This window comes from Ipomoea nil, unplaced genomic scaffold, assembly GCF_001879475.1.
Source record: "Ipomoea nil cultivar Tokyo-kokei standard unplaced genomic scaffold, Asagao_1.1 scaffold0987, whole genome shotgun sequence".
In the NCBI taxonomy this organism is placed as follows: Eukaryota; Viridiplantae; Streptophyta; class Magnoliopsida; order Solanales; family Convolvulaceae; genus Ipomoea; species Ipomoea nil.
The window spans coordinates 440791-512879 of record NW_017617415.1 but is presented as its reverse complement, the minus strand read 5'-3'; the positions used below and the strand labels follow the sequence as shown (position 1 = coordinate 512879).

The following is a 72089-nucleotide window of genomic DNA, read 5'->3' as shown; positions in this document are numbered from 1 at the left end:
ATATCAATTATGAAACTTCATAGTCTATCTTGCTATACTTGAGTTTTGAATCTTCATAAAATTGGTCATCCTTTTCAAACAAGAGATTTCTTCAACATTAACCACATTATTTTTTAATTCCAAAATCAAGATTGTTAGGCACTGTGCCAACAACTACTACTGGATACCATTACTACATATGAGCCACATTTAACAGCTCCACTGAAACCTACTGATTATACTGGTTTTTTAACAGCTCTACCAACAAGTAAAGCTGTAAAGGATCATTAACCTTACTAATTGGGTGGGACTTTACACCAAAAGGGTTACTATAATTACGTGCCTAATAGAGCATCCTAGGATCATAATTGCAACCAGACGTGCACATTAGCTTCCTAGCAATTGGGACTTTTCAATTTTACTTTCTCAGTGCAATTCTTAAACCTTGTACTAAGGGTTTGTGTTTTTGTTTTTGTTATTTATTTATTTTTCTGTTTTTGCTTTATTTGTTTTGTGTTTCCCACTCATGGACGGAGCCAAAGGGGGGCCAGGGGGGTCAGCTGCCCCCCCTCACCCCACCCCCACCCCATATAGAATTTTTGTATGTATATATGTATATATAGTACATGTTTGAGTATTAGTATATAAAAACTGTTAATTGTCAATAAGGAATGAGTTAGATTAGTTGGTAGAGCATGTGTTTGGTTACACTATAGGTCAGACGTTCAAATCTTAAGGGTGTCAATATGATTTTACAGCTTTTTTAATATTTAATACACACATACATATATTCAAATTATTTTATCAAATTATTTTTTGCTCATATCGAATAATATTTACACCTATATTTCTTAGGTAATTTATTTATTTATTTTTTAAATATCTCTTTTATTTTAATGTTTCGCCTTTACTGGAAAAAATTTCTAAATCTGTCCCTATTTCGCCCCCCCTCAACAAAATTCCTGGCTCCGTCCCTGTTCCCACTGTAAATCATGTCTTTGTTTTCTTTTGACCTTATTTGTTTATTTATTTATTTATTTATTTATTATTATTATTATTATTATTATTATTATTATTATTTTTACTTATCAACTTTTAAATCTGCTATAATTTTCGTCATCATTTAACATAAAATTATGGAGTATAGAAGATTGTCACTAATTTTTATTTGGGAAACCTTGTGAATGAGGGATAAAATCCCTGTGGAGATCTGTACTGTGTATTGAGTTGCATGGAGATCTCAGGGAGATGGCCATTTTAGGCTTGTTAATAACCTTTGTTTGCTGTATAGCCCCATACAATCACATGGGATTTACTCACATACCGTATGTGTATTTACTATTTGGGAGGGTGTTGAACCCCTTTAGTAACAGGGTGGAGGTTTTAAATAATCTAAGGCATTAAGTTAATAATGATATTCTGGTGTTATTGCTAATAGAACTTATAGAAATGAGTCACTGACTATTATATATGGAGTTTTCGAGGATAAAATTGTTGTATCAGAAATGAAGTAACTCATCTATGACATAATTTAACCCATATAGTATGAATTAGGAAATTCGCATTATGTTATAGGACAAGGTGAATTAAATAGTTAGTTTGGGCTTGAAATAAGTTTAAGATGTTTTAAGTGGTAGGTAAGAAATTGTATTCTGTATTGTTGATTCCCACTTATGGAAAGTTCATTACAACCATTACTATTGAAAGTATGGAATTCTTTATTAATTTTGAGTTACACTTTATGTTGAATCCATGACATATAAAAAGGATATGCACTTTATGCTATTCCTCTTGCAATTCTCTTTGCAAACTTTTTGTTTTTTTTTAGTATTGTTCATGATACTCTAAAAATATATAATTTCTGGAGCTTGTGCTCCATGTCTTGAGGCTTATGCATTGCATTTGAAGAGGTAAATCCTCATATTTTGACCCATTAAAACATTGTTTGTAATTGCATCATGTACAAAATATTACAAAGGTGGATAAGTAACCTTTATGAAATGATTACATTTGGAAAATTGTCTTATTTTATTTGTGGAAGAACACATTTCTTGAAGAAGTTAAGTCAGATTTTGAAAATTAGAGTTCTGAAATATATAAAGCTCTGTTATCTTTTTATTCACGTTAGCTAAAACCTGGCATACTGGAGTCTGGAGAACTGATACATATAACTGTCCATTTGTTATTACATTCTCTATATTGCTACAACTATAGGTTGGAAGACTGGTAAACTTTTGAAAGAAAATTAACAAAAGCAAACTTGTTCTTCAGATTGAGTTAATTCATCCATGATCCATTTTACTGCTCTCAGTGTTATATCCTAATTTGCATCTGCTATGTTTCCTAGTTTAAGTAACATTTTTCTCCCTCTCACTAATGGAACAAAAAGAGGTCCGAGCAGTTGCAGATTTTCAATAATTATATAGATAATGGAGTTGAGCAGAAACAAAGTGTGGCCTTGACATCGAAGATCCCTAGAGGGATAACATTAAATGAGATCCGACTATCTGAGTGCAGGAGATCTAACTCTTAAAATATATTGTAAATCTTATTTGATCAGATAGAATAAGGTGCATTTTTCATTTAGATGTTTCCTGAACAAGGTAAGCACTACATTGGGTTGAACAAAAGACAGGTGAGTGACATTAATTAATATTCCTCTTTTGGATTTTGGTGGATTCATATTTCCTATATCATATTGAATTCAGCAAGAGGGGGAAGAGGTGTGCTTGTAAATTCTATATTGCCATTTTAAAGTTTAAAAATGAATATCATATGTCAAATGTCAAGAATCAAATGACTTTAATCAGGCGAAAATGTTAGTGAGAAAATAGAAAGACCTTGGTTTTACATTCTTCCAACTTTTACATCTCTTAACTGCATTGATAATCACTCATCTCATCTTTTGCTCCCCCTTTCTTTTTATCCAATGAATTTTGTGTTGTATTTCCAAATTTCCATAAATGGAATGTGCTCTAAAAGCTAGACCACCTAAATCTTGGGAAACAATGTTTCTCTATCACATTCAGGAGTTAGAACTAAGGTTATTCCTACTTAGGATAGAATTCAATATAAAGGAAACTTGTATGTGCAGTTTAAAAAAAATGTTCTCCTTTCTTGGTTGCTTAAAGGGCACTTACCCAGGAACCATTTACTCTTGTTGGGTATACATGGAATTGTTACTGCATCTCTGTAGCTTGAACTTAGTTGAGCCTGAAAACCAGTAGCTGAAACTTTTCTTGAACTAATAAGCGAGTGGTTAAAGCTTTGCTAGGTTCTGTTGTCTCATCAATGATCAGTGTTGGTTTAAAAGTCCAAAAGGTTTGTTCAGGTTAGCAGTTGCATCAGTACTTTTACTGTATGTGGTATCAATTCAAAGTTAATCCAAGATAAAAATAATATAATACTTTGAAATATCTTTCATATTGTTAACGTTCTAATGGAGTTTTGGAAAAAACTAAAAACGCTACTTAAATGGAGGTCTACTACAACCAGGTTGAGACTTATCTCCCATTCCCATCCCCAGCCTCTTGGCCCTCTTCTTGCAAACCATAGGGTACAAGAATGTAAGTGTTGGGCGGAGGCCGGTAAAGGCCAAGTCTAGCACTTGATGGCTGGGGGATTGTTGGGCGGAGGCCGGTAAAGACCTTTAAATTGGTCAAGTTCAGCACCCAGTGTATCGAAAATGTGTGGCGGTATAAGTTAGGTCATGGTTTGAGTCCCAACAATAACATTTAAGACTGGTTGGTGCTGGGAGGGGGGGAATTGTTGGGCGGAGGCCGGTAAAGACCTTTAAAGGTCAAGTCTAGCACCCAACGTCTAAAAAATGTGTGGCGGTATAAGGAAATAAAGTTTTGCCTTCATTACTAGTTATAGCTTTTGGTGTAGTGGTAAGCGCTTGATCCTAACGGTAAGAAATTACAAATTATTAGTGCAATTAAAAAAATTCAAATAACACAATAAACCAGAACCCACTGAATTCTCAAACCTCAAGATCAATTTTAGATAAACTGCAAGTCTGCAAAGACCATATCCTTGAGGAATGTTGGTTTGGTGTATGCTGGTAGTTACCAATTTATAATCTCAAACTGTGAAGAAGTAGCAACGGAAGTTTGCAGCTTTCTGGTGATGGACTGGAAGAGAGAAAAGGACGGATGGGGGATGGGGGAGGTCTGGAAGGTTAGGGTGGACAGGATGCCACAAAGATATTGTTTTTGTAAAGTTGAGATATGATAGATTTTGGTATAGGGAACAATTATTGTTATATAGTACAATTTAAAAATTTGGCAAAATTAAATAAAGTAGGAGTTGGTAGAATGGTAGATTTCTATGTCTAGTAACTCAAGCTTGGCTCAGAAATATACTTAAGCTGATGCCAAAACTGAAATGAAGCTGAATTTGACAATCTAAAGCCTTCCAATTGCAAGAAAGAAGGCAAGTTAAGATATATCAGTATCACAAAGTTGTATCTTATTTAGTGTACTGGGCTAAGCTTGATACAGGTGAAAACTGGAAATTTGTTATGGCGATGGCGATGCTTACAGACAGATCATATACCTCCTTTTGAAGATACCAATTATAATATGTTATTGTCTCTTATAAACCTAGACTAGACTAGATTAGACTAGAAGCAATATTACTGTTTGATTAGGTAAAAGCGAAATATTGAAATTATGATGACATTTCTCCTTTATTTATTTAATTTTTTGAACTTACAGCTGCATGATGATATACATGGTAAATGGTAATAGTGCTAAATCTTCTGTGCATGCAGAATTTTTTGGCATTGTGTGCAAGTGGCTATTATGATGGGACCATATTCCACCGGAACATAAAGGGTTTTATGATTCAAGGTGGTGATCCAACAGGTACAGGAAAGGGTGGCACAAGTATTTGGGGGAAAAAGTTTAATGATGAGATACGGGAGTCACTTAAGGTAATTGAATATGGTTTCTATGTTTTGTTAATTAGATTTGAGAAAATATTTGATGCACCGTGAGTATATAGGTGTTATATACTAGTGGTGAACCATAGTTTGTCAGTTCGTTAAAAAGATAAAGTCTAACATTGATATTTTAGAAAATATTATAATTGCAATTATTATTTTAATTATTAAAATAAAAAAATATTATTTTAAGAATTAAAATAAATAATGGTATTTGTAATAATTAATTTGGAAATTTATACAATTTGTAGAAAAAGACTTTGCCAATGTTGACATTATCTTTTAATGAGGTGGTGCGTTGTATAGCATTTATATACTAACGGTGTATTAAAATTTTTTTTCATTAGATTTTTGCCTAATCTTTATGGACAACTAAAGCTTCTGTTTGAGTAGTTCACTATAGTGTAAACTCTTCTTCATATACTTCAAGTCTTCAATGTTACTATTGAATATTGTTTGTATTCTAGTATTACTATGGGCGAAGCAAACGTAATAATGTAACTGTCATGAACTTAAACCAATCTCCACTAAATCTAGATTTTCTTTCACTAGAAGTGCATGATGTTAGAAACTTGCTTACTGAATCTGGTCTCTTTAAGCTGAGTTCCAAATTAGTCAAAGCTTCAACACAAGTATTTTCAGCTCTACTAGTGTCAAATTACGATTGGCTTACTGTCAATGTTGTGGATGTTAATGAAAGAACTCTTCGCCAATTTCTTATTTTTTTATATGTAACAAAAAATAAAAAATTTACCTTTATATTTCCTCAGCTTGGGTCTGTTATTTATATTTATATTCTTTATTTGTTGGGAAAATGCTGTTATTAGAATTTTGATTTCAGTTTTATAATTCAGTATGATACTCTATCTGGAAAAATTGATTTGCCTGAAGATCACCGAAACGTATTGTGAATTTTCTGCAGCACAATGCTAGAGGCATATTAGCAATGGCCAATAGTGGTCCTAATACCAATGGGAGCCAGTTCTTCCTAACCTATGGAAAGCAACCTCATCTCAATGGATTGTATACTATCTTTGGAAAAGTTATACACGGGTTTGAAGTCCTTGATCTCATGGAAAAGGTAAATTCTGGAAACAATGCTTACTAGAAGTCTAGAATAAGTTCTTTTTAACCCAACTTCAATACCAAATATGGGACTTGGGCCTTGAAAGGGGTGACCGAGTGGGTGGAGCAAAATTCTCGTACTAGAAGGTTATGAGTTTGACTTTTGCCAATATTCTTTTGGTTGAACCTGTCGCATAGAATTTTCCTAGTGCGGTTTACCTTTTTGTGTAGTTTGCGTGCTATTATACAAAAATGGGATTTACCCCGTGTACATCCTCGAGTAGTGGTTGTGGGTGAAAATATATGAGGCTTGGCAATACAAGACATTTCTGGAATGTATCCACACAATTACACAATGCATAAAGCCTTGTGCTCTGAATCTGACTTTTGTTTCAGCTTTCGGCCTTGTGGCCAAATATGTAGGTTAAGCTCGTTGGATATGTTATCACACAATCAACAACTTTTTGGTGGCGTTTCTGATTCCAATGTTTTAACCAAACCCCCCCTTTGATATTTCATACTGTGAAAAACAATTCAGTATTGCTATTCCAAATTCCAATAATCTGCTTTACATGTGTTTCAAATTCTGCAGGCTCAAATCGGACCAGGTGATCGACCACTTGCTGAGATCAGACTAAATCGAGTCACAATACATGCTAATCCACTTGCTGGCTAAGTGTACTTCAGAGTATGTGAGAATGCGAGATTACTGGGTCAATGATTTGAACATTATATATTATTTTGATATGTAAACAGTAAACCACCTAACCTGTTGGAGATTTGTCAGAAATTTATGTAGTAATGAATTACTTAAGGTTTTAGACATGCTTATTAGGAATTTAAATAATATTTTTGGCGTTGTGGAGTAAAGTATAAAAGATTGATGAGTGAGATGTCTTCACATTAATTACTCTAGAATATACAGCACCTACAAGAGATAAAATAGCAACTATACATTTGGTTATAGTCCTATACTTAGTATTGTACAACACTAGACTATAACAAACAAATTCTGACGGATATATTAAGTTTGTTCCAATAAGTGAAGTTCAAGTGGAGCGGCTGAAAGAGCGGAGGCTAATTATCGGCCCCAGGCTTGAATGGGGACTTGAATGACCTCTGAGTTTGGCTAACGAGGTTAGCCAACGGCAAATTATTGTGTTGACCATGCTCCATATAATTGTGTGGACCATGAATATCAGGTACATTTTAATATATTAAATGTATATTATTTTTGTACTGAAGGTATATTATTTTTATACTGAAGGTACGTTATATAAAATAATGTACCCTTAGGATATTAAAAATGTACTTTCAAAAAATGTACCTTAAGTACATAAATAATGTATCCTTAATATATTAAAAATGTACCTTTTATTTATGGTTTACACAACTGTGGTGAACCATGGTCCATGCAATAATGATTGTTACCCAACGCAGTCTGGACTCTACTAGTGGGTCGATCAATGTGTCGGTTTGGTGGAGACCTATTCTCGTGGGTACCTTATGAATGGGGAATTAGTTAGGGGGTTAGTTTAAAAGCTCTTTGTCTTAGTAAAGATACATCACATGTTCAATTACTACAATTCTTTGTAATATTCTAACGATCCCTAAGCAATCTCAAAAGCAAACTGTCTTGTTCTTCGTTATCTACGTTAACTTGTTTTTATTCATTATGATTTGGACCATGATTCAATTAATTCTATCATGGTACTTTCATTAAGAGCTTAACATACAAGCTCGAGCATGCTCCTTAATCCACACATCCTACAAAATATCACTTTGACAATGACAAGACCTCATTCCCGCAACTCTTACAACTCACACAACATTAGCGTCACCCTTGATGGCAACACTTTGAACGGGATTGCAAGTTTGGTAGACCTTGCACTTGGGACCAAGGGTGGACTTGAGGGATCACATGAATAACAACCAAGGTGGAGAGCCAACCCCGAGCCTCCAAACTCCGTCCCCCCACAACCCAGACATCCAAGCCCGAGTAGTTGCAATCCAACGAGTTATGATTGTACTCACCAAGTTAGTAGCGGGGCTCTAAAGCTTGGTTTTACCTAATCAAGAGGACCTATCATAAGGGTGATGGGTGGGTACATCCACACACAACCCACCACAACTCTATTCCCCTTGGGGTTAAGGGTGATGGGTGGGTCCATCCACATACAACCCACCACAACTCTATTCCCTCTGGGGCTTAGTGTGGCATCGACGAATTGACCCTGATCGACGAAGGATACTCGGGCAGAGGTGGAATTCAACTCACCAAAGAGGCCGGATCGACATGGATGAGAAGACACAAGTTGAGGACGTTGGGGGCATGAAATCGATTGTTCAACTCGAGCAAAGTCGGCTTTGGATCGGTTGGAAACTTGAGTACCGACTTGAGATTGCTTAGGACTGAGATCGATAACAAACAGGCCATCCTAAGGGAAGTATAACACGAAAAGGACTGTTGGCCATGAACCCTAGGCCCAAGGTTGTCACTCAAGTCAATGTGCGCATGATGGTCAGCCTCGAAAACCCAATCCCGTGGTCAAGTCGGAGAAACTCAACGCAAAGTTGACCCTGAGGTTGTCACTCAAGTTAATTAATGGGTGTCCTAGGGTCCACCCGAGTTAGAATCGAGAAATCCAACCTAGTAACACATGTCTTGAATATTTGTTATTTCCAAAGGGGATAGGAGCTCGACGCCATATGTCTAGATTAGGTAATTACATCCCATTTGGAACCAATCACGTTAATTATCATCATCAAGTCAAGTATCATCATTCCTATTCCACCAATTCAAAATTACAATCACATAAACCTAATCCGCATCCCGTTGAACACTCGATTGATGATGAAGAAATTGCGGCTCCAATTCGCAATAGTGATGATCCAAGAAAATAGGAAACAAATCTCGTCACATCTACAACAGTTACAAAAAAAAGACACTACTAACCCCATTAAAAAAAACTGAAATTGCACCGTGAATCTTGAAATCAAAAAGTAATGTATTTTTACTTGTTTATAAGTTAAGCACCAGTTACGTTCATTAATTAAACTTTGTTTAAACAAATATAAATAATGAAGACAGAAAGCATAAACGAAAGTAAAAACACAAAGAAATTTTACGCAGTTCGGAGCTCCTTCTCCTACGTCTGCGGGGCACTCCACGTCTGCCCAATCCACTATAGATGTTCACCAAAAGGAGTATTACAAGAGGTAAATACAGATGGCTTCCAGCCTTTACCACTATCACTCTTTCTAACACCTATCCAGGACTGACACACGAATGCCTGAACAATCTTCACAAGATGCTTCAGCAGTACCACGTACAGAACATGTATTACAGATTTAAATCTTCTTAATAATTAAATAACATAGCAGATTAAATTAGGAAGCTTTGTTTTTCAAAAAAAAAAATTAGGAAGCTTTGTAAGGAAAGTGTGCACTCAGAATTGTAGTCTCCAAATTGGCAACTTTCTTCTTTGAGTGACTTCCTTTTATAGCAATGGATATGCATTACATTGATCCTTGAAATCAGCATCTCATAATCTTCATTAATCCCAGGCCACACATTTTTTATTTGAATGTTGTATTTCCTGACATCTCATTCTCAACCAAATAATTTGTGGCCATGCAAATAAAATAATCAAATCTTCCACTAAATATTCCAAAGTCACATATTCATTTCCCCATGCAATGAAGAAGTAGCCACACGCTTAAACTCTTAATTAATGCTCAAATAATCCATAATTAGCATATCTCTAATTAAACCATAACCACATGTTTAAATCTTCAAAGCTGATTAATTTCACTGTCCATAATCAATATTCTTCTTCGTAATTTCGAAAGTCTCCAATTTGAAACCATATTGTAGAAATATAAAATCATACATTCTGATAGGAGACGGTCCATGGTCCATATGTTAATTTCAAATAAATGCTCTAATTATTTTGCCAATTAAATTAATCAATATAAACGAGTTTAATGTGTATCATTTGTACACTTACAAAAACCAATCCGTGTCATCTTAGTAAATCAAATCTAAGTCATCCAAATAGAAAAAGGAACGAACAAGATTAGTCCATGAGTTCTCCATTAATAATTATTTTTAAAAATAATGGATCCACACTTATAACGATTAAAAATCTAATACATTGTACAATCCAGAAGAATTATTAAGTATGTTTTAATTATATATATTTTTTATGACAATAATTTTTTAAAAAAATATTATTACTAATTCTAGATCCTACATACCAACTCAAGAAAATTTTTATCCAAAAACTCTCTTGCAAACATGGAATTTATTAAATACACATACATCTCATTCTGCATTATCAATATACTAAATCCCAACATCTTAGTGTGTGAATTATATTTTCTCTGAAAATGTCAAGCAATAATAGTACTAGGAGGTTAGGTAGGGGCCGCCAAAGAATTCCCCTAGAGAGGATTGAAAATGATGTTCAACGTAATGTGTCATTCTCAAAGCGTCGCTTTGGCTTGTTCATGAAAGCCAGCGAGATTTCAACACTTTGTGGTGTGAAGATCTTGGTAGTAGTTTTCCCACCAAATCAGGAAAAGGTTTATACATTCGGCAGTCCTAGGGTGCCTGATGTCCTAAACAAATACGTTGCTGAAAGGGAAAATCGTATAATAGAAACCAACGATAAACCGAAGAGTTTCTCCGTTCTCAGGAGGAGGCAAACATTAGAAATATGAATCATAAAATTAATCTGCTTGAAGAACAGATTGAACATGAAATGAATGTAAGTAAAGCTTTAACTGAAGCTGCAAAAGGTATGCCTTCTATTTCTAATCTCCCATTGGCAGAGCTACTTTCCTTGAAACAGAAAATGGAAACACTTCTATCTACAGTGCGTCAAATGCTAAACCAACGTACAATGCCAGTCTAGACGCCAGCCATGCCAGCCATGACTACGGCAAATTATATTATGCACCGCGGTGCATAATCGATTATGCACCGCATGTCTTTTTTTTAAATGAAAATTAACAGTGTTTATTTCCGCCGTTTCGCACCCTTTTGCGAAAAGTAACTCTGTTATTCAGTGTCATTTTGTATACACTGCAGTTTCAGTTGAACACAACTACAGTTTCATTTCGATATAACTATAGTTTCATTCGATATTTATAGACTCAAATATGTGAAAATATTATTTAATTTTATTTTATATACAATATAGTTTTATTAAAACACAACTACATGATCATTTTGATATAATTACAGCTTCATTGTACAATATACACTCAAATATGTGAAATGTTATTCAGTTTCAGTTTATATACACTGCAGGTTCATTTCACTATAACTACAGTATCATTTTGATATAACTGCAGTGTCGGTTTAGATATACTGTAGTGTCAGTTGGTGTTTAATATACCAAACAAACGGACTCCGTTAACTCTAACGGCGGGCCGTTTCTTTACTTAAAGAAACGGCGCCGTATATGGGCCGCGGTGCATAATTGATTATGCACCGCGGTCTATAATATAACAACTGCATGACTACTACTCAATCTGATAATGATGTTCTTCCAAGTGGTGCAACTCCATTTTAAGAAGCCATCCAAGTGGTGCAAGCCCATTTTAAGAAGCCATCCAGTAAGAAGACCAAATAGTGCCCGATTGGTTCTTAATTAGAAGGATTTAAAGATTTACTGCTTTGTTTTATTCTACTCTCGTTATATGTTGCTTTGTATCATTTTTTACGTTTATTGTGCTTTTATGTTATTTGTGATCATTATTATTTGAAAAAATTGGGTGCCATTATCAATATAATTTCTTTCAACATTATCATTTGTTATATTTATTTTGTTATGCTTTTCCATGCTGTCTATCTACATTTATCTGTTAAGAGGTAATTATTTAATTAATATACCATCTAATTTAATTTATAATTCAATTCCATCCACTTTTTTGTCAGTTGTCATTTTTGTAATCTAGAGAGTTTCACTTTACCTTATCTTATGAGTAATTTTCACGTGCAAAGGGCTTTGGGTGATAGTAACAATCTATTGCCTTATTTCATATTTTGCAAGCTTGGGATGCAGAAACTTAAACCAGCTCATATGAACACACAATTACCAGATAGATCTGTTAAGTATCTTAGTGAGATTGTTATAAGTAAAGTTATTCAAAACTATATTAGAAGAGCTTTGGGAAAAGGGTTTGAAAACTTTGAGCTCACCCAATATTTTTTCATAATCAAACCTTTACAAAAATATATTTCCTAATCATTGGTAAAAACTACAAAGGAAGAAGAAGTACACAAAGGATAATGAATTAGGGTTAGTCTACACACCTAAACAAATTTATTTGTTACATTCTTTGTTAACATAAAAAAAAAAAAAATATTTGGATTGACTGTGTGCTAACAAGAAATAATTAGCTCGTAGATAGATTAAACAAACAAAACAATAGCCAATAAGTCATGTCTCTCACTCTTGCAAAATTTTTAAAAGTATGCGAGCCTCTATAAAAGAAAGAACCATTATGCACTAGCCGAGTTTCAAGCCATATGAAAAGTGAGATATTTGTCATTTTCATATAATACATTTTACAATCTAGAAGAATTATTAAATATGTTTTAATTTTACATATATTTTTATGACAATAATTTTTTTAACAAATATTATTACTAATTGTAGATCCTACACACCAATTCAAGAATATTTCTATCCAAAAACTCACCCGCTAAAATGGAATATATTTTGTATTAATTTTTGTACCATAAAAAATTGCAACGAAACAAAAAATATTAATGGGATGGCAAGAACTGGAGCTATAAATACACTTCTCATTTTGTATTATCAATATACTTAATTAATCTCAACATCTTAATGAGTGAATTATATTTTCCTTGAAAATGTCAAGCAATAATAATTAATTTCACATGGGGAGTGATCCTCCTATAAACCTTATTAGGGAGTGACAACCTAGTCTATGTTTAAGGAGTTGATCAACCATGCTTCACCTTTGAGAAAAGGGGAGTGTGTGATGTTAAGAATACCAAGTGTCCGATGAAATGCCTCTCACACATTCTTGAGTCATGAGATCGAATGTCCTTAAATGTTATTCTAAGAGTGTGGGATGACTTTCAGAATGGCTTTCCTGTCGTTATATGACGTCTTGTTCTTATTCATTATGATTTGGACCATGATTCAATTAATTCTATCATGGTACTTTCATCAAGAACTTAACATATAAGCTCGAGCATGCTCCTTAACCCACACATCCTACAAAATATTACTTTGACAATGGCAAGACCCCATTCCCGCAACTCTGAGAACTCACACAACATTAGCGTCACCCTTGATGTCAACACTTTGAACGGGACTGCAAGTTGGGTAGACCTTGCACTTGGGACCAGGGGTGGACTTGAGGGACCACATGAATAACAACCAAGGTGGAGAGCCAACCCCGAGCCTCCAAACTCCTTCGCCCACCCCACAACCTAGACATCCAAGCCCGAGTAGTTGCAATCCAACGAGCTATGATTGTACTCAATAAGTTAGTAGCGGGGCTCAAAAGCTTGGTTTTACCTAATCAAGAGGACCCTATCATAAGGATGATGGGTGGGTCCATCCACACACAACCCACCACAACTCTAATCCCTCTGGGGCTTAGCGTGGCATCGACTAATCGACCCTAATCGACGAAGGATACTCGGGCAGAGGTGGAATTTATTTCACCTAGGAGGCCGGGTCGACATGGACGAGAAGACACAAGCTGAGGACGTTGGGGACATGAAATCGATAGTTCAACTCGAGCAAAGTCGGATTTGGATCGGTTGGGAACTTGAGTACCGACTTGAGATTGCTTAGGACTGAGACCGATAACAAACAGGCCATCCCTAGGGAAGTATAACACGAAATGGACTGTTGGCCATGAACCCTAGGCCTGAGGTTGTCACTCAAGTCAGTGTGCGCATGATGGTCGGCCTCGAAAACCCAATCCCGTGGTCAAGTCGGGGAAGCTCACCGCAAAGATGACCCTGAGGTTGTCACTCAAGTTAATTAATGGGTGTCCTAGGGTCCACCCGAGTTAGAATCGAGAAATCCAACCTAGTAACACATGTCTTGAATATTTGCTATTTCCAAATTAAGGGGATAGGAGCTCGACGCCATATGTCTAGATTAGGTAATTACATCCCATTTGGAACCAATCACGTTAATTATCATCATTAAGTCAAGTATCATCATTCCTATTCCACCAATTCAAAATTACAATCACATAAACCGAATCCTCATCCCGTTGAACACTCCATTGATGATGAAGAAATTGCGGCTCCAATTCGCAATAGTGATGATCCAAGAAAATAGGAAACAAATCTCGTCACATCTACAACAGTTACAAAAAAAAAAAGACACTACTAACCCCTTTCAAAAAAACCAATCCGTGTCATCTTAGTAAATCAAATCTAAGTCATCCAAATAGAAAAAGGAACGAACAAGATTAGTCCATGAGTTCTCCATTAATAATTATTTTTAAAAATATTGGGTCCACACTTATAACGATTAAAAATCTAATACATTGTACAATGTAGAAGAATTATTAAGTATGTTTTAATTATATATATATTTTTTAGGAACAATAATTTTTTTTAAAACATATTATTACTAATTCTGGATCCTACATACCAACTCAAGAAAATTTTTATCCAAAAACTCTCCGGCAAACATGGAATTTATTTTGTTTTAATTTTGATACCATAATAAAAATTGCAACGAAACAAAAAAATATTAACGGGATGGCAACAACAAGAGCTATAAATACACGTACATCTCATTCTGCATTATCAATATACTAAATCCCAACATCTTAGTGTGTGAATTATATTTTCTCTGAAAATGTCAAGCAATAATAGAACTAGGAGGTTGGGTAGGGGCCGCCAAAGAATTCCCCTAGAGAGGATTGAAAATGATGTTCAACGTAATGTGTCATTCTCAAAGCGTCGCTTTGGCTTGTTCAAGAAGGCCAGCGAGATTTCAACACTTTGTGGTGTGAAGATCTTGGTAGTAGTTTTCCCACCAAATCAGGAAAAGGTTTATACATTCGGCAGTCCTAGTGTGCCTGATGTCCTAAACAAATACGTTGCTGAAAGGGAAAATCGTACAATAGAAACCAACGACACCGAAGAGTTTCTCCTTTCTCAGGAGGAGGCAAACATTAGAAATATGAATCATAGAATTAATCTGCTTGAAGAACAGATTCAACATGAAATGAATGTAAGTAAAGCTTTAACTGAAGCTGCAAAAGGTATGCCTTCTATCTCTAATCTCCCATTGGCAGAGCTACTTCCCTTGAAACAGAAAATGGAAACACTTCTATCTACAGTGCGTCAAATCCTAAACCAACGTACAATGCCAGTCCAGACGCCGGCCATGCCAGTCATGACTACTACTCAATCTGATAATGATGTTCTTCCAAGTGGTGCAACTCCATTTTAAGAAGCCATCCAAGTGGTGCAAGCCCATTTTAAGAAGCCATCCAGTAAGAAGACCAAATAGTGCCCGATTGGTTCTTAATTAGAAGGATTTAAAGATTTACTGCTTTGTTTTATTCTACTCTCGTTATATGTTGCTTTGTATCATTTTTTACGTTTATTGTGCTTTTATGTTATTTGTGATCATTATTATTTGAAAAAATTGGGTGCCATTATCAATATAATTTCTTTCAACATTATCATTTGTTATATTTATTTTGTTATGCTTTTCCATGCTGTCTATCTACATTTATCTGTTAAGAGGTAATTATTTAATTAATATACCATCTAATTTAATTTATAATTCAATTCCATCCACTTTTTTGTCAGTTGTCATTTTTGTAATCTAGAGAGTTTCACTTTACCTTATCTTATGAGTAATTTTCACGTGCAAAGGGCTTTGGGTGATAGTAACAATCTATTGCCTTATTTCATATTTTGCAAGCTTGGGATGCAGAAACTTAAACCAGCTCATATGAATACACAATTACCAGATAGATCTGTTAAGTATCTTAGTGAGATTGTTATAAGTAAAGTTATTCAAAACTATATTAGAAGAGCTTTGGGAAAAGGGTTTGAAAACTTTGAGCTCACCCAATATTTTTCATAATCAAACCTTTACAAAAATATATTTCCTAATCATTGGTAAAAACTACAAAGGAAGAAGAAGTACACAAAGGATAATGAATTAGGGTTAGTCTACACACCTAAACAAATTTATTTGTTACATTCTTTGTTAACATAAAAAAAAAAAAAATATTTGGATTGACTGTGTGCTAACAAGAAATAATTAGCTCGTAGATAGATTAAACAAACAAAACAATAGCCAATACGTCATGTGTCTCACTCTTGCAAAATTTTTAAAAGTATGCGAGCCTCTATAAAAGAAAGAACCATTATGCACTAGCCGAGTTTCAAGCCATATGAAAAGTGAGATATTTGTCATTTTCATATAATACATTTTACAATCTAGAAGAATTATTAAATATGTTTTAATTTTACATATATTTTTATGACAATAATTTTTTTAACAAATATTATTACTAATTGTAGATCCTACACACCAATTCAAGAATATTTCTATCCAAAAACTCACCCGCTAAAATGGAATATATTTTGTATTAATTTTTGTACCATAAAAAATTGCAACGAAACAAAAAATATTAATGGGATGGCAAGAACTGGAGCTATAAATACACTTCTCATTTTGTATTATTAATATACTTAATTAATCTCAACATCTTAATGAGTGAATTATATTTTCCTTGAAAATGTCAAGCAATAATAATTAATTTCACATGGGGAGTGATCCTCCTATAAACCTTATTAGGGAGTGACAACCTAGTCTATGTTTAAGGAGTTGATCAACCATGCTTCACCTTTGAGAAAAGGGGAGTGTGTGATGTTAAGAATACCAAGTGTCCGATGAAATGCCTCTTACACATTCTTGAGTCATGAGATCGAATGTCCTTAAATGTTATTCTAAGAGTGTGGGATGACTTTCGGAATGGCTTTCCTATCGTTATATGACGTCTTGTTCTTATTCATTATGATTTGGACCATGATTCAATTAATTCTATCATGGTACTTTCATTAAGAGCTTAACATATAAGCTCGAGCATGCTCCTTAACCCACACATCCTACATAATATTACTTTGACAATGGCAAGACCCCATTCCGGCAACTCTGAGAACTCACACAACATTAGCGTCACCCTTGATGGCAACACATTGAACGGGCCTGCAAGTTGGGTAGACCTTGCCCTTGGGACCAGGGGTGGACTTGAGGGATCACATGAATAACAACCAGGGTGGAGAGCCAACCCCGAGCCTCCAAACTCCGTCGCCCACCACACAACCCAGACATCCAAGCATGAGTAGTTGCAATCCAACGATTCATGATTGTACTCAATAAGTTAGTAGCGGGGCTCAAAAGCTTGGTTTTACCTAATCAAGAGGACCCTATCATAAGGGTGATGGGTGGGTCCATCAATACACAACCCACCACAACTCTATTCGCTCTGGGACTAAGGGTGATGGGTGGGTCCATCCACACACAACCCACCACAACTCTCTTCCCTCTGGGGCTTTGTGTGGCATGGACGAATCGACCCTGATCGACGAAGGATAGTCGGGCAGAGGTGGAATTCAACTCACCTAGGAGGCCGGGTCGACTTGGACGAGAAGACACAAGCTGAGGACGTTGGGGGCATGAAATCGATTGTTTAACTCGAGCAGAGTCGGCTTTGGATCGGTTGGGAACTTGAGTACCGACTTGAGATTGCTTAGGACTGAGACCGATAAAAAACAGGCCATCCCTAGGGAAGTATAACACGAAATGGACTGTTGGCCATGAACCCTAGGCCCAAGGTTGTTACTCAAGTCAATGTGCGCATGATGGTCGGCCTCGAAAACCCAATCCCGTGGTCAAGTCGGGGAAGCTCACCGCAAAGATGACCCTGAGGTTGTCACTCAAGTTAATTAATGGGTGTCCTATGGTCCACCCGAGTTAGAATCGAGAAATCCAACCTAGTTACACATGTCTTGAATATTTGTTATTTCCAAAGGGGATAGGAGCTCGACGCCATATGTCTAGATTAGGTAATTATATCCCATTTGGAACGAATCACGTTAATTAACATCATCAAGTCAAGTATCACCATTCCTATTCCCACAATTCAAAATTGCAATCACATAAACCTAATCCTCATCCCGTTGAACACTCCATTGATGATGAAGAAATTGCGGCTCCAATTCGCAATAGTGATGATCCAAGAAAATAGGAAACAAATCTCGTCACATCTACAACAGTTACAAAAAATAAAAAAGACACTACTAACCCCATTCAAAAAAACCAATCCGGTGTCATCTTAGTAAATCAAATCTAAGTCATCCAAATTGAAAAAGGAACGAACAAGATTAGTCCATGAGTTCTCCAATAATAATTATTTTTAAAAATATGGGGTCCACACTTATAACGATTAAAAATCTAATACATTGTACAATCTAGAAGAATTATTAAGTATGTTTTAATTATATATATTTTTTATGACAATAATTTTTTAAAAAAATATTATTACTAATTCTAGATCCTACATACCAACTCAAGAAAATTTTTATCCAAAAACTCTCTCGCAAACATGGAATTTATTTTGTTTTAATTTTGATACCATAATAAAAATTGCAACGAAACAAAAAAATATTAACCGGATGGCAACAACAAGAGCTATAAATACACATACATCTCATTCTGCATTATCAATATACTAAATCCCAACATCTTAGTGTGTGAATTATATTTTCTCTGAAAATGTCAAGCAATAATAGAACTAGGAGGTTGGGTAGGGGTCGCAGAAGAATTCCCCTAGAGAGGATTGAAAATGATGTTCAACGTAATGTGTCATTCTCAAAGCGTCGCTTTGGCTTGTTCAAGAAGGCCAACGAGATTTCAACACTTTGTGGTGTGAAGATCTTGGTAGTAGTTTTCCCACCAAATCAGGAAAAGGTTTATACATTCGGCAGTCCTAGTGTGCCTGAGGTCCTAAACAAATACGTTGCTGAAAGGGAAAATCGTACAATAGAAACCAACGACACCGAAGAGTTTCTCCGTTCTCAGGAGGAGGCTAACATTAGAAATATGAATCATAGAATTAATCTGCTTGAAGAACAGATTCAACATGAAATGAATGTAAGTAAAGCTTTAACTGAAGCTGCAAAAGGTATGCCTTCTATCTCTAATCTCCCATTGGCAGAGCTACTTCCCTTGAAACAGAAAATGGAAACACTTCTATCTACAGTGCGTCAAATGCTAAACCAACGTACAATGCCAGTCCAGACGCCGGCCATGCCAGTCATGACTACTACTCAATCTGATAATGATGTTCTTCCAAGTGGTGCAACTCCATTTTAAGAAGCCATCCAGTAAGAAGACCAAATAGTGCCCGATTGAATTGGTTCTTAATTAGAAGGATATAAAGATTTACTGCTTTGTTTTATTCTACTCTCGTTATATGTTGCTTTGTATCATTTTTTACGTTTATTGTGCTTTTATGTTATTTGTGATCATTATTATTTGAAAAAATTGGGTGCAATTATCAATATAATTTCTTTCAACATTATCATTTGTTATATTTAATTTGTTATGCTTTTCCATGCTGTCTATCTACATTTATCTGTTAAGAGGTAATTATTTAATTAATATACCATCTAATTTAATTTATAATTCAATTCCATCCACTTTTTTGTCAGTTGTCATTTTTGTAATCTAGAGAGTTTCACTTTACCTTATCTTATGAGTAATTTTCACGTGCAAAGGGCTTTGGGTGATAGTAACAATCTATTGCCTTATTTCATATTTTGCAAGCTTGGGATGCAGAAACTTAAACCAGCTCATATGAACACACAATTACCAGATAGATCTGTTAAGTATCTTAGTGAGATTGTTATAAGTAAAGTTGTTCAAAACTATATTAGAAGAGCTTTGGGAAAAGGGTTTGAAAACTTTGAGCTCACCCAATATTTTTTCATAATCAAACCTTTACAAAAATATATTTCCTAATCATTGGTAAAAACTACAAAGGAAGAAGAAGTACACAAAGGATAATGAATTAGGGTTAGTCTACACACCAAAACAAATTTTTTTGTTACATTCTTTGTTAACATAAAAAAAAAAAAATTATTTGGATTGACTGTGTGCTAACAAGAAATAATTAGTTCTTAGATAGATTAAACAAACAAAACAATAGCCAATACGTCATGTGTCTCACTCTTGCAAAATTTTTAAAAGTAAGAGAGCGTCTATAAAAGAAAGAACCATTATGCACTAGCCGAGTTTCAAGCCATATGAAAAGTGAGATATTTGTCATTTTCATATAATACATTTTACAATCTAGAAGAATTATTAAATATGTTTTAATTTTATATATATTTTTATGACAATAAATTTTTTTACAAATATTATTACTAATTGTAGATGCTACACACCAATTCAAGAATATTTCTATACAAAAACTCACCCGCAAAAATGGAATATATTTTTTTATAAATTTTTATACCATAAAAAATTGCAACGAAACAAAAAATATTAAAGGGATGGCAAGAACAGGAGCTATAAATACACTTCTCATTTTGTATTATCAATATACTTAATTAATCTCAACATCTTAATGAGTGAATTATATTTTCCTTGAAAATGTCAAGCATTAATAATTAATTTCACATGGGGAGTGATCCTCCTATAAACCTTATTAGGGAGTCTAAAAGTTTATAATTTCACATTGCATTTAAGCTTATTTTCCTTGTTATTTGTTATAATTTTGTCCGAAGTATCCTCATTTGATTCATTTGTGTGCTTATGAGTAATTATTGATGATTTAGATGAATTGAGTGATTTTTGGGGCATTTCGGATGCATGTAGAGTCAATGGGAGTCAATGAGAAGCTATGAAGATGGAGAAACACCTTTTAGAGCGCCAAATTATGGTGTGTTTATTGGTCTTGGTCATTTAGACAAATAAAGGCAAAAGTGGAGCAAAAGAGCAAGAAGTTGAAATTTCCGCACAAATCGTCCACTGCTCGGTTTTTTGATCATATCTCTGCGTAGGATTGTCCAAACCAAGTAAATTTTATATCATTGGAAAGCTAGCTTGAAGGGCTACAACTTTGATTCATTAACCAAAGGCTAATTCAAAGTTTTTGAGGGTGAAAACTGGCCTAGAATACGACCTCAGTGCACAGGCAGTGCACACTGCCTGTGGCCACAGGTCTGGCCACTGCCGTGGCCACACCCGTGGCCACTGGGCAGTGTGCCCTGCATTTCTGGCCACGGGTGAAGCCACGCCGTGGCCACACCCGTGGCCAGCCCTCTGCAACTTTTTGCAGCCCGTTTTTTACCCTTTTAAGGGGATTTTTCCACCCCAAAAGATATCTTTCATTACATCTTTCGTTTCCCTTTCATTTCTCTAGTTAGGGTTAGTTTAGAATAGCTTAGATTAGTGTAGATTTGTGGTTCCTTTCCATTTTCAAGCTCAAGAACATTGCAACTCTTGGATTTCAAGACTTCAATAGAGAAGTTTTCTATTTATCTCTTCTCTTTACTTTTCATCTATGCTTTCAATTACTCTTTTAATATTGTGTATCTATTGTTATATTATGAGTAGCTAAGTGTTTTGGGACTAGGATTTGGTTTGATTTCTTGATATTGATGCCTATTTGAGTTGTATTGCATAAAGGGGATTATTTGGGTGATCTAGGGTTGTTGTGTGAAATGGGTTTGTTGAGAAATTTGTGTATGATTGTTGGATCCCAATTATATGCTTGATTTGGAGTGTGTTTGTTGCTACGAGAGTAGAGCTTGTACACTAGCCACACATTCACACACTTAATGCCAAATACAAGAGTATTTCGGGTATTAAGGAGAATTATTGCCTTGTGTTCTTGCTTGGGCAACCTTGGGTTGAATTGCCACGAGAGTGGAGTTTAAGGTTAGGTTGCAAGTCCAAATAGCTTCGAGAGTGGTATTTGGACACTTTTGTGCATCTCACTTACCCTATGCCTTGTTTAATTCCATAATCTTGAGTACAATATTTGGCATCTTAGCTTGAATCAACCAAGTCCCAGTCCTTTGTTTTACTTGTCTTATTTGTAATTAGCTTAATCATATCAAACCATCTCCTTATCGATAGGTCTAGCTTCTAAAAGAATTGTTCAAGTTTGTGCTTAACTCCACTTTGCATCAATTCCTAACATTACAAGAGCCATCTCCAGTGGAACGATATCTAAACTCTATACTGTGATTTGATACTTGATGGATGCGTGAAAAACGTCCTCATCAGAGTGACAACCTAGTCTAAGTTTAAGAGTTGATCAACCATGCTTCACCTTTGAGAAAAGGAGAGTGTGTGGTGTTAAGAATACAAAGTGTTCGATGAAATGCCTCTTACACATTCTTGAGTCATGAGATCGAATGTCCTTAAATGTTATTCTAAGAGTGTGGGATGACTTTCAGAAAGGCTTTCCTATCGTTATATGACGTCTTGTTCATATTCATTATGATTTGGTCCATGATTCAATTAATTCTATCATGGTACTTTCATTAAGAGCTTAACATATAAGCTCGAGCATGCTCCTTAATCCACACATCCTACAAAATATTACCTTGACAATGGCAAGACCCCATTCCCGCAACTCTGAGAACTCACACAACATTAGCGTCACCCTTGATGGCAACACATTGAACGGGCCTGCAAGTTGGGTAGACCTTGCCCTTAGGACCAGGGGTGGACTTGAGGGATCACATGAATAACAACCAGGGTGGAGGGCCAACCCCGAGCCTCCAAACTCAGTCGCCCACGCCACAACCCAGACATCCAAGCACGAGTAGTTGCAATCCAACGAGCTATGATTGTACTCAATAAGTTAGTAGCGGGGCTCAAAAGCTTCGTTTTACCGAATCAAGAGGACCCTATCATAAGGGTGATGGGTGGGTCCATCCACACACAACCCACCACAACTCTATTCGCTCTGGGACTAAGGGTGATGGGTGGGTCCATCCACACACAACCCACCACAACTCTCTTCCATCTGGAGCTTTGCGTGGCATCGACGAATCGACCCTGATCGACGAAGGATAGTCGGGCAGAGGTGGAATTCAACTCACCTAGGAGGTCGGGTTGACTTGGACGAGAAGACACAAGCTGAGGACGTTGGGGGCATGAAATCGATTGTTCAACTTGAGCAAAGTCGGCTTTCGATCGGTTGGGAACTTGAGTACCGACTTGAGATTGGTTAGGACTGAGACCGATAACAAACAGGCCATCCCTAGAGAAGTATAACACGAAATGGACTGTTGGCCATGAACCATAGGCCCAAGGTTGTCACTCAAGTCAATGTGCGCATGATGGTCGTCCTCGAAAACCCAATCCCGTGGTCAAGTCGGGGAAGCTCACCGCAAAGATGACCCTGAGGTTGTCACTCAAGTTAATTAATGGGTGTCCTAGGGTCCACCTGAGTTAGAATCGAGAAATCCAACCAAGTAACACATGTCTTGAATATTTTTTATTTCCAAATTAAGGGGATAGGAGCTCGACGCCATATGTCTAGATTAGGTAATTACATCGTCCCATTTGGAACCAATCACGTTAATTAACATCATCAAGTCAAGTATCACCATTCCTATTCCCCCAATTCAAAATTGCAATCACATAAACCTAATCCTCATCCCGTTGAACACTCCATTGATGATGAAGAAATTGCGGCTCCAATTCGCAATAGTGATGATCCAAGAAAATAGGAAACAAATCTCGTCACATTTACAACAGTTACAAAAAATAAAAAAGACACTACTAACCCCATCCAAAAAAACCAATCCGTGTCATCTTAGTAAATCAAATCTAAGTCATCCAAATAGATAAAGGAACGAACAAGATTAGTCCATGAGTTCTCCATTAATAATTATTTTTAAAAATATTGGGTCCACACTTACAACGATTAAAAATCTAATACATTGTACAATCTAGAAGAATTATTAAATATGTTTTAATTATATATTTTTTTTTATGACAATAATTTTTTAAAAAAATATTATTACTAATTCTGGATCCTACATACCAACTCAAGAAAATTTTTATCCAAAAACTCTCCCGCAAACATGGAATTTATTTTGTTTTAATTTTGATACCATAATAAAAATAGCAACAAAACAAAAAAATATTAACGGGATGGCAACAACAAGAGCTATAAATACACATACATCTCATTCTGCATTATCAATATACTAAATCCCAACATCTTAGTGTGTGAATTATATTTTCTTTGAAAATGTCAAGCAATAATAGTACTAGGAGGTTGGGTAGGGGTCGCAGAAGAATTCCCCTAGAGAGGATTGAAAATGATGTTCAACGTAATGTGTCATTCTCAAAGCGTCGCTTTGGCTTGTTCAAGAAGGCCAGCGAGATTTCAACACTTTGTGGTGTGAAGATCTTGGTAGTAGTTTTCCCACCAAATCAGGAAAAGGTTTATACATTTGGCAGTCCTAGTGTGCCTGAGGTCCTAAACAAATACGTTGCTGAAAGGGAAAATCTTACAATAGAAACCAACGACACCGAAGAGTTTCTCCTTTCTCAGGAGGAGGCAAACATTAGAAATATGAATCATAGAATTAATCTGCTTGAAGAACAGATTCAACATGAAATGAATGTAAGTAAAGCTTTAACTGAAGCTGCAAAAGGTATGCCTTCTATCTCTAATCTCCCATTGGCAGAGCTACTTCCCTTGAAACAGAAAATGGAAACACTTCTATCTACAGTGCGTCAAATCCTAAACCAACGTACAATGCCAGTCCAGACGCCGGCCATGCCAGTCATGACTACTACTCAATCTGATAATGATGTTCTTCCAAGTGGTGCAACTCCATTTTAAGAAGCCATCCAAGTGGTGCAAGCCCATTTTAAGAAGCCATCCAGTAAGAAGACCAAATAGTGCCCGATTGGTTCTTAATTAGAAGGATTTAAAGATTTACTGCTTTGTTTTATTCTACTCTCGTTATATGTTGCTTTGTATCATTTTTTACGTTTATTGTGCTTTTATGTTATTTGTGATCATTATTATTTGAAAAAATTGGGTGCAATTATCAATATAATTTCTTTCAACATTATCATTTGTTATATTTAATTTGTTATGCTTTTCCATGCTGTCTATCTACATTTATCTGTTAAGAGGTAATTATTTAATTAATATACCATCTAATTTAATTTATAATTCAATTCCATCCACTTTTTTGTCAGTTGTCATTTTTGTAATCTAGAGAGTTTCACTTTACCTTATCTTATGAGTAATTTTCACGTGCAAAGGGCTTTGGGTGATAGTAACAATCTATTGCCTTATTTCATATTTTGCAAGCTTGGGATGCAGAAACTTAAACCAGCTCATATGAACACACAATTACCAGATAGATCTGTTAAGTATCTTAGTGAGATTGTTATAAGTAAAGTTGTTCAAAACTATATTAGAAGAGCTTTGGGAAAAGGGTTTGAAAACTTTGAGCTCACCCAATATTTTTTCATAATCAAACCTTTACAAAAATATATTTCCTAATCATTGGTAAAAACTACAAAGGAAGAAGAAGTACACAAAGGATAATGAATTAGGGTTAGTCTACACACCAAAACAAATTTTTTTGTTACATTCTTTGTTAACATAAAAAAAAAAAATTATTTGGATTGACTGTGTGCTAACAAGAAATAATTAGTTCTTAGATAGATTAAACAAACAAAACAATAGCCAATACGTCATGTGTCTCACTCTTGCAAAATTTTTAAAAGTAAGAGAGCGTCTATAAAAGAAAGAACCATTATGCACTAGCCGAGTTTCAAGCCATATGAAAAGTGAGATATTTGTCATTTTCATATAATACATTTTACAATCTAGAAGAATTATTAAATATGTTTTAATTTTACATATATTTTTATGACAATAAATTTTTTTACAAATATTATTACTAATTGTAGATGCTACACACCAATTCAAGAATATTTCTATCCAAAAACTCACCCGCTAAAATGGAATATATTTTTTATTAATTTTTATACCATAAAAAATTGCAACAAAACAAAAAATATTAAAGGGATGGCAAGAACAGGAGCTATAAATACACTTCTCATTTTGTATTATCAATATACTTAATTAATCTCAACATCTTAATGAGTGAATTATATTTTCCTTGAAAATGTCAAGCAATAATAATTAATTTCACATGGGGAGTGATCCTCCTATAAACCTTATTAGGGAGTGACAACCTAGTCTAAGTTTAAGGAGTTGATCAACCATGCTTCACCTTTGAGAAAAGGGGAGTGTGTGATGTTAAGAATACCAAGTGTTCGACGAAATGCCTCTTACACATTCTTGAGTCATGAGATCGAATGTCCTTAAATGTTATTCTAAGAGTGTGGGATGACTTTCAGAAAGGCTTTCCTATCGTTATATGACGTCTTGTTCTTATTCATTATGATTTGGTCCATGATTCAATTAATTCTATCTTGGTACTTTCATTAAGAGCTTAACATATAAGCTCGAGCATGCTCCTTAATCCACACATCCTACAAAATATTACTTTGACAATGGCAAGACCCCATTCCCGCAACTCTGAGAACTCACACAACATTGGTGCTTGGTTATTGGCTTGAGAATGGAACTTGTGTGGAATGCTAAGATAATTCTTGAAACAAGTTGTGTTGTGTCGAGTCGGATTGTGGTTTGTTAAGTTGTGCACAGTGGGAGTATGATCAACTTCAGTACTATATTGGTGGTTTAGTCCTTGTTTTTGCTTGAGGACAAGCAAAGGTTTAAGTGTGGGGGAGTTGATAAGAGTCTAAAAGTTTATAATTTCACATTGCATTTAAGCTTATTTTCCTTGTTCTTTGTTATAATTTTGTCCGAAGTATCATCATTTGATTCATTTGTGTGCTTATGAGTAATTCTTGATGATTTAGATGAATTGAGTGATTTTTGGGGCATTTCGGATGCATGTAGAGTTAATGGGAGTCAATCAGAAGCTATGAAGATGGAGAAACAACTTTTAGAGAGCCAAATTATGGTGTGTTTATTGGTCTTGGTCATTTGGACAAATAAAGGCAAAAGTGGAGCAAAAGAGCAAGAAGTTGAAATTTCCGCACAAATCGTCCACTGCTCAGTTTTGTGATCATATCTCTGCGTAGGAATGTCCAAACCAAGTGAATTTTATATCATTGGAAAGCTAACTTGAAGGGCTACAACTTTGATTCAAGCACCAAAGACTAATTCAAAGATTTTGAGGGTAAAAAATGGCCTAGAAGACGACCTCAGTGCACAGGCAGTGCACACTGCCTGTGGCCACGGGTCTGGCCACGGCCGTGGCCACACCCGTGGCCAGCCCTCTGCAACTTTTTGCAGCCCGTTTTTTACCCTTTTAAGGGGATTTTTCCACCCCAAAAGATATCTTTCATTACATCTTTCATTTCCCTTTCATTTCTCTAGTTAGGGTTAGTTTAGAATAGCTTAGATTAGTGTAGATTTGTGTTTCCTTTTCATTTCCAAGCTCAAGAACATTACAAATCTTGGATTTCAAGGCTTCAATAGAGAAGTTTTCTTATTCATCTCTTCTCTTTACTTTTCATCTATGCTTTCAATTTCTCTTTTAATATTGTGTATCTATTGTTATATTATGAGTAGCTAAGTGTTTTGGGACTAGGATTTGGTTTGATTTCTTGCTATTGATGCCTATTTGAGTTGTATTGCATAAAGGGGATTATTTGGGTGATCTAGGGTTGTTGTGTGAAATGGGTTTGTTGAGAAATTTGTGTATGATTGTTGGATCCCAATTATATATATGCTTGATTTGGAGTGTGTTTGTTGCTACGAGAGTAGAGCTTGTACACTAGCCACACATTCACACACTTAATACCCAATACGAGAGTATTTTGGGTGTTAAGGGGAATCTTTGCCCTGTGTTCTTGTTTGGGCATCCTTGGGTTGAATTGTCACGAGAGTGGAGTTCAATATGAGGTTGCAAGTCCAAATAGCTACGAGAGTGGTATTTGGACACTTTTGTGCATCTCACTTACCCTATGCCTTGATTTAATTCCCTAATCCTTAGTACAATATTTGGCATCTTAGCTTGAATCAACCAAATCCCGGTCCTTTGTTTTACTTGTCCTTTTTTTTATTAGCCTAATCATATCAAACCATCTCCCTATCGATAGGTCTAGCTTCTAAAAGGGTAGTTTTAGCTTGTGCTTAACTCCACTTTACATCATTCCTAACATTACAAGAGCCATCTCCAGTGGAACGATATCTAAACTCTATACTGTGATTTGATACTTGATGGATGCGTGAAAAAACGTCCTCATCAAATTTGGCGCCGTTGCCGGGGATGGCTTGGTTTTTATTGTTTTGTGGTAGTTAACATTGGTGAATAACTATTCTAGGAGACTAGACCATTTTTTTTCCTTTGTTTTTAATTGCTTTATGTGCTCAAGTGCTAATTGCTCAAATATGTATGGGTATGAGTTTCAAAGATCCTTACCACCATTCCAAATTCCTCCTTATGGATACGAAATGAATTGGAATATGAGCCAAACATATGGAGGAATGGAACAACAAGAACCACATCTCAATCTTGCCTACATGAATTAAGAAGCTTTTCAAGGAGGCACACCACCATTTACTATGCCACAACCTTTATGGTGCACCATTTGTGGAGGAGCACATGATGCCAAAAATTGCTATACATTGGCTCCTAACTACCAACATTTGTGCCAATTTCAAGAGCCCTCTTACCAAGAGCCTCAACAAGGATTTGAATCCCTTGATCAAGAGCCCGAGATGATGTCCAAGTTGATGAGTTTGATAATGCAAACGTCTTCACGAGTGGATGAGTTACAAACTCAATCGGAAAACATGATGGCTCAAGTACAAAGTTGGGCAACTCAAGAGCCAATTCAAGATTCATTGTCCAACGAAGAGGTTCAACAAGAGTTTCCCTTATCTAATGAAGGGGATGAGGTTGATGGAGATGAGAATGTAAGGGAAAATCTTGAAAATGAAGTGCTTGAGGAGTGTCTTGAATCCAACCATTTGAATGAGAAAGAAGACAAGATTGAGACTCAAATTGAGATTCAAGATGATGGTGGCAAGGAATTTTTGCAAAGCACCCCATTTGAAGAAGAAGTTAATGAGAGTGAAGTTGATAACATGCACGGTGAATTTGATGAATGCTCTCCAATGAATGATACTCTCATTAGTGAAGACTTTAGAAGAGTGTGGGAACCGGGAGGAGTTGATGTTCTTGAAAGTGGAGGCCCGCATTAGCCTATATTTGAATCAAAGGATTCCCACTTCTTATTGGTGCATGAGAAAGATCCAAGACTCTCCTTATTTGCAAATGAAAAGGAAAGTCAAGAAGAGAAAAGAAGTGAAGACCAAGAAAATGATCAAGCTCTTGAGTATTATCAAGCCCCAATCTTTAGGAAGAAGACCTCATTTGATTTATGGATAAAAAAAAGGATTTGAGGAAGGAATATTCTTGGAGTTTGATTTGGATGAGCTTGGTGTCTTAAACTTTCAAGTGGTGAAGATGAGCTTAATGGAATTTATTGATGGCCACCACTTGAAGAAATACCTAGAAGAAAAGGTTGATAGAAAGATGGGAATTTTTCTCCTTCAATCCATTGATGGTTGAACACTTGAGAGGTTGAGTCGAGCTAGCGACGTTAAACTTAGCGCTTCATGGGAGGCACCCCATGTTATCTTTCACTTTATTGCATTTTATCTTATTTTTTCTTTATATTTTGAATTTTGATTTATTATGCTTTCACTTGTGCTTTCATGTGTATATTCCCTTGACTCTAGGAGTGACACTAAGGAGTATGCTCAATTCCAAGAAGGCTTCATGATGATTCTTTGGCACAAGAAGATTCATTAGGGGAGTCTCATCTACCTTCTCTACTTTCTTTAAATGTGTTTAGTGCTTTACTTAATGTAGATAGTAGAGATTGTGCTCCTTGTGCTTATTGTGCCACCATTTTCTCCCCTCGTGCTTTATTTTCTTTCACATCGAGGACGATGTAGCCTTTAAGTGTGGGGGAGGGGATAATTTGGGTCTTTTCTAAAAAAAATTGAACTAAAAAAAATTGAACTTTTTGAAACCTTGCTTGGATGACTCATTGTGCTTTGCGTTGAATAAATTGCCTTTATATACTTGAATTTGTGATTACTCCCGTTTGTTGGTTTGTGGTTTGCTTGGTGGAACTTGTTACAATGCAACTTGTGATTGATGAGTCAAGGTGTAACACATGATTGATCTATTCCCTTGCCAATGACTTTGTTAACCACCTAATAATTGAATAAATTCTTGATCTTGTGTGTTGTGCATTGCTAGTGAAGGCTTATGTGAGATTCCGGTAATGGTTGTTTTGCTAGAACTTGCCTCATTACTCTCTAAGTGAAATCTAAGATTTGCATGTTTTGAAATGATTTAGGCCATTTTTGTTTAGACCAAGCTTTTAAGCCTACCTTTGTACACATATGTTTACCCCTAGTTGTCCCCGTTGAGCCTTTTCTATTTGTTCAATAAGTGCTAAGCACCTAATCCCCTTTGTGTTTGTTCTTCTTGTGTTAACCCTTGTCATTTAACCCTTAAACCTTAGCCAAAATATTTCCCTCCACCCTTGAGAGAATAGTGCACTTGTTCTTTTTGTTGGAAGTGATTCTTTTTCTTTTTGGAGCTTGTTTTGTTAGCAACACTCTCTATAATGTTATCTTACTGTGATGGTCTAGATTTATTGAAAAAGTATCTTTGTTGATTTGAAAAAAAAAAAAAAAAGAGAAAAAAAAAAGAGAAAAAAATGATGAGAAAATTGGAAAAAAAAAAAGTCACAAAAATGTTGAAAAGAGATGAAGAAATGAAAAAGAAGTTCAATAAAAGTTTGATAGTTTGCTTTGAAAATTGTTCTTAACCTCCACTACTTTAGAGTGTTGTTTTGTGTTTAGTTGTTAGTTGCCCCTTAGTTCTTTGATGTCATATCTCTTCCAATCTCAATTGTGAATAAGTGCAAAGTTCTCTCTTTTGTTTGATTTCCTTACCCCTTCTTTGTCAACCATTCACCCTTAGCCTCATTACAAGCCTAATAAAAGTCCTACTTGATCTTAGCATGAAATCTTAGAGTTGAACTAGTGGGAGTATGAAGGGCAAGCCTATGGAATCTCATTCAAAAAGCCAAGTTTTGCATAATCTCAACTTAGTATTTGTGCACACCTGATCCTCACGTTCTATAATAATCTTGGTGCTTGGTTATTGGCTTGAGAATGGAACTTGTGTGGAATGCTAAGATAATTCTTGAAACAAGTTGTGTTGTGTCGAGTCGGATTGTGGTTTGTTAAGTTGTGCACAGTGGGAGTATGATCAACTTCAGTACTATATTGGTGGTTTAGTCCTTGTTTTTGCTTGAGGACAAGCAAAGGTTTAAGTGTGGGGGATGAAAAAGCCCGTGTATCTTGAAATCAATTTAACTCTAAGGATTCTACTTGATTTTATGTTACGAGACAATTTCGCTGTTTAATTAAATCAATTTAATTGACATATAAATAACGAAATTGAAAGCATAAATAAAGTAAAGACACAGTAGATTGTTACGCAGTTCGGAGCTCCTTCTCCTACGCCTGCGGGGCAACCCACGTCTGCCCAATCCACTAGATGTTCACCACAGAGTATTACAAGAGGTAACTATAAACGGCTCACAGCCTTTACCACTACAACTCTTCTAAAACACCTACTTAGGACTGAACCGTGCATGCCATAAACATCTTTGGTGTAGCACTTCAGCTGTCACAGGTACTGATTTGTAGTACAGGTTTAAATCACAAATAATATAATCAATATTAAAGCAGTAATGTAGGAAGCTTGCGTATGGATTCAGAATTTCAGAAAATGGCAACTTCCTCTTTCATTTTCCCTTCCTTATATACTGTACGTAGCTTCCATTTCACCATGCCTTGATTATAGCTTTCACATGTGGCTTGAATTCTTCTCAACCACATCTTCTTTAAACTTGAGATCTTCAGACTTGCTCTTTGTCCAACTTCTTTAACAATAAATCTCCACCACACATTTTAGCTTGGTCCAAAATACTAATTACAATTCATGCTAATTAACACTACATATTAATAAAATAAACTAATAAATTAGCCAATCTAATGTGTACTATGTTGTACACTTACAATCTCCCCCTTTGGCAATTTATTTGGTAAAACAATAGTATCATTATACTTTGGGAAAAAGAAACGAATATATTTTATTAACATCTCATAGTATACGTACTGAACATATAAAGAAAATTAAATATGCAATTTCAAATCTTTTAGGACCTGACCAAGGCTTATTTGTGTGTGGAATTTTATTTTGGACCTTAGTTGATGTTGACTCACATGCTTCATCCAATTAATAAATAGTGAATCGTGCACGAATTAGTGTTGTATCAAACATACCATATATGCCACGCTTTCCATACTGTAATTTGAATTACTCCCCCTAACTTGGAGCTTTCCTTTCTTCATATGCATTCCAATTAAAACCAATTCATACCATGCAGTCAACATACCAAATATCTCAAGACATTCATACTTAAGTCATTCATAGCAATTCATACCAAAGTTGCAGTTAACATACCAAAAATACCAAGATATTCATAGCAATTCATACCAAAATTATTAACATCCATACCAAAAACCAACCAAAAACTTACCAAACATTTCCAAACATCCAAACCTTTCCATACTCCCCCTTTCTCCAATACTCCCCCTTTGTTTTTGCCAAATAAATGACAAACAAACTGGTGAACATCATACTAGTGGATTGGATTAACTTGCAGACGGGGTACCCGACTCAGATTCATCACTCTCAGAAATAGAACCAGTGCCAGCGCCAGTAGTAGATCGAATTCGAGCATAGATGGCCTCAATTCGGGCTATTTCTTCCAACTGAGCACCCAACAACTTTTCTAAGCCATCAATGGTTATTTGTTGAGAAGCAACCGATGTGCGAATTTGAGCAATTGACGCTTGAAGAGTGAGAACAATTTGACGGCGATCCATGAGCGTCTGAGGTTCTTTGAACACTGCCGTAGAACGAGGATTCAGGGCTGAAACAGTGTCAGTAGATGATGCAGGGGCAGACACAGAGGGCGTGACAGTTGGTGCGTCGGGAGTGATCATGAGCGTAGCTCTATCATCATAGTGATCCTTATGGGTTAAACGATCATCGTATTTATAAACTGAGTCATTAGCAATCACCACCTCATCTTTGTAGGGCTTGAACCCATGTTCCTGTAGAAGCCCGAAAATTAAATTAAACTAGGAAACGGAAGATGTACCTTAGGTTCCCTATGTCGCACAAATTGAGCGAGATGACCAAAAATGATTTCTCCAAGATTGAAAGGAAGTCGGTTCCGTGGTGAGCTTTAGGCTTTCGAGTCCGGTGCTTGGCCAAGTGACGACTTTGTTGTGAGTTAAAGCAGCAGCTAGGAGATTAGGACTCGGGTCAGGGGCAGCTTGATGATTTGGAGTACCCAAATAGGAATTGATCACGGCCGGACTTAAGGGATACCATTTATCCCGGATGAAAACTTGTTGAAACCGAGGTGACCCCTCTGAAAAAGTATCCAAAGTTAAATTCGTGTAGAACTCGACAGTGAGCCATGTGGAATATGGTCCAGTATGAACAAGTGAGGCAAGTAGGCATTGATCTCGCAAGATAGGCACAATGTTGCATTTTTCTGTCAACTCTTCCACATTGATGGATTTCTCCAGAATAAAATCTCTAGTAGCATGAACACTCCAATCAGACATCAAAGCTGGAGACAATAAAATCGGATGGTATGTCTTCTTAGATCTCTTCATCTTTGAGCCAGATGAGACAGTGGCAGCTGCTGGTGCAGGGGCTGGACTTGGTACTGGGCCTGAAACTAACCTGGACCTTGTCACCCTGGGTGGCAATGTGGACCCTCTTTTTGATTGCTTGGAATCAGACAAGCAGACAACATCCTCCAATGCTCCAATTTTTCTTTTCTCGGCTGTACCTGAAATAGTAATTTTTTCTTTCCCTTTTCGGGAATATTTGCCCACGGGCACAGAGATAATGGGAACAGAATCATGTGAGGTGGCCACAGGGATGGGAACCTCTGCAGATTTCGAGACTAGAATAGTTATGGGAATAGAGAATGCAGCACACGCCATGGGAGACACATATTGGTTAATATTTCGAATGGTGAAGGGAGATGACACAGTATGCATTAAATTAGATAATGGCACAAGATTTTCAGGTAATTTATGTGAAGAAGAATCATACGGATCACCTTGTAAAGGAATGGAAGGGGCACACATATCACGTGAGGTAGACACAAACTGATTTGGCATAGAGATGTTGAAATCTAACTTTCTAGAAGCAGAAATTGATTCATCTAAAGGTGAAGATACTACCATGGTTTCCGGGGATGAGACCTTCAACTCAGATTGTGGCGGAGGCGGTTTGGTTGATTCGGCCGGAATAGTCCACGGCTCCACAGATATGAACCTAGCTAGAGCTTGGATCTGTTTGATTTCCCTGTCCGAGAGTCCTTCAAGAAGGCCTGCATGTTGCTTGATCGTTGTGAGAACTCGATCCGTATCATCAGATGTAAGCGGAGATTCAGCGTTGACGATGTGTCGAAAAAGCTCCAATCTTTCGGATTTGGTTGTGAAAATGGCAAAAGGATTGTCGCCTTCCATTGTTGAAGGTTCAATATTTGAGAGTGGTAAAGATGAAGATGAATGGTGTGGGTTTGGCGTGTAAGAGCAAGAAAGACAAGAAGGCTTTTAATTAATGAGCTTCTCAAAAGTTGTGATGGATGGGATAAGTGATGTGACTAGTTTATAGGGGTAGTAGTAGAGTCATACTAGGAGAGAGTGGTGGAAGTTGTTTGAAATTAATATTTCAATACATATTATGTAATGGTGGAATTAATATATAGATAAATAAGGTAGCCGAGCCGATTAAGGAAAAAGTAGGTATATGGGTGAGAAGAATTGAAACTAAGTTGGAGAGTTTTAGAATTTTCCTGCAAACAAAAACAAAACAACAACTACGTTAAAAAAAATTAATTAAGGATTATTTGTTGTACCGTTGTTGATGATTAAGCTGTAGGATTGCAAACACCAAGGGCAGCTCTAAGCAGTTCAAATCTCGATTTGTCTAACGGCTTGGTGAATAGATCTGCAAGATTTTTATCTGTTGGAGTATATTCCAAGATAATTTCTTTCTGTTCGACTAGCTCACGAATAAAGTGGTGTCGAATATCTATGTGTTTCGTCCTGGAGTGCTGGACTGGATTTTTTGAGATGTTGATTGCGCTGGTGTTGTCACAGAACAATGTCATACTTCGTTGTTCTATACCATAGTCAGTTAACATCTGACGCATCCAGAGTAATTGTGTACAACAACTACCCGCTGCTATATACTCAGCTTCAGCTGTGCTGAGTGAAATCGAGTTCTGCTTTTTACTTAGCCAGGCGACTAGATTTTTTCCGATAAAGAAACATCCGCCTGATGTACTTTTTCTGTCGTCAGCATTTCCTGCCCAGTCAGCATCACTGTATCCTGCAAGATTTAGATTAGTATCGTTCGAGTACCAAATACCATAATTTATCGTACCTTTAACGTATTTTATAATACGCTTTACCGTCTTTAGGTGTGACTCTTTTGGATCGGCTTGATAGCGTGCACACATACCAACACTTACCATAATATCTGGTCGACTGGCTGTTAAGTACAGTAGGCTGCCTATCATACTTCTGTACATAGTAGAGTCTACAGATGTTCCTTTTCATCTTTGAACAATTTTGAAGTTGTAGAGATAGGAGTGCGGGCATCTTTTGCAGATTCAAGCCCAAATTTGGATAGAAGATTTTTCGCATATTTTTCTTGCGAAATAAAAATCCCTTCTTTAGTTTGACTTACTTGTAGTCCAAGAAAATAGGTTAGTTCGCCTATCATGCTCATTTCAAACTCTTGTTGCATTACCTTGACTAGCTGGTCTGTCTCTCCTGGTTGTGTGGATCCAAAAACGATATCATCTACATACACCTGAGCAATTGTTATGTGTTTACCTGATCGTTTTATAAATAACGTTTTGTCTGATCCTCCTCTTTTGTAGTTGTTCTGAAGAAGATATTGAGTAAGTCTTTCATACCAGGCTCTTGGGGCCTGTTTTAAGCCATAGAGAGCTTTTTGTAATTTGTAGACATAGTCTGGATGATGTGGATCTTCAAACCCTTTTGGCTAAGCAACGTATATGTCTTCTGAGAGATATCCATTTAAGAAGGCTGTTTTAACGTCCATCTGAAACAACTTGAATTTTAGGGCACATGCAATCGATAGGAGTAGTCGTATTGACTCTAGCCTTGCAACAGGGGCAAAAGTTTCGTCGTAGTCGATTCCTTCAATTTGGGAGTAGCCTTGGGCTACAAGTCGCGCTTTATTTCTAGCGATGTTGCCATCTGCATCGGTTTTGTTGCGAAAGATCCATTTGGTACCTACAACATTGACATTGTCAGGTTTGGGAATTAGAGACCATACCTTATTTCGTTCGAACTGCCCCAGTTCTTCTTGCATGGCCTTGATCCAGTGTTCGTCTGTTAGAGCTTCTTTGACATTCTTCGGTTCGATCTGTGAAGTATAACAAGAATATCCTGCTAATTGAAGGTAATCACGTTTCGGTTTACCTCTGGTTTTTACGCCGAAACTAGGATCTCCAATTACGTTTTGTATTGGATGAGCTTTCTGGATGCGAGTAGGGATATCAACGTTACCATGATCAGTGTCAGATTCAGACTCAGACTCAGTTTCTTGCTCTGGTTGAGTTGACATGGGAGATGGCATAGGAGACTCTGATTAGGTTCAGGACAACTTGCGTCATGTTCTGTCACTGGTCCAGGCTGAGACGTTGTGATAATATCACTCGGTTGATCATCGATTACAACATTTGTGGACTCCATAATGGTTTTGGTAACTTTGTTATATACACGATATGCCCTGCTGTTCGTTGAATAGCCGAGGAAGATGCCTTCATCGCTTTTTGTTTCAAACTTTGCGACAGGGTTTCGATCCTTCAAGATAAAACAGCGTGATCCGAAAACGTGAAAATATTTAATGTTTGGGTTCTTACCTTTCCATAATGTATACGGAGTCTGATTCGTGCCTGGACGTAGATAGACCCGATTGATGATGTGACATGCAGTGTTCACAGCTTCTGCCCAAAATTTTTGAGGTAGTCCTTTGGCATTGAGCAGAACTCGTCCCATTTCTTGAATTGTGCGGTTCTTCTGTTCAACAACTCCGTTTTGTTGAGGTGTTTTCGGAGCTGAGTATTCATGTGTGATTCCTGTTTGGTTGCAGAAGGTATCGAACAGATTGTTGTCGAATTCTCGTCCGTGATCACTTCGGATTCGAATGATGGGCTCATTTCTTTCTTTTTGGAGTTTTAATGCCAAAGTTTTGAAGGCTTCGAGGGTTTCAGACTTATCCCTGAGAAAGGTAACCCAAGAAAAACGAGAATAATCATCTACGCAAACTAGTATGTATTTCTTACCTCCAACACTTTCTGTTTGAGTTGGACCAATGAGATCCATGTGGATCAGTTCCAAGCAGTGACTTGTGTTTATAGTGTGCTGCGCTGGATGAGAGGATTTGGTTTGCTTTCCTGCTTGACATGCACCACATATGGTTGGTTTGACTTTCAGCTTGGGTAATCCACGAACACCTTCGATTTTCACAAGTTTGTCAAGAAGTCTGTAACTTAGATGTCCTAGCTTTTGGTGCCAAAGCTCAGTTTCATCTACATTGATCCTGCAACACAAAACATTGTTAGTAAGAATATAGCAATTATCAGTTGACCTTGTACCTTCCATAACACATTGATTTGCTTTGTCTAGGACACTGCAACTATTTTTGTTGAAGCTCACGTTCCAGTTCTGGTCACATAGTTGACTTATACTTATAAGATTTGCATGAAGTCCTTTGACTAGTAGAACTTTCTCCAGTTTTGGCAGACCAACTACGTTTAGCGTGTCTATACCAGTGACTTGTCCTTTTATACCGTCGCCAAAGGTAACTTCACCTTTGCTTGTGTTAACGTTACTCAGAAATTTAGCATTTCCCGTCATGTGACGTGAACACCCGCTATCGAAGTACCATTTTTCTTCTCGGCCTGTACTTTTAGAGTGGAAAGATACGAATGAGATATAATCTGTCTTTTTCACCCAGATTTGTCTTGTAAAGGGTTGAATGTTCTTGTGTTTGAACTTCTCGATTCTTTGATCCTTGTAGAAGTAGTAGCATTCCGGTCTGGTGTGACCCCGTAACCTGCAATAGTGACATACTGGGTTATAGGATTTATAGTACGGCTTGAGTGATCTTACTGTACCAACGCGATGTGTCGTTGTACTGGATTCTGGAATATCTCCTCGGCCAAGACCTGACGCTTTGACAAACACTGTTTTAACTTTGAGTTGTTTCCTGTGAATCCTAGACAAAATTTTGTAGATGTCTTTCTTCCAGACTCAAGGATCACGTCAAGAGTAGACGTGGTATCCATCATTTGGATTTGGCGTTTGTAGGTGTTCAGCTCCTGCTTCAGAGTCTGTACCTCTTGTTTCAGTCTTTCTTCTCGGGCCAATGCCTCTTTGAGAAGTAGATCCCTGTCAGCTATTTGAGTTTGATACACTTTCTTTGCATTTGTTACAATCCCTATATCACTAGTTAATCTACGATTTTCTTTCCTTAGTGCTGCCCATTTGGGATACAATTTATTAAACTCAATTTCAAAAGATGATTCACTTGACTCTAAATCTTCTGCAGAATTATACTCGCCTCCTTCTGAGTCAGCAACATCTTCATGACACAGTCCAGCAGCCATATGTGCAGTAAAGGCAACAAAATTACCAGAAATTTCGTCTGAATCAGATCCTCCTGTTTCACCGTCCGAGTCATCATCACTCCAAGTAACTGCTGACATTGATTTCTTGCGTCGAAGATAGGTGGGGCACTCTGCTTGTACATGTCCGAAGCCCTCACATTCATAGCATCTGATCCCTTTACTGGTGGATTTCTCTTTGGACTGCCCTGGACGTGAACCAAAAGACTTGAAGGTTGATGAACCGGATTTAGAACTCGTTTTAGATGATGACGCCCCCTTTTGCATATTCTTGTTTCGTGAACCTTTTGACACCTGTTTCAAAAGTTTAGAAAACTGTTTAGTGAGAAATACAACTGGATCATCACCTATTTCATCTAAGTCAGGTGCACAATTATTTTCTTCAGCGGTAAATGCTACTGTTTTTTGTTTTTTTGTGTGATCTGTTAAGATTTCCATCTCATAAGTTCTTAGATTTCCCATTAGTTGTGTTACAGTCTTTTTCTCCCAGTTGTCATGTTCCTGGATTGCTGTAACTTTCATCCGGAACCGAGGTGGTAGTGATCGTAGAATTTTTTTCACCAACTTTTCTTGAGTGAATGGTTCTCCGAGGACCATAGCTCGATTTGCTAGCTCTTGCACACGAGTGTGGAAGGTCACGATGGTTTCATCTTCATTCATCCGGAGCTCCTTGAAGTCTGATTGTACCAGTTGCAGTTTCGATTGTTTTACCGACGATGTGCCTTCGTAGGTAGCCTCTAGTGCTTCCCATGCGCCTTTAGCTGAATCATGACCAGCAACAATAGGGAATTGACTTTCATGAATTAGCCCATAAATAATATCTAGTGCCTTATCGTTGTGTCCAGCACTTGTTTTCTGAGCTTGGGTCCATTCATTTTCAGGTTTCGTCACTCGAGTTTCATCCTCAGTGGTACTGGCTTTGGTTGGATGTTCCCAGCCTGTTACAATGATACACCATACTGCTTCACCTTGTGCTTTGAGATGAGTGCGTGTGCGCACCTTCCAATACGCATAGTTGTCACCGACTAGCTGGGGAAGAGCTTTAGTGTGCTTCATTCTGTAACACTCAATAACCCGTGAGATTGAACAATTTAACAAAATCAGAAATAATAAAACTAACCGCTGAAGGATTGAGATCAAGAGGCACGGAGTAGCCAGATCGTCAGACTAATAACTTAAGTCTGTAGGCTCTGATACCAATCGAAAAAGCCCGTGTATCTTGAAATCAATTTAACTCTAAGGATTCTACTTGATTTTATGTTACGAGACAATTTCGCTATTTAATTAAATCAATTTAATTGACATATAAATAACGAAATTGAAAGCATAAATAAAGTAAAGACACAGTAGAATTGTTACGCAGTTCGGAGCTCCTTCTCCTACGTCTGCGGGGCAACCCACGTCTGCCCAATCCACTCGATGTTCACCACAGAGTATTACAAGAGGTAACTATAAACGGCTCATAGCCTTTACCACTACAACTCTTCTAAAACACCTACTTAGGACTGAACCGTGCATGCCATAAACATCTTTGGTGTAGCACTTCAGCTATCACAGGTACTGATTTGTAGTACAGGTTTAAATCACAAATAATATAATCAATATTAAAGCAGTAATGTAGGAAGCTTGCGTATGGATTCAGAATTTCAGAAAATGGCAACTTCCTCTTTCATTTTCCCTTCCTTATATACTGTACGTAGCTTCCATTTCACCATGCCTTGATTATAGCTTTCACATGTGGCTTGAATTCTTCTCAACCACATCTTCTTTAAACTTGAGATCTTCAGACTTGCTCTTTGTCCAACTTCTTTAACAATAAATCTCCACCACACATTTTAGCTTGGTCCAAAATACTAATTACAATTCATGCTAATTAACACTACATATTAATAAAATAAACTAATAAATTAGCCAATCTAATGTGTACTATTTTGTACACTTACATGGGAGTTGATAAGAGTCTAAAAGTTTATAATTTCACATTGCATTTAAGCTTATTTTCCTTGTTATTTGTTATAATTTTGTCCGAAGTATCCTCATTTGATTCATTTGTGTGCTTATGAGTAATTCTTGATGATTTAGATGAATTGAGTGATTTTTGGGGCATTTCGGATGCATGTAGAGTCAATGGGAGTCAATGAGAAGCTATGAAGATGGAGAAACAACTTTTAGAGAGCCAAATTATGGTGTGTTTATTGGTCTTGGTCATTTGGACAAACAAAGGCAAAAGTGGACCAAAAGAGCAAGAAGTTGAAATTTCCGCACAAATCGTCCACTGCTCGGTTTTTTGATCATATCTCTGCGTAGGAATGTCAAAACCAAGTGCATTTTATATCATTGGAAAGCTAACTTGAAAGGCTAAAACTTTGATTCAAGCACCAAAGACTAATTCAAAGGTTTTGAGGGTGAAAAATGGCCTAGAAGACGACCTCAGTGCACAAGCAGTGCACACTGCCTGTGGCCACGGGTCTGGCCACGGCCGTGGCCACACCCGTGGCCACTGAGCAGTGTGCCCTGCATTTCTGGCCACGGGTGAAGCCACACCCGTGGCCAGCCCTCTGCAACTTTTTGCAGCCCGTTTTTTACCCTTTTAAGGGGATTTTTCCACCCCAAAAGATATCTTTCATTACATCTTTCATTTCCCTTTCATTTCTCTAGTTAGGGTTAGTTTAGAATAGCTTAGATTAGTGTAGATTTGTGTTTCCTTTTCATTTCCAAGCTCAAGAACATTACAAATCTTGGATTTCAAGGCTTCAATAGAGAAGCTTTCTTATTCATCTCTTCTCTTTACTTTTCATCTATGCTTTCAATTTCTCTTTTAATATTGTGTATCTATTGTTATATTATGAGTAGCTAAGTGTTTTGGGACTAGGATTTGGTTTGATTTCTTTCTATTGATGCCTATTTGAGTTGCATTGCATAAAGGGGATTATTTGGGTGATCTAGGGTTGTTGTGTGAAATGGGTTTGTTGAGAAATTTGTGTATGATTGTTGGATCCCAATTATATATATGCTTGATTTGGAGTGTGTTTGTTGCTACGAGAGTAGAGCTTGTACACTAGCCACACATTCACACACTTAATACCCAATACGAGAGTATTTTGGGTGTTAAGGGGAATCTTTGCCCTGTGTTCTTGTTTGGGCATCCTTGGGTTGAATTGTCACGAGAGTGGAGTTTAAGGTTAGGTTGCAAGTCCAAATAGCTACGAGAGTGGTATTTGGACACTTTTGTGCATCTCACTTACCCTATGCCTTGATTTAATTCCCTAATCCTTAGTACAATATTTGGCATCTTAGCTTGAATCAACCAAATCCCGGTCCTTTGTTTTACTTGTCCTTTTTTTTATTAGCCTAATCATATCAAACCATCTCCCTATCGATAGGTCTAGCTTCTAAAAGGGTAGTTTTAGCTTGTGCTTAACTCCACTTTACATCATTCCTAATATTACAAGAGCCATCTCCAGTGGAACGATATCTAAACTCTATACTGTGATTTGATACTTGATGGATGTGTGAAAAACGTCCTCATCAGTGGGTCCATCCACACACAACCCACAACAACTCTATTCGCTCTGGGACTAAGGGTGATGGGTGCGTGGGTCCATCCACACACAACCCACCACAACTCTCTTCCCTCTGGGGCTTTGCGTGGCATCGACGAATCGACGCTGATCGACGAAGGATAGTCGGGCAGAGGTGGAATTCAACTCACCTAGGAGGCCGGGTCGACTTGGACGACAAGACACAAGTTGAGGTCGTTGGGGGCATGAAATCGATTGTTCAACTCGAGCAAAGTCGGCTTTGGATCGGTTGGGAACTTGAGTACCGACTTGAGATTGCTTAGGACTGAGACCGATAACAAACAGGCCATCCCTAGGGAAGTATAACACAAAATGGACTGTTGGCCATGAACCCTAGCTAGGCCCAAGGTTGTCACTCAAGTCAATGTGCGCATGATGGTCGGCCTCGAAAACCCAATCCCGTGGTCAAGTCGGGGAAGCTCACCGCAAAGATGACCCTGAGATTGTCACTCAAGTTAATTAATGGGTGTCCTAGGGTCCACCCGAGTTAGAATCGAGAAATCCAACCTAGTAACACATGTCTTGAATATTTGCTATTTCCAAATTAAGGGGATAGGAGCTCGACGCCATATGTCTAGATTAGGTAATTACATCCCATTTGGAACCAATCACGTTAATTAATATCATCAAGTCGAGTATCACCATTCCTATTCCCCCAATTCAATCACATAAACCGAATCCTCATCCCGTTGAACACTCCATTGATGATGAAGAAATTGTGGCTCCAATTCGCAATAGTGATGATCCAAGAAAATAGGAAACAAATCTCGTCACATCTACAACAGTTACAAAAAATAAAAAAGACACTACTAACCCCATTCAAAAAAACCAATCCGTGTCATCTTAGTAAATCAAATCTAAGTCATCCAAATAGAAAAAGGAACGAACAAGATTAGTCCATGAGTTCTCCATTAATAATTATTTTTAAAAATATTGGGTCCACACTTACAACGATTAAAAATCTAATACATTGTACAATCTAGAAGAATTATTAAATATGTTTTAATTATATATTTTTTTTATGACAATAATTTTTTTAAAAAATATTATTACTAATTCTGGATCCTACATACCAACTCAAGAAAATTTTTATCCAAAAACTCTCCCGCAAACATGGAATTTATTTTGTTTTAATTTTGATACCATAATAAAAATTGCAACGAAACAAAAAAAAAAAAAAAAAAAAAATATTAACGGGATGGCAACAACAAGAGCTATAAATACACATACATCTCATTCTGCATTATCAATATACTAAATCCCAACATCTTAGTGTGTGAATTTTATTTTCTCTGAAAATGTCAAGCAATAATAGTACTAGGAGGTTGGGTAGGGGCCGCCAAAGAATTCCCCTAGAGAGGATTGAAAATGATGTTCAACGTAATGTGTCATTCTCAAAGCGTCGCTTTGGCTTGTTCAAGAAGGCCAGCGAGATTTCAACACTTTGTGGTGTGAAGATCTTGGTAGTAGTTTTCCCACCAAATCAGGAAAAGGTTTATACATTCGGCAGTCCTAGTGTGCCTGATGTCCTAAACAAATACGTTGCTGAAAGGGAAAATCGTACAATAGAAACCAACGACACCGAAGAGTTTCTCCTTTCTCAGGAGGAGGCAAACATTAGAAATATGAATCATAGAATTAATCTGCTTGAAGAACAGATTCAACATGAAATGAATGTAAGTAAAGCTTTAACTGAAGCTGCAAAAGGTATGCCTTCTATCTCTAATCTCCCATTGGCAGAGCTACTTCCCTTGAAACAGAAAATGGAAACACTTCTATCTACCGTGCGTCAAATGCTAAACCAACGTACAATGCCAGTCCAGACGCCGCCCATGCCAGTCATGACTACTACTCAATCTGATAATGATGTTCTTCCAAGTGGTGCAACTCCATTTTAAGAAGCCATCCAAGTGGTGCAAGCCCATTTTAAGAAGCCATCCAGTAAGAAGACCAAATAGTGCCCGATTGAATTGGTTCTTAATTAGAAGGATTTAAAGATTTACTGCTTTGTTTTATTCTACTCTCGTTATATGTTGCTTTGTATCATTTTTTACGTTTATTGTGCTTTTATGTTATTTGTGATCATTATTATTTGAAAAAATTGGGTGCAATTATCAATATAATTTCTTTCAACATTATCATTTGTTATATTTAATTTGTTATGCTTTTCCATGCTGTCTATCTACATTTATCTGTTAGGAGGTAATTATTTAATTAATATACCATCTAATTTATAATTCAATTCCATCCACTTTTTTGTCAGTTGTCATTTTTGTAATCTAGAGAGTTTCACTTTACCTTATCTTATGAGTAATTTTCACGTGCAAAGGGCTTTGGGTGATAGTAACAATCTATTGCCTTATTTCATATTTTGCAAGCTTGGGATGCAGAAACTTAAACCAGCTCATATGAACACACAATTACCAGATAGATCTGTTAAGTATCTTAGTGAGATTGTTATAAGTAAAGTTGTTCAAAGCTATATTAGAAGAGCTTTGGGAAAAGGGTTTGAAAACTTTGAGCTCACCCAATATTTTTTCATAATCAAACCTTTACAAAAATATATTTCCTAATCATTGGTAAAAACTACAAAGGAAGAAGTACACAAAGGATAATGAATTAGGGTTAGTCTACACACCTAAACAAATTTATTTGTTACATTCTTTGTTAACATAAAAAAAAATAAAATTATTTGGATTGACTGTGTGCTAACAAGAAATAATTAGCTCTTAGATAGATTAAACAAACAAAACAAGCAATAGCCAATACGTCATGTGTCTCACTCTTCCAAAATTTTAAAAAGTAAGCGAGCCTCTATAAAAGAAAGAACCATTATGCACTAGCCGAGTTTCAAGCCATATGAAAAGTGAGATATTTGTCATTTTCATATAATACATTTTACAATCTAGAAGAATTATTAAATATGTTTTAATTTTACATATATTTTTTTTACAATAAAATTTTTAACAAATATTATTACTAATTGTAGATCCAACACACCAATTCAAGAATATTTCTATCCAAAAACTCAACCGCTAAAATGGAATATATTTTTTATTAATTTTTATACCATAAAAAATTGCAACGAAACAAAAAATATTAAAGGGATGGCAAGAACAGGAGCTATAAATACACTTCTCATTTTGTATTATCAATATACTTAATTAATCTCAACATCTTAATGAGTGAATTATATTTTCCTTGAAAATGTCAAGCAATAATAATTAATTTCACATGGGGAGTGATCCTCCTATAAACCTTATTAGGGAATGACAACCTAGTCTAAGTTTAAGGAGTTGATCAACCATGCTTCACCTTTGAGAAAAGGGGAATGTGTGATGTTAAGAATACCAAGTGTTCGATGAAATGCCTCTTACACATTCTTGAGTCATTAGATCGAATGTCCTTAAATGTTATTCTATGAGTGTGGGATGACTTTCAGAAAGGCTTTCCTATCGTTATATGACGTCTTGTTCTTATTCATTATGATTTGGTCCATGATTAAATTAATTATATCATGGTACTTTCATTAAGAGCTTAACATATAAGCTCGAGCATACTCCTTAATCCACACATCCTACAAAATATTACTTTGACAATGGCAAGACCCCATTCCCGCAACTCTGAGAACTCACACAACATTAGCGTCACCCTTGATGGCAACACTTTGAACGGGACTGCAAGTTGGGTAGACCTTGCCCTTGGGACCAGGGGTGGACTTGAGGGATCACATGAATAACAACCAGGGTGGAGAGCCAACCCCGAGCCTCCAAACTCCGTCGCCCACCCCACAACCCAGACATCCAAGCCCGAGTAGTTGCAATCCAACGAGCTATGATTGTACTCAATAAGTTAGTAGCGGGGCTCAAAAGCTTGGTTTTACCTAATCAAGAGGACCCTATGATAAGGGTGATGGGTGGGTCCATCCACACACAACCCACCACAACCCTATTCGCTCTGGGACTAAGGGTGATGGGTGGGTCCATCCACACACAACCCACCACAACTCTCTTCCCTCTGGGGCTTTGCGTGGCATCGACGAATCGACCCTGATCGACGAAGGATAGTCGGGCAGAGGTGGAATTCAACTCACCTAGGAGGCCGGGTCGACTTGGACGAGAAGATCAGACACAAGCTGAGGACGTTGGGGGCATGAAATCGATTGTTCAACTCGAGCAAAGTCGGCTTTGCATCGGTTGGGAACTTGAGTACCGACTTGAGATTGCTTAGGACTGAGACCGATAACAAACAGGCCATCCCTAGGGAAGTATAACACGAAATGGACTGTTGGCCATGAACCCTAGCTAGGCCCAAGGTTGTCACTCAAGTCAATGTGCGCATGATGGTCGGCCTCGAAAACCCAATCCCGTGGTCAAGTCGGGGAAGCTCACCGCAAAGATGACCCTGAGATTGTCACTCAAGTTAATTAATGGGTGTCCTAGGGTCCACCCGAGTTAGAATCGAGAAATCCAACCTAGTAACACATGTCTTGAATATTTGCTATTTCCAAATTAAGGGGATAGGAGCTCGACGCCATATGTCTAGATTAGGTAATTACATCCCATTTGGAACCAATCACGTTAATTAATATCATCAAGTCGAGTATCACCATTCCTATTCCCCCAATTCAATCACATAAACCGAATCCTCATCCCGTTGAACACTCCATTGATGATGAAGAAATTGCGGCTCCAATTCGCAATAGTGATGATCCAAGAAAATAGGAAACAAATCTCGTCACATCTACAACAGTTACAAAAAATAAAAAAGACACTACTAACCCCATTCAAAAAAACCAATCCGTGTCATCTTAGTAAATCAAATCTAAGTCATCCAAATAGAAAAAGGAACGAACAAGATTAGTCCATGAGTTCTCCATTAATAATTATTTTTAAAAATATTGGGTCCACACTTACAACGATTAAAAATCTAATACATTGTACAATCTAGAAGAATTATTAAATATGTTTTAATTATATATTTTTTTTATGACAATAATTTTTTTAAAAAATATTATTACTAATTCTGGATCCTACATACCAACTCAAGAAAATTTTTATCCAAAAACTCTCCCGCAAACATGGAATTTATTTTGTTTTAATTTTGATACCATAATAAAAATTGCAACGAAACAAAAAACAAAATATTAACGGGATGGCAACAACAAGAGCTATAAATACACATACATCTCATTCTGCATTATCAATATACTAAATCCCAACATCTTAGTGTGTGAATTTTATTTTCTCTGAAAATGTCAAGCAATAATAGTACTAGGAGGTTGGGTAGGGGCCGCCAAAGAATTCCCCTAGAGAGGATTGAAAATGATGTTCAACGTAATGTGTCATTCTCAAAGCGTCGCTTTGGCTTGTTCAAGAAGGCCAGCGAGATTTCAACACTTTGTGGTGTGAAGATCTTGGTAGTAGTTTTCCCACCAAATCAGGAAAAGGTTTATACATTCGGCAGTCCTAGTGTGCCTGATGTCCTAAACAAATACGTTGCTGAAAGGGAAAATCGTACAATAGAAACCAACGACACCGAAGAGTTTCTCCGTTCTCAGGAGGAGGCAAACATTAGAAATGTGAATCATAGAATTAATCTGCTTGAAGAACATATTCAACATGAAATGAATGTAAGTAAAGCTTTAACTGAAGCTGCAAAAGGTATGCCTTCTATCTCTAATCTCCCATTGGCAGAGCTACTTCCCTTGAAACAGAAAATGGAAACACTTCTATCTACCGTGCGTCAAATGCTAAACCAACGTACAATGCCAGTCCAGACGCCGCCCATGCCAGTCATGACTACTACTCAATCTGATAATGATGTTCTTCCAAGTGGTGCAACTCCATTTTAAGAAGCCATCCAAGTGGTGCAAGCCCATTTTAAGAAGCCATCCAGTAAGAAGACCAAATAGTGCCCGATTGAATTGGTTCTTAATTAGAAGGATTTAAAGATTTACTGCTTTGTTTTATTCTACTCTCGTTATATGTTGCTTTGTATCATTTTTTACGTTTATTGTGCTTTTATGTTATTTGTGATCATTATTATTTGAAAAAATTGGGTGCAATTATCAATATAATTTCTTTCAACATTATCATTTGTTATATTTAATTTGTTATGCTTTTCCATGCTGTCTGATGTTATCACATCTGTGCTTGTTTTTATGGTTATTTTGAATCATCACAGTAATTAAGCTCTTTCATTTTTCTTATTTAATACATGTTTTCCTTGCTATTATCATTTAATTATGGTTCGCACTTGTTTTGAATGTTTTACGTTGTTTGTTAGTGTTTTTGAACCATTGTAGGTCAATTCTATGAGCAATGGAAGTTCAAGGATGAGTTTGGAGCAATTTTGGACAAGTTCGGGACCTAGAGGACTCGACGCGTCGAGAATTTCCAGAGAGGTTTATGATCGAGACCAGCAGATCTCGACGCGTGGAGAATTGGCTCGACGCGTCGGGCGCAGCACGAAGTCGCGAGATATTTGAGTCCAATTTTGTTCCAGATTCCTATTTCGTCTCAACTTTATACCTACTATAAAATCCCTCCTTCCTCAACCCTAAAAAACACACCGAGAGATTTTGAGAGTTCTTTGTAGACAAGAAAGAGAGAAATCAAGAGGCTCAAGTCGTCTTTGGAAGCAAGGAGGAAGCCAGGGAGATTTGGGAGAATCGCTTGGTTAATTCTTGTACTCTTCTGATGATTTGTAATCCTTTATTCATATTTGCTATGTATAATTTAGCCATGCTCGGCTAAATTCCTTAGGGATTTTTGGGTGAATTTGTTTATGAACCTATGTGCCTAGTTCGTTAATTTCTTAATATATTTATGTTTGGTTTTATGATTTGTGTTGCAATCTTGTTTTTAACATGTTGTTGTTGGTAATTAAAGGCCTAAATTACTAGCTTCACAGTCATGTTTGTGTCACCAATGGGAGTTTGGGCATAAATTAGGGCACACACGATTGCACCTAATGGTTGGTCCTTGGGAAAGGGGAACTTATTAGGGGAAGTTTATTCTAGATTATTGCTCATCGGGAGATGGTAGTAATTAGGAATAATTGAATGCTGATCTTTGATCTTATTGGGTGTTTAAGCCATGGGAGTGGAAATTCACTAGGAATAGAGATTACGGGAGTAATTCGATTCCACTTTGCATTCCCATACAAATCTTAATTCCAAACCAAATATTACAAACGTTAATTGGCACTAGGTAATTAAACATTGTGATCCCAAGAATCCTATTTTGCTCTATTGTCTACAAAACCTTGCTACTTATTTTATTCTGCTTGTTATTTTATGCAATTAATCAACCTTCAAGTTTTGTTCGGACTAGTTTCATATGAGTAACCTAGTAGCTAGTGATTAGTACACCACCTCTCTGTGGTTCGACAACCCGAATACTCCGGGTATTATTTGTTTGCCCCAAATTACAACAATCACTGTCTATCTACATTTATCTGTTAAGAGGTAATTATTTAATTAATATACCATCTAATTTAATTTATAATTCAATTCCATCCACTTTTTTGTCAGTTGTCATTTTTGTAATCTAGAGAGTTTCACTTTACCTTATCTTATGAGTAATTTTCACGTACAAAGGGCTTTGGGTGATAGTAACAATCTATTGCCTTATTTCATATTTTGCAAGCTTGGGATGCAGAAACTTAAACCAGCTCATATGAACACATAATTACCAGATAGATCTGTTAAGTATCTTAGTGAGATTGTTATAAGTAAAGTTATTCAAAACTATATTAGAAGAGCTTTGGGAAAAGGGTTTGAAAACTTTGAGCTCACCCAATATTTTTTCATAATCAAACCTATACAAAAATATATTTCCTAATCATTGGTAAAAACTACAAAGGAAGAAGAAGTACACAAAGGATAATGAATTAGGGTTAGTCTACACACCTAAACAAATTTATTTGTTACATTCTTTGTTAACATAAAAAAAAATAAAATTATTTGGATTGACTCTGTGCTAACAAGAAATAATTAGCTCTTAGATAGATTAAACAAACAAAACAAGCAATAGCCAATACGTCATGTGTCTCACTCTTCCAAAATTTTAAAAAGTAAGCGAGCCTCTATAAAAGAAAGAACCATTATGCACTAGCCGAGTTTCAAGCCATATGAAAAGTGAGATATTTGTCATTTTCATATAATACATTTTACAGTCTAGAAGAATTATTAAATATGTTTTAATTTTACATATATATTTTTTACAATAAAATTTTTAACAAATATTATTACTAATTGTAGATCCAACACACCAATTCAAGAATATTTCTATCCAAAAACTCACCCGCTAAAATGGAATATATTTTTTATTAATTTTTATACCATAAAAAATTGCAACGAAACAAAAATTATGAAAGGGATGGCAAGAACATGAGCTATAAATACACTTCTCATTTTGTATTATCAATATACTTAATTAATCTCAACATCTTAATGAGTGAATTATATTTTCCTTGAAAATGTCAAGCAATAATAATTAATTTCACATGGGGAGTGATCCTCCTATAAACCTTATTAGGGAATGACAACCTAGTCTAAGTTTAAGGAGTTGATCAACCATGCTTCACCTTTGAGAAAAGGGGAATGTGTGATGTTAAGAATACCAAGTGTTCGATGAAATGCCTCTTACACATTCTTGAGTCATTAGATCGAATGTCCTTAAATGTTATTCTATGAGTGTGGGATGACTTTCAGAAAGGCTTTCCTATCGTTATATGACGTCTTGTTCTTATTCATTATGATTTGGTCCATGATTCAATTAATTATATCATGGTACTTTCATTAAGAGCTTAACATATAAGCTCGAGCATACTCCTTAACAATAGCCAATACGTCATGTGTCTCACTCTTGCAAAATTTTTAAAAGTAAGCAGAATCATTATGCACTAGCCGAGTTTCAACCCATATGAAAAGTGAGATATTTGTCATTTTCATATAATACATTTTACAATCTAGAAGAATTATTAAATGTGTATTAATTTTACATATATTTTTATGACAATAAAAGTTTTAACAAATATTATTACTAATTGTAGATCCTACAAACCAATTCAAGAATATTTCTGTTAGTGTTTTATTTTTTTCAAAACCCCAACATATAATTGGCAATTTTATTATGGCAAATTAAGATAGGGTTTATCTTGTTGTCTGTTTGTTCTTATAGACGACTGACCGATTAGTATAATCAATAGACGCACTGCCACTGAAGATCTGATAAAGGAAAATGTTTCCAAAATGCTGAACGCGGTTTGTGATGACAGTTTTGGAATATATCAGCGGATCAGCGTGGAAGGTATGGACCGAATCTTAAAGATTTCATTCTTCACAAAAAATTCCTACCATCTACAATCAAAGATATTTTTGGAGAGTGTTCGTACCAAGGTGTATATATATCCTCATTCGATTAAGAATTAGGGTTGCGTTGATTGAAGCAAAAAACACTCGATGCTAAACCGAAACACACATCTCTGATTGTCATGCCTCTTCTCAAGACAATAAGTTCTTGGTGATTATGATGAAGAACTTGAGAAGAATCAGTGTTGCTTAAACGAAAGGACGCGAAGATCACTCAGTTGTGGGAACAATGTGGGACTGCGTCATTGAAGCGTAATAGACAAAGCTTTAGTAAAGCCATCTGCTATTTACTTGTGTGAAGGAATTCCCATCAACTTGATCACCCCCTCATGAACTTTTTGTTTCACAATATGACAATCAATATCAGCTTAGTACGCTCATGGAAAACATGGTTCTCTCCTATGGCTACAACAGAAGTATTATCACAGAATAGGGGAACTGGAACCTTGCTGTGTGCCTTCAAATCTGTCAATAAGTATAGAAGCCATTGGAGTTCACAAACATTGGATGCCATTGCCCTGTATTCTGCTTCAGATGATGATCTGGATACAGTAGCTTGCTTTTTAGTTTTCCAAGAGATAAGAAAATCCCCAAGGTAAATGCAATAACCTGTAATGGATTTTCTTGTTTCTGTACATGTAGCCCAATCTGAGTCAGAAAAGCCTTGAAGTTTGAGTTCAGAATTGGAAAAATAGAACAGCCCTTTACCAGGTGATCCCTTGAGGTATCTTAGCACTCTATGTGCTGCAACAAGGTGAGTATCTCTTGGCTTATCAACAAACTGACTAAGCTGTTGAATGGCATATGAAATATCAGGCCTAGTGTTTGTCAAATAAAGCAGTTTACCAATGAGTCTTCTGAAAATTTCAGGATTGTGGAGCAATGATCCTTCAGTGCTATTGAGTTTTAAACCTGGGCAGCAAGGAGTTTTGGCAGGTTTGGCATCCAGAAATCCATTCTCCTTCAATATGTCCAAAGTGTATTTCCTTTGGCACAAGTTGATGCCACTGGTGGTTCTGAGTGCTTCAAGTCCAAGGAAATAGTTTAGATGACCAAGATCCTTGATTTTGAAAGAGGTATCCAACATGTGCTTTAGCTCTCTAATCTGATTGGAATCTGTTCCTGCCACAATAATATCATCCACATATACAAGTAAAGCAATGAAAGATTTGTTTGTAGTTTTGGTAAACAAAGATGGATCAGCCACAGACTGCTGAAAACCATTAATCTGCAAGGCCCTTGTGAGCTTGGCATTCCACTGCCTACTAGCCTGTTTCAAGCCATACAAAGACCTTAGTAGCTTGCAAACTTGGTTGGGCCTGTCACTTTAAAACCTGGGGGCAAAACCATATAAACTTCTTCATCTAAATCACCATGTAAAAAAGCATTGTTGATATCAAGCTGTTGGATATCCAACTTCTTAGCCACAGCAACAGCTAGAAAGGTCTTGATAGTTGTCATTCTAGCCACAGGAGAAAAAGTCTCAATGTAGTCAACCCCCATCTGTTGAGTGTACCATTTTGCAACTAATCTAGCCTTACACCTTTCTATTGTGCCATCTGCCTTATGCTTTACTTTGTACACCCACCAACAACCAATTGGTGATTTACCTGCAGGCAGGTCTGTCAAAGCCCAAGTATTGTTTTGCACTAGGGCATCTATCTCAGATTGCATGGCCTTTCTCCACTCATCATGTTGCACTGCTTCATAATAAGACTGTGGTTCAAGTATAGAAGTTGCAGATGAAACATAGGACCTATGACTAGAAGGTGAATTGTCACATGATATGAAATTCTCAATAGGATGAGGTGAGGATCTCAGAGTAAGCCTTTTTGCCACCATTGACTGGCAGTAATAATTATCAAGTCTGGAAGGGATTGCTTTTAACCTTGCTGATCTCCTAGGTTGTGGCTGACCTGCATGATCTTGTGAGACATTAATGTCAATGTATAAATCATTAGATGCCTCAATATCTTGCTCATCATGATCATCAGCTGTTTGAGTGACTGACTCATCATAGTGTTCTATGTTCCTGCCATGACCACCCTCATTCCCAGAATTGCTTTTGTCAACATTATCTTCTACAATTCTGGGAGTGGCAACACCCCTTGTTTGCTCTAAGGGAATCTCTGTATCAATAGAAATAGGAATGATAGGCAGTGAGGGATTAAGGTCTTCTCTTGTGTTAGTGGCATGTGAAGAATCTGAATTTTTGAAAGGATAACTTTGCTCAAAGAACTTGACATCTCTGGAAACAAAAACAACTTCATCAGTAAGATCATACAATATATATCCTTTCACATTAGCTGGAAAACCCAAGGAGACACACTTCCTTGCCCTTGGCTGCATTTTATGTCTTCATTGGGAGATAGTAGCACCAAACACAGACATCCAAAAGTCCTAAAATGATCATAGTCTACTTCTTTTCCTGTTAACAACTTGAAAGGGGTGTCCTTTCCAAGGACATCAGTAGGCCGCCTGTTTATAATATAAGAAGCATGAAGCACACAATGACCCCAGAACTGTGTAGGTAAGCCAGATTAGAAACTCAAGGCCCTAGCAACATTTAAAATGTGCTGATGTATTGTTTCCTTTCTGTCACTCCATTTTGTTGGGGTATATACACACATGACTTCTGGTGACTTATACCTTTCTCATTATAAAAGGTATGCATTAAAAATTCAATTCCATTGTCATTCCTTACTATTTTGATTTTAGCTGAAAACTGAGTGCTTACAAAATTATAAAAATTCTGGAAGATAGTCTTCACTTCAGATTTACTTTTCATCATGTGTAACCAAGTAAATCTACTGTAATCATCAACAATTGTAAGGAAGTAATGTTCACCTTGCAATTTTGCCACAGCAAAAGGGCCCCAAGTATCCATATGCACCAGATCAAAATAGTTTTCAGTTCTGGAATTACTGACTGGAAAGGTGGACCTCTTATGCTTAGCAAAAAAACAAACATCACACACAGAACTATGCTGTTTTTTAGGAGAATCAAACTTTATTCCATTCAACATAGGAATTTTATTAGTAGGATAATGTCTCAACCTATTATGCCACAGTTCCACTGTCAAGTTATTACATTTGATATCATTCTTATCATCTAACTGAAATCTTCTCTTGACAGGGGGATTACTGACCAAATATAGCCCATTACTCTCCTTAGCAAAACCGAGCTTGTTCTTCACTTCTAGTGCAATCCTCATGGATCTGCTCCAAGAGGCGTAGTTAACTTCAGATAACAGAGGCGAAACTAGACATGTGTTTGGATTCTCAGTGATATGTAAGAACAAAGGACCATCGAACTCATTGCTCCATTGGATTCTCAGTCCTGCGTGTTGTGTATAATTCGAATTTAAGTTCTCATGCTCGTCTTCTTCCATCATCACTGCTGCTGCGTAGCTCCGGTGATGACGCTCTGATACCATGACGAATTCAGTAGAACCACATTGAGCATGAGGTGAAAAGAATATGGAGAAGCTTTTTACATACTGGTACAAATATACAGTACCAGAAGAAGACCACCATCGAGAGAAATCACCTTTTGCTTTTCTTCTTCCCCAATAACGCCTCTAGGAAACGGAGATTTTCACCCAATCATCTTCATCGCAGCGCGAATCTCAAAAGAATCAGAGAGCAAAACACCGTAATCATTCCTGTAATTGCCGACAACGTTTGAGATCAATAGCGTTTGAGATCAACACCGTAATTGCCGACAACGTTTGAGATCAACACCGTAATCATTCATTAATACACCCCTGCTATCTCTTCCTGTAAATCGAACCAGCCGAAAACCAAGTCTTACACACACACATACACCGGAAACAAGTAAAACGCATCTAAAAAGAGCAAAGAGAAGTGAAAACTTCCAGGCACGACATGAAATTTCAACTAAACAGATGATATTTCTAAGAATTTTGACAAAAATTTCATCCGAGGATTATAGAGAAATAAGAGAATAATGTGCTTTGAGTTCTGACCTAGAATACAATGCGAAGAACAGAATGAAAGTTGAGTCAATTTCGAGATCTTGGATTTGATGGAATTGCCGACAACATTTGAGATCAATAGCAGTAATGGGATGCGCCACCGGAATCTCGTCGTCGCCGTCCTCCGCTTCCTCCGAGTCGATGTGTTGCAAATTGTTTTTGTTATTTTTGTTGTTTTAAGCCATGTAAGCAATGCCACATAATCCTAATTTTTGTTATTTTAATGCCATGTAAGCAATGCCACCTAATCCTAACCGGGCCAAGTCATCGCAAAATCAGAGGTAACCTGCAAAAAAAGGTTAATTGAACAATTTTTAGATGTAAATGCGTCCAATTACATTATATTTGAGATGATGGAGGGAATTGAGCACTTTGAAGTAATAGATGGGGCTATTTGACCCTTCTGCCTAATAATAATCATAGAAGGATTAAAAGATTATATTTACTGCTTTATTTTATTTTCTTCTCTTTATATATTGTTTTCTTTATATCATTTTAATTTACGTTTATTATGCTTTTATGTTATTTAAGATCATTGTTATATGGAAAATATTGGGTGCAATTCAATTATCAATATAGTTCTTTCAACATTATCATTTGTTATATTTGTTATGTTTCTCTATGCGCTCTATCTCTATTTATCTATTAAGATTAAGAGGCAATTATTTAATATAACTAGTATTTGTCATGTGCGATGCACGAAAAATATGTTATAAAAATATACCCTATATGAGGTTTATTCATATATAAAATTTTTGTTATTTAATAATTATCACCCGCGCGATGCACGGGGAAAAATTTATTGTTATTATAAATATAAATAAAAAAATAGAAAAAATAAAAATATTTTAAATTGTTTAATATAATAATATTTTGGAGCTTCCATTGGTCAACTATTTATTATTTTTATAGAATACAAAATTACAATTAAAATTAAAATTTTGTATGGTTAATATAATCTCTAATTATGTACATATATATTCAAATAAACTTATAGAGAGAATTTACATAATTAAATTGATTTATTCTTAATTGTATTTCATCTATATTATAATTTTCACAATACGAATAATAACTAAGATAATTACATTTATAAAGTAAATTTCAAATTTTGTATGAGTAAATTTAAACTCTAATTGAACACATTTTTTTATATGATTATATAATATATTCTTTATGCACATGTCATTCCGTAAACCCAAATGTCACTCTATAAGTCCAAGACCACTTTTTGTGGAGATAATTTAAATGTATTTTTTTTTCTTTTAAAAGTCCTAAGTTTAGAAACCCAGAAAAACATTAAAGACCCCTACGATATATACATTTATATATATTTAAATTTTTATTTTTGGCTCAAATGATTTTTTTTAATTATGAAGTCCAATAATTGACCGACGGCCCGCAACATTTGTTTTTTTCATCCCTTCTCGCTTCTGCCATTTCTTTGAGGGAGAAAATTTATATGTAGAGGCTTACATTAATTGCACTATTTCAGATATCGAATAGGCTTTCATCGAAAATTTAATTAATATTGTAATCCCAAGAAGCACCATAAATTTAAAAAAAAAAAAAAAAAAAAACATATCAAATAAACTTTCATTGTAAAGCCAGAGATTTAATTGATATTGCATCGTTTCATATTTTCTATTAATCGGGAATCGGAATCCTTAATCCTAATATCATAACATTTAATAACTCCATTAATTCAATAAATGAAATCCTTTGTTATGAGCGAGAAAAAAATAGCTATTTTATTTTTAAAATGTTGGGCTTTTTTTTAATTTTATTTTTTTATAGTAAAGGATGTTGTGGCTATTTTATATTTATAGCTAGTAATACTAATAATGTTGGTAATTAATTGTAACATTAATCTTAACTATATGGTTTGAGAAGTAATATTAATTGTAACATTAATTACTTTCCAAACCATATAGCTTTATTATAGTTTAGATACCATCTAATTAATAATTCAAATTCCACTCGATCATTCGTTATTTTTGTTATGTATGTTTTTATTTTTTGGGCGACATCGTCTCTTTACTTGTTTTTTTTTTTTTTTTTTTTTTTTTTTTTTGAATGCTAGGTCCATACCTACATTGAATAAGAGGCCAACAAAATGTAAAATCGAAAGGACATAATTAATTAAAAAAATGGTTTTTAATAATTTTCTATAAATCTTAAATTTTCAATTATTTTAAAAGAAACAAACTCACCATAACTGTTGTCATTTAAGAGTGAACTTGAAATTTAAATTGTATTAATTTTTTATTATAAGGAAGGGGAATACCCTACATATATACATTACTTGCCTCAAGTGAGGTTTGAACCTATCACCTCTTACTTAGAGGAGCAACCATAAAATTAGTCCTAAACCAGTTTGGTTGGCATGAGTGCAATGTGTGGACCATAAATAAAAAGTACATTTTTAATATACTAAAGGTACATTATTTGTATACAGTATACTAAAAGTACATTATTTGAGGGTACATTATTTTAGTACTAAAAGTATATTATTTTATATATACTATTAAATAATTTACATTCAGTACACAAATATTGTACCTTTAATATATTAAAAATACCCTATATTCATGGTCCATACAAGTTGTGTGGACCATGGTCCATACAAGTTGTGTGGACCATGGTCCATACAATAATTTGCCACGTGAGTGGCCGTGCACTCTTGTCCCTTAAGAGATTAGAGGTCGGGAGTTCGAACCCTTCTCGTATGAAAACACCAATCTGGCCTGCACTTTGCCACTTAATTGGGCCGGCCCGATGCGCACAGGGATTAGTCTGAGTATGATACTATGGGCTTAAAGGTGTCTCCTATAGTTAGGGCCTGCTCAGGACACCTCGTTCTCCGACAAAAAATAAAAAATAAAATTAGTCCTACACTTTGAATTACAAGCAAAAAAAAAAAAAATCGTTATAAATACACCATTTATTCGACATTACCATAACACTTAATCTCAAAACTATTAGGACTAATTGTAATTAATTTTTTTTATAATAATGCTGCGTAATTGTATTATGAAATTAGAATTTCAAAGCTCAGATATATTTTTTATTTTTTGAAATCTATGTTGGAAAAAAGTGCATGATCAAATCTATCCTCTTTGCTAACTATAATGGTAGAAGAGTTTGTTGGGAAATATAGCTTAAAATGGCATAAGATGGCATGTTAAGTGGCTATTTTGTGGTACAATTATCAGTGGGGTCCACTTCTGATTCAGGTCGGGTCAAAGTGGATTCGGGTTCTTCGTAGTGAAACGAAGAGATTGATATATTGCACGCTCAAAACGGAGGCAAATCAAATCTCAAAATGAGATCGAAAAGGCTTGGCTCAAGCCTGATATCGTGTGCGCGAGCACGAATGTCGTCTGGACCGTCAGTTCATCTGATTACAGAATTAATGCTCAAGTTAGTGGTGCTGTTACATGGGTGTTTTAATGTCATTTTTTAATGCTATTGAATTCCATCACCCCTATATAAGAGAGGGTAGAGCAGCAGATTTTAACGACACAGAAAATATTATTTTCCAGCCTCAAAACTCTCTGCTTCTACTCTCTTCTTAGCCTAATTGTGTTCATCCCGTTGCTCTAGTTCACCGGATTCCTTGTTTGAGTGCTCAGACATTGAATCGTAGCAAGTTTTATCCTAGAAGCCTAGACTATAACACTCCTAGCACTTGTGAGAGGTAGCAAATAAGATTTTAAGGAAAGAGTGATCGCTTGACTCTTGCTAAAAACCCTACATCAAACACGAGCCAAATTCTCCATCTTAACCCTACATCAAACACGAGCCAAATTCTCCATCTTTCCTTCCCTTTCTTTACAGAAAATAGTAATCTTATTTCATAGGATTATTATTTGGTTCTCACCAACGGAATCCCAACAGAGTTCTCATTTAAACTCCCCCAAGATCGATTTTTAAAGGAAATGTTGCTAAAGTCTAGTCTCAGAATATTTTGTAGTAGAAGAGAGTGTTGAATTAGAAGACAGTGTGATTAAGAGAAGTTATTTATATTTCAAGAGTTGTCTTGGTAAAAGACAGTAAGATATTTTACTTGGTTTATATTAGAAAAAAAAAAAAAAAAAAAAAAAAAAAAAAAAAAAAAAAAAACATTGATAGTAAAATTCGAACTTAGATATGTTGGTGTACGTGTTCCAACGCCCGTTCCAACATACTAGCAAAAACAATAATGAAGGAAATAGAAATGAACAAAGTACCAAAAACAAGATGGCAGAAAATAAAAAAATAATATCTCACTTCGGAAAGTTCCTACTTTACAAAGCAAACACTCGAAGGTATTGTTTGGAAGATAACAACCTATTATTGTAAACTATAAAACGATGGAATTGAATTCTCTAGTAAAAGAAGGCAACAAACCAAGAAAATCAAGGTTATGAAATATTAAATTCATCAATTGATTTACTCATCAAAAGTCAAAGAAGAAATGAATATATAGTTGGTACTTTGGTATGTAATTGATGATGTTCTCACTACATGGCTAGAGACCACAAAAATGTTTAAGATATTAGAAGTTGTGATGGTGGTTATGTGACTTTTGGAGATGGTGCAAAGAAATAGACAATCCGAACTGGGGATATAAATGCTAAAGGATTGGAAAAATTGAATAGATCGAGTATTTTTGGTGGGGCCAGATGGGATGAACCCGGATTTTTATCAGAATTTTTGGGATAGTGTGGGGGGTGATATCTCGGCTTTTATTGTAAAATGTCTGAATACAGGCTCGTTGCCACCTGGTCTAAATAATACCGATGTCGTATTAATTCCTAAGAAAGATGTTCCTGAGCAGGTCTCTGATTTAAGACCGATTGCACTGAGTAATGTAATTTATAGGATTATGGTCAAAATGATTACTCAGAGAATGAAACCCCTAATGGATAGTATTATATCTGAGTCCCAAAGTGCATTTATACCAGGCAGGTTGATAACGGATAATATCTTGATTGCCTCAGAGGTAGGCCATTATTTGAACAGGAAACAGTGTGGAGCAGTTGGTTGGAGTGCTTTAAAGCTAGATATGGCAAAAGCCTATGATCGGATGGAATGGCCTTTTCTTAAAGGTATGATGGTGGCCCTGGGATTTAATGATAAGTGGATTATATTGATCTTATTATGATGTGTGTTACGACAGTATCCTATAATTTTTTGGTGAATGGGTCACGTAGTGATTCGCTAATACCAACTAGGGGCTTACGGCAGGGTGATCCATTATCTCCATACCTATTTATTATTTGTGCTGAAGGCCTCTCTTTGTTATTACAGCAAACACAAAGTAGGGGTTTAGTACATGGATGCAGAGTGGCAAGGGGTGCCCCACCTATCTCCCATCTTTTCTTTGCTGATGACAGCTTATTGTTTTTTAAAGCAACTGTGCAGGAGGCAAATGAAATTAAAGGTTGCCTGGCTCTATATGAAAATCTGTCTGGGCAGACTGTTAATTATCATAAGTCCAGCATATGTTTTAGTAAGAATACGACGGAGGAGGTCAAGGAAAATGTGGCACAAGTATTGGGAGTGACCCAGGCTCCTAACTATGGGAAATATCTTGGGTTGCCGTCTTTTATTGGAAGAAATAAGAAAGCAGCATTTGCTTATATTGAAGACAAGATCAGGCAGAGAATAGGGTCTTGGAACAAGAAGCTATTGTCACAGGCGGGTAAGGAGGTCTTATTGAAAAGTATGGCACAGGCGATGCCTACTTACTCAATGAGTGTTTTCTTATTACCTATTACTGTTTGTACGGCTATTGAGCGGCTGATGAATAGATATTGGTGGGGCTCAGGGACTGATCAGAGAATCCATTGGAAAGCCTGCGATAAGTTATGTATCCCAAAGAAATGCGGTGGATTGGGTTTTAAGGACCTAAGAGCTTTTAATGTGGCACTCTTGGGGAAACAAGCTTGGAGATTACTTACCAATACAGATTCTCTGGTTTCTAAAGTTTATAAGGCAAGATATTATCCGAAGCAACCTTTTACTGATGCGGTTCTCGGGAACAACCCAAGCCACTGTTGGCGGAGTATTTTGGCAGCAAAAAGATTAATTTGCAGTGGGGTAAGAAGACGAATTGGGAATGGAAATTCTACCTCGGTGTGGGGACACCCATGGTTGCAAGATGAAGACGACCCTATGATCCAGACAGAAATGCCACCCTAACTGAGTAATACCAGGGTAATCAATTTAATTGACCCAGACACAGGCACTTGGGATCGTGATTTGCTTACTGATATTTTTGAACCCAATGATGTGATTAGGATTCTAAAAATACCAGTCTCCCCAAGTTATGATGATATGTGGTATTGGCATGGGGACCCCAAGGGCAATTACGCGGTTAAACATGGATATAGGTGTATATTGGGGAATTATGATAATGTTGAGAATGTGGGATTTACGAAGTGGCTCACATTGTGGAAGCAAAAAATTCCACCCAAGTGGAAAACCTTACTATGGAGAGCTTTAAGTGATATTCTTCCTACTACCAAAAACTTGCTTATAAAGAGGGTAGAGGTTGATCCGGTGTGTGCCATGTGTGGAGTTGCAAATGAAGATATTATGCATGCATTGGTTTTGTGTGATTATACAAAGACCATTTGGGCACTATCTAACCTTCCATCTACAAATATTATGACAAATATTTTTTATGAATGGTTTAGTGCAATGTTAAATATTCTAGATTCTGATGGTATTGCCTACGCAGCTGCAATTATTTACCATTTATGGAGGGCTCGGAATGGTGCGGTTTGGGAGGCATGCTTGCCCAGATCACGACGATTGCTTGCCGCGGCCCAGGCCGATTTTTCAGCATGGCGTCATGTGCATGCACCGAGAGGGGAGCCGAGTCCCGTGTCAACCAGCGCTCCAGCGCTATCTGCTGCCCAGGAAGCCGTGAACCATACTGTCCACCATGCCACACTGAATCACGCTTCAATGCAACCAACGTCCAAGTGCTATGTCGATGCTGGATATCATCATACGGACAACACAGCAACGGTAGGAGCAGTAATAATAGGACCAGGTGGTCAGTTTATCTCGGCGTACACCGCACCCTTGCCACATTGTTTTTCCCCACTAATGGCCGAGGCATATGCTTTTAAGGATGCTCTATCTTGGCTACGCGAGCGTGGAGAGCAAAATATAGAGCTTTTTACAGATTGCCAGATACTACAAAGTTACTTAACCACACCACAGCTGCTGACACGATCATATGTTGGCTATGCAATTGATGGATGCAAGAACTATTTATCTACTTTTAATTATAGTCATGTTAATTTCATACCTAGATCGCAGAATTATTTAGCACAAAGTTTAGCTTCTACAGCTTTCCAGTATGACACAGCTATGTATTGGGATACTATCCCACCTGACGCTATTTCAGCTTATCTATGAATACAACCCATTGGTTGACCTTCAAAAAAAAAAAAAAAGTATTTTTGGTAGGGGAAATGCTACATGTATCTACTCTCATTTTGTACTCCCAACTTGTACTCTCTCACACAAAATATTGATGTACACTTGTATTGGGACCCACATAAAAAAAATAACTTATCAGAATTAGCCACATCATGGAGTAAAATTTAGAAAGTAAGATTATGGAGTACATGTAGTAGAACTCTTTTTGGTGGAAGGTCTCAAAGCTAACTGAATCAGCATAAGCCAATTATGCAATAATCATCTCAATGTTAAATTCTTTAAGGGAGTGTTTGGTTGGATGGAAAACATTTTCCATGGAAAATGTTTTCTTAAAAGTGAAGGAAAAATGATGTTTTATGTTGTTTGGTTGGATGGAAAACATTTTCCATTGGAAAAAGTTTTCCTTGAGAATGAGGAAAACAAATTCCTAGCCTATCCTAGGTATTTTGTTTTCCATGGAAAAGGCTTTCCATGGAAAACTAATATGACAATTTTAGCATCACCATTATTTATTAATTACTCTTATTATTATTATATTATAATTGTTGCATAGGGTTATATTTGTCATTATACACATTATTCCTTACCATTCCAAACTCAACCAAACACTGAAATTCATATTCCCAGTAATTTCTTTTCCACCAACCAAACAATGGAATATATTTTATTGGAATTTATTTTCCATGGAATTTCAATTCCATTTCCCTTCAAATATTTTCTAGCGAACCAAACGAGCTGTAATAATGATGAATGTATGTTTTAGCAAATTAAATCACAGTGTACTCATAGAGAAGTGGTCTTCCAAAATATTGTATATTTAGAGCCCTATTAACAACAATGATCTAGCAAGTAATATGTTTGCAAAATTTAATGTTGAATTGGAAATTCCATTATTTAATTTAATGTCTGATGAAGTGTATTTTGGGTGGATTGTCATTCTCTTAAGGATTAACGATAGCTGCAAGTTTATGTTTCTCTCAAGCACAAGGTACTAAAACCTTTATTGGAATTTGAACCCTAAGAAAGATCATTTGAGTAAGATAGAAAGTAGATCAATAGAAGTAACAACTAGATAAATAATAAAGCAAGTGAAAGAAATAACAATTAAAAAAAAAAAACAGAGTAGAATAAGTGTTTAGATTAGTCTCAAGCGATGTGACCAAACCGAGAACAAGAATAAGAGTTAAATGACTTGGCATCATATGCCACTAAAGAAGAGGAAGTCTTTCTCGATGTCATTCCACATTCTTATGACTCATGAGTGTCTAAAAGGCAATTCATCAAACAACCTATGTTCTTGACATTCCACATAACTAAAAAAATTCTCATTTGCAATGGAACGAATTTCATTGCAAAATTGCAATGGAATTGTATTCCATATCATTGTAACACGGAAAAAAAAAAAAAAATCCAATGCAATTTTGGCGCAAGTGGAAATTTTGGCTCAAAAATATGGAGGAAAATATTTTTGCAACAGAAATTGCAATGGAAACCTACCTTCATTGCAATTTTTGCAACAAAATGTGCAACGACCTTCAATTCTGTTGCAACATTTTATAATTATTTAAAAATTATGAGTTTTGCAACGGTATTTGCAACAACACACAATATCATTTCAAAAATAAACATGCAACGAAATACGTTGCAACAGAATACATTTTCCATGCAATTTTTTAAAAAATTAATTATTTTGCAATGATATTTGCAATGGGATATAAGTTCATTGCAAAAATCGCATTGTAACGAAAAAATTGCAAGGGAAAATTTTAAGAGAATGAATTTCCATTGCAATTAGTTTTTAATTAGTTAATTTGGAATGATATTTGCAACGGAATAAAAGAAACAACAACTAAAGAACCAATAACTGAAAAATTCAAAGATGAAAATAGGAATATCCAAACACTTTTAGAGGAAAACGCGATGTTACTGCTATTAAGTCAAGCACACTTAATCATAGTGTTCTTTGGCTATTAATATCCTACTTAAAACCCATTGGTAATAAATGGATATTAACCATTTAACTACATCTCTCCACGGTAAGTCACAGCATCACATCTCAAATCATATCGAGGTGTTAAACTCGGCCAACCTTGCCGACACCCAACTGTATATGACACAATATTTTCCCCATTCAGCCTGTTTGAGAAAATATAATTAAGAACAATGAGCAACTCACTAAATTCTCTGAACTCTTCAAAAAACTCCAAATCAATCTTCCTTTCGTTGAAGCTTTTTCACAACGACCTATGTATGCTAAATCTTTTAAGGATAAGTTGACGGGAATAGATACCAGTCGTTATATCGTGGACCGCGGTGCACGTGCACCGCGATCAAAACGGCATTGTTTCTTTAAGTAAAGAAACAGCGTGTCGTTACTGTTAACGGAGCGCGCATTTTTTGTTGTGTTAATTACCAACTGAAACTACAGTGTATCTAAACTGACACTACAGTGTATCTAACGACACTGCCTCACGTATTATTTTATATATTATCAAATGAAACTGCAGTTATACCAAAATGATACAGTAGTTGTGGTGAAATGAAACTGCAGTGTATATAAAATGAAATTGAATAACATTTCACATATTTGAGTGTATATTGTGCAATGAAGTTGTAGTTATATCAAAATGATCATATAATTGTGTTTTAATGAAACTATAGTGTATATAAAATAAAATTAATTAAATAACATTTTCACATATTTGAGTGTATAAATATTGAATGAAACTGTAGTTATATCGAAATGAAACTGTAGTTGTGTTGAACTGAAACTGCAGTGTATACAAAATGAAACTGAATAACAAATTTACTTTTTGCGAAACAGTCCGAAACGGGCGCCGTTTCTTTTCATTAAACAAAACGACGTCGTTTTGAAGCTCGATGCATAATCAATTATGCACCGCGGTGCACGATATAATTTGCCAATAGATACATAGATGAGCTATTTTCAGTGACTTTGAATGAAGATTAATATGTAATTTTACTAAAAAAGAATCTAAAGAAAATGAAAAATCTAGAGAGTTTCTCTTTACCTTATCTTATGGGTAATTTGCATGTGCAAAGGCCGGGCTTTGGGTTGATTTGGGTGATAGTAACCATGTATTGCCTAATTTCATATTTTGCAAGCTTGTGATGCAGAAACTTAACTAGCTCATATGAATACACAGTTACCTGATAGACAGGGCCGGATTTTGGGCTTTACAAAAGGCTCAACAACATAAGGTCTCAATTTTTATAGGGCTCATCAATATTTATTTTTGACCTAGCAACTTAAGAAATAATAATAAAAAAATCTATAAGTAATAACTTGAAATATGTAGCATTATATTCACCACCAATACTGCCTGAGAAATTGATTCTTCCCCCTAATAGATCGTTCTACTTGCGTTCTAAACGATAGTGGCAGCCCAGCAGGTAGCAACTTATAACCAGATAGTTTCAAGATTTATTTTTTTAAAAAAAATTCTATTAGTTTGGACTTTGGACTCTAGAGATAGTAGATTATGAAGAGGTGATGAAGGAATTTGGGTCAAATAATGCTGGAAGGACATCTCTTTTAAATAAAAGATCTCTAGTTTGCATTAGAGTGAATTCCATTTTTGGTCCTATTGTTATAGGGGCGTTTCCAATTTTAGTCCACTTTAATTTTTTTTGCCACTTTACAACCACTGTTATTGAATGTGTTCCACTTTTAGTCCACCATTAATATTGCCGTCAAGAGGTCGTATAATTCAAGGGTATTTTGGTCTTTTTATGATTGTCTCTTCTCTTTTAATCCAGGCGCTTCGTCCTCCCCCTCCGATATTCGAAGATGGCTCTTCGAACAATGAGAATGGGAAGCCAAAGCTACATCTTTTCGTTCGTTCCAACGTGGGGCGGCGAGGTTTCTTAGGTTTTAGGTTTAATGTTCTCATTTCTTTTAGTCAAACATAGTCTTGGATGAGAAGAAAGATCAAAATACCCCTAGATTACACGGCCTCTTGATGAAAATATTAACGGTGGACTAAAAGTGGAACACATTCAATAATAGTGGTCATAAAGTGGCAAAAAAAATTAAGGTGGACTAAAATTGGAAACACCCATATAACAATAGGACCAAAAATGGAATTCACTCTTTGCATTATGTTAGAATTTTATTTATAATAAACAAAGCTGTTTGAATATTTCTTCTTTATATTGGAAAATAATCTATCTACTATATATATATATATATATATATATATATATATATATATATATATATATATATATATATATAAGAGCCCAAGAGAGTTAGGCCTATAATGGGTAGAAAAAATGGCGGTCAAATTTTTTAATCAAATGAATGACTTAGATTCATCCGATTTTAATTTTTCCTTAAGATTTCTTAATTTATCCTTAATGAATATGATTATCGGTTAACTTTTTCGTCAAATATTATATTTTCCGTTAATTTATGTTAGTTCACTGTTAACTTACTCATTGATTTCAATAAGAAAGGTCTTAGGTTCGAACCCCATCCCAATCAAAGTTGACATAATTATTACTCTATTTTACTCTTATTAAATTAAATAATAATTTAGTAGCTACAACAAAAAATAATACATATGCATTTCTTTAATTTAGAATTATGTGTCTACTATGTTTTTTTTCAAAAAAATTATTCATTATCAATAAATTAAATAAGAGAAATAATTTCATTAGTTATATTGTATTTATTTTTCTCCAATATAAAAATTATTTACATTCAAATTCATCAATTGATTATATTCGCTACATTGTCCGTACAATGTCTTTATTAAAAAAAAGTATTCATTATCAATAAATTAATTAAGAGAAATAATTTTATTAGTTATATTGTCTTTATATTTCTCCAATGTTAAAATTCTTTACATTCAAATTCAACAATTGATTATATTCACTACATTGTCTATCATCTTTTTTGTGCACTATTTTTTAATTAAATATCAAAGTTATAATACAAAATAATGCTATATATTTATTTACCAAGTATTTTATTAATACCATGAAAAAATTAAAAAAAATATAATTAATAAAGCCAATCATATTAACTACTTGAGGGATTTGTTGACAAAGAGAGTATTCAAATCACACAACAAATTGAATTGATAACTACCTCGCAATGTCCTTGTTTGACAATCAGCAGTTAGCGGTTAGCGTTAGCGGATTATATTAGCGAATTTGACCAGCGAATTATATCAACGGTTCGTAAAAAGATATTTGAAAAAAATTAGCTGTTTAGATTAACATGTAAAATGACCTAAGGGTTTACAATAAAAAAAATTATAATAATAATAATAATAATAATAATAATAATAATAATAATAATAATAATAGTTTTTAAAATATAAAAAAATATATAATTAAGCCAATCATATTAACTATTTGGAGATTTATTGACAAAAAGAGTATTTAAATCACGCAACAAATTGAAGTGGGAACTATCTCGCAATGTCCTTGTTTGGCAATCAGCAGTTAGCTCTTCAATATTAGTATATATTTAATATTTTATGTTCTAATTTTCATTTGCTCTCCCTTACGTCCCGTATTTGGTTTCAACCATACCTATACAATTATTTTATGGACAATTATAATCAATCTTGACTATATTATCTTGAATTTGTAAACTTAGAATTGCCTATTTAAATACGCAAATTTAACATTCAATTATCTATGCATGAACAATTCTAATATAATATTGCCTTGATATACTTTAAAGTACTTATTAAAAATAAATTTTTAAAAAAAAAAAAAAAAAACATTGGGCATTATCCCAATCGCGCAATGCGCGTAAAAAACTAGTATATAAATAAAAATCATATATTTTACGATATTGATTTTAAAGATTGCGTTTATACTTTTGGTAGGGTCTCATTTATTTATAAGAACGAAAGCACAAAAAATCTAAAAACCGGCCACTACAGATCGGTTAAGTATCTTAATTAGAAGGATTGTTATAAGTAAAGTCGTTCAAAAATATATTTGACGAGCTTTAGAAAAAGGTTTTGAAAATTTTGAGCTCACACAATATTTTTCCATAATCAAACCTTTACAAATATTTCCTAATCATTGGTAAAAACTACAAAGGAAGAAGAAGTACACAAACGATAATGAATTAGGGTTACTGGGTTAGTCTACACACCTAAACAAATTTATTTGTTACATTCTTTGTAAACATAAAAAAGAAAAACAAAATAGATTGTCTATGTGCTGACAAGAAATAATTAGCTCGTGGGATAGATTAAACAAAGAAAACAATAACTAATACATCCCGTGTTTCACTCTTGCAAAATTCTGAAAACTAAGCCTCTATAATGGCCCGTTTGGTTCACGGAATAGGCCGGGAATGGCATAGCATTCCCAGTAATAGGCATATTCCTTTGTTTGGTTACCATTTCTATTACCAGGAATAATATTCCTGGTAATAACCTATTACCTCAAATAAGGTAATAGCTATTACTAGGGTCCCCCCTGGTATTAGCCTATTACTGAACGCTCAGGAATAGATTTTAGAATCTATTTCCTTTTTTACCCCTTTCTTTAACCTAATTTTTTTTATCCTATATATAAATTTATCCTATTTCACCACCGTCGTCGCCACCACCACCATTACCGCCATCGCCGCCACCACCACCACCATCGCCACAACCGTCGCGCCCCCACCACCACCGTCGCCCCCACCACTGCCACCCCACCACCACCGCCACCACCACCATCACCACCACCGCCACCACCATCGTCGCTGCCGCCACCACCACCACCACCGTCACCACCACCATCACCATCACCACCTCAACCATTGTCGCCGCCGCCGCCACCACCACCACCGCTACCAGAACCACCACCCAGGAGCACCACCGTCACAACCGTCGCCGCCCCCACCACCACTGCCACCACAGCACCATCACCGCCGCCACCACCACCACCACCATCATCGCCACCGCCGCCACCACCACCACCATCGCCGCCCCCACCACTGCCACCGTCACCGCCACCACCACCAATACCACCCCAGCACCACCACCACCATCGCCACCACCACCACCGCCACCACCATCGCCACCACCGCCACCACTACCACCCCAGCACAACCACCACCGCCGCCACCACCACCATCACCACCACCGCCACCACCACCACCACCATCGCCACCATCACATATTCTTATAAGGGTATTTATGTCTTTTAAAACATATTTCATTTCTATTCCTTAAATCAACCAAACACTGTAATATAATTCCTAAAGTCTATTCCTTATGCGAACCAAACAATAAAATACAATTCTTATTCTATTCCTTGCCTATTCCATTCCTTATGAAATAACATTCCTATTACCTCAAAATTCATTCCGTGAACCAAACATGCTGTAAAAGAAAGAGTCAATGTGCACTAGTCGAGTTTCAACCCATATGAAAAGTGAGATATTTGTCATTATCATATAATACATTTTACAAGCTAGAAGAATAATTAAATACGTTTTAATATGAACAGATACTACAATGTAATAGAACCAGTAGCTTTCAAAAAAAAAAATACGTTTTAATTTAATTTTTTATATATATTTTTATGGCAATAATTTTTTTTAAAAAATATTATTACTAATTCTAGATCCTACATACCAATTTAAGAAAATTTTTATCCAAAAACTTATCCGCAAACATGGAATATATTTTGTATTAATTTTAATACCATAATAAAAATTACAACAGAAACAAAAATACTAACGGGATGGCAAGAACAAGAGCTATAAATACACATCTCATTCTGCATTATCAATATACTTAATCTCAACACCTTAGTCAATAAATTATATTTTCCTTAGCTTGAAAATGTCAAGCAATAATAGTACTAGGAGGGTGAGTAGGGGTCGCCAAAGAATTCCCCTACAGAGGATAGAAAATGATGTTCAACGTAATGTGTCATTCTCAAAGCGTCGCTTTGGCTTGTTCAAGAAGGCCAGCGAGATTTCAACACTTTGTGGCGTGGAGATCTTGGTAGTAGTTTTTCCACTCAATCAGGCAAAAGTTTATACATTCGGCAGTCTCAGTGTGCCTTCTGTCCTAAGAAAATACATTGCTGAAAGTGAAAACCGTACAATAGAAGCCAACGACGCCGAAGAGCTTCTCCGTTCTCAGGAGGAGGCAAACATTAGAAATATGAATCATCAAATTAATGTGCTTGAAGCACAGATCCAACATGAAATGAATGTAAATAAAGCTTTAACTGAAGCTGCAAAAGGTATGCCTTCTATTTCTAATCTCCCGTTGGCAGAGCTACTTCCCATGAAACAGAAAATGGAAATACTTCGGTCTAAAGTGCTTCAAATGCTAAACCAACCTATAATGCCGATCCAGACACAAGCCATGCCAACCATGACTACTACTCAATCTGATAATGATGTTCATCCAAGTGGTGCAACTCCATTTTAAGAAGCCAGTAAGAATTGAAGACCAAATAGTGCCCGATCAGATCGGTTCTTAATAATGAGAAGGATTAAAAGTTATATTTACTGCTTTATTTTATTTTCTTCTCTTTATATGTTTCTTTATATCATTTTAATTTATATGCTTTATGTTATTTAGTTATTTGTGATCATTGTTATATGGAAAATATTGGGTGCAATTCAATTATCAATATAATTTCTTTCAACATTATCATTTGTTATTTTTCTCTATGCCCTCTATCTCCATTTATCTAT

The 72089-nt window shown here is 36.0% G+C and overlaps 9 protein-coding genes across 9 annotated transcripts in view; 8 read left to right on the top strand and 1 right to left on the bottom strand.

Annotated features, from left to right (window-relative positions):
* LOC109179998 (peptidyl-prolyl cis-trans isomerase CYP18-1) overlaps positions 1-6859 on the top strand; it is an 8917-nt gene extending 2058 nt beyond the window's left edge. Inside the window, exons 3-5 of the mRNA XM_019329478.1 lie at positions 4754-4915; positions 5847-6005; positions 6582-6859. Coding sequence (XP_019185023.1) covers positions 4754-4915; positions 5847-6005; positions 6582-6665 — 405 coding nt within the window. The 3' untranslated portion in view covers positions 6666-6859. The remainder of the gene's footprint in view (positions 1-4753; positions 4916-5846; positions 6006-6581) is intronic.
* An 8003-nt stretch (positions 6860-14862) lies between these two features.
* On the top strand, positions 14863-15462 carry LOC109180025 (agamous-like MADS-box protein AGL61). The gene has a single exon (XM_019329510.1). It carries the CDS (start codon positions 14863-14865, stop codon positions 15460-15462), a length of 600 nt encoding a protein of 199 aa, XP_019185055.1.
* Positions 15463-18807: 3345 nt separating this feature from the next.
* LOC109180024 (MADS-box transcription factor 23-like) lies at positions 18808-19407 on the top strand. The gene has a single exon (XM_019329509.1). The coding sequence runs from the start codon at positions 18808-18810 to the stop codon at positions 19405-19407; it is 600 nt and encodes a 199-aa protein (XP_019185054.1).
* Positions 19408-24313: 4906 nt separating this feature from the next.
* Positions 24314-24913, top strand: LOC109180023 (agamous-like MADS-box protein AGL29). Its single transcript, XM_019329508.1, has one exon. It carries the CDS (start codon positions 24314-24316, stop codon positions 24911-24913), a length of 600 nt encoding a protein of 199 aa, XP_019185053.1.
* Positions 24914-36338: 11425 nt separating this feature from the next.
* Positions 36339-40047, bottom strand: LOC109180022. Its single transcript, XM_019329507.1, has 6 exons — positions 39466-40047; positions 38477-39285; positions 37953-38420; positions 37755-37904; positions 37225-37583; positions 36339-36946 (listed from the first exon to the last, which is right to left on the bottom strand). Exons 1-6 carry the CDS (start codon positions 40045-40047, stop codon positions 36339-36341), a joined length of 2976 nt encoding a protein of 991 aa, XP_019185052.1.
* A 3823-nt stretch (positions 40048-43870) lies between these two features.
* LOC109180021 (agamous-like MADS-box protein AGL29) lies at positions 43871-44470 on the top strand. Its single transcript, XM_019329506.1, has one exon. The coding sequence runs from the start codon at positions 43871-43873 to the stop codon at positions 44468-44470; it is 600 nt and encodes a 199-aa protein (XP_019185051.1).
* Positions 44471-47826: 3356 nt separating this feature from the next.
* On the top strand, positions 47827-48426 carry LOC109180019 (agamous-like MADS-box protein AGL29). The gene has a single exon (XM_019329505.1). The coding sequence runs from the start codon at positions 47827-47829 to the stop codon at positions 48424-48426; it is 600 nt and encodes a 199-aa protein (XP_019185050.1).
* A 12194-nt stretch (positions 48427-60620) lies between these two features.
* LOC109180018 lies at positions 60621-62137 on the top strand. The gene is made up of 2 exons (XM_019329504.1): positions 60621-61041; positions 61347-62137. The coding sequence occupies exons 1-2, from the start codon at positions 60621-60623 to the stop codon at positions 62135-62137; spliced, it is 1212 nt and encodes a 403-aa protein (XP_019185049.1).
* A 9083-nt stretch (positions 62138-71220) lies between these two features.
* On the top strand, positions 71221-71820 carry LOC109180017 (MADS-box transcription factor 23-like). The gene has a single exon (XM_019329503.1). It carries the CDS (start codon positions 71221-71223, stop codon positions 71818-71820), a length of 600 nt encoding a protein of 199 aa, XP_019185048.1.
* Positions 71821-72089: the final 269 nt, after the last annotated feature.

Excerpts from the sequence above, each read along its gene's own strand:
- LOC109180025 (XM_019329510.1), top strand. The coding sequence starts at position 14,863 with ATGTCAAGCAATAATAGAACTAGGAGGTTGGGTAGGGGCCGCCAAAGA.
- LOC109180024 (XM_019329509.1), top strand. The coding sequence starts at position 18,808 with ATGTCAAGCAATAATAGAACTAGGAGGTTGGGTAGGGGTCGCAGAAGA.
- LOC109180023 (XM_019329508.1), top strand. The coding sequence starts at position 24,314 with ATGTCAAGCAATAATAGTACTAGGAGGTTGGGTAGGGGTCGCAGAAGA.
- LOC109180022 (XM_019329507.1), bottom strand. The coding sequence starts at position 40,047 with ATGAAGCACACTAAAGCTCTTCCCCAGCTAGTCGGTGACAACTATGCG. Across the intron at positions 37,584-37,754 it reads GGTGCATGTCAAGCAGGAAA|GGATAAGTCTGAAACCCTCG; the intron begins GCAAACCAAATC and ends TACCTTTCTCAG. Across the intron at positions 36,947-37,224 it reads TCCGTATACATTATGGAAAG|AGTCTCCTATGCCATCTCCC; the intron begins GTAAGAACCCAA and ends GAACCTAATCAG.
- LOC109180021 (XM_019329506.1), top strand. The coding sequence starts at position 43,871 with ATGTCAAGCAATAATAGTACTAGGAGGTTGGGTAGGGGCCGCCAAAGA.
- LOC109180019 (XM_019329505.1), top strand. The coding sequence starts at position 47,827 with ATGTCAAGCAATAATAGTACTAGGAGGTTGGGTAGGGGCCGCCAAAGA.
- LOC109180018 (XM_019329504.1), top strand. The coding sequence starts at position 60,621 with ATGAACCCGGATTTTTATCAGAATTTTTGGGATAGTGTGGGGGGTGAT. Across the intron at positions 61,042-61,346 it reads GGAATGGCCTTTTCTTAAAG|CAACTGTGCAGGAGGCAAAT; the intron begins GTATGATGGTGG and ends TGTTTTTTAAAG.
- LOC109180017 (XM_019329503.1), top strand. The coding sequence starts at position 71,221 with ATGTCAAGCAATAATAGTACTAGGAGGGTGAGTAGGGGTCGCCAAAGA.